Genomic DNA, 71,903 nt, shown 5'->3' on the forward strand with positions numbered 1-71,903 from the left:
GGTATGTCTGCCCAAAAGATTTTAATAGTGATAAACTAATTTTGAAAGCAATGACAGATTTATAGATAGAAAAAAAAACCTTACAAAAGTAATCCCTGACCAATCCAGTGTTCGAAAATTGCATTCAACCAGGATTTCATCAACCTGTGCAACACAGTGGGGTGCACCTTCAGAGTGGTACAGGCAAAGCATGCAAATAACCACTTGCAACACAGGGGACCAGGAAACTGTGAAAATAACAGGCCACAGCCTAGGACTGAATGAAGGACAGAATATGTCAAGGAGCTCTGACATCTCTGATGCCCTCCACCTCCCCAGCCTGGCAGCCCACAACTAAATCCCAGGGGAGGCTCATACTGGTTTGATTATGAGGATTCCCTTCATGTCCCAAATTTCCTGCAGTCCAAAGTCGTATTTATTGTCTTCACAGATGATGCTCAGCTGCTCACCATTCCTGGAGAAGACAAACAAGGGAGAAAGCAATAAAGTTTACAGGGAAAGGTGTGAAATAAATGATTACTGGACAAAAGAAGCAGAGCTGAGAAAAATCCCCTCCAGAAATCATGCTAGATCTCTTTTGTACCGTAACTCATGGTATTTTCGCATGTAGATTCTTCCTCACTATTTTTACAGTATATTATGATATTGCTTCGTAGATCTCTGCTCTGCATGAATGCTGCTTCTCTGTCCATATTAGATTAGATTTTGCAAAGTCCATTCACAGTGCACGCTGCAAGGTGCATCAAGGTGTCCAGTCCACAAATCCTCATGGCATTCACGGCTTTGTGACTGCAGGCAGCTCTGAGAAGCTGAACTGGTAGGCTCACGCTGCTATTCAGCTACACCTTATAGCAAAATGGGTTCAGGAACCAGATTTGGAAGCTGGGCTTCATGAAAATTCAAGTCAAGAGAGAATTTGTTCTGTCACATGACACACAGTTTATGTGTACCGTACATAAAGAGATGGAAACAAAACCTATTCCTATACTCAGGCTAATGAAGATAAAGTGCACAAATGTGACAAATAAAGAGACTTAGATTTTCAATATACAACTGCTCAAATCAGATATGGAAAATATATCCCATACAGACTACAATTTTTCTTCGAGTGATGTCTTTAAAACTATTCAGTGCTTTATCTATATCTTGCTGATTTAAATATTCCTTGGAACTTTGGCAGCTCTCCACTTCACATTTACAGTTCCTTTGCAGGTAGCCTGAATTCAGCCAGCTCTTGGTAAATACATCTCATCTGCCTTTGCTTTATGGGTGTATTTCAGCCTTCCTAGAAAAGGCTTCGGGGTATCATGTCTGCCCAGCACTGACTGCAGGGAGTTGTCAGAAAGGCAGATGGAATGGGTGGGGACAACCAGGCAAGGTACAAGAGCACTAAGACCCATCCATGCGGCAGGAAACTGAGCTCAGAAGTGTGCAGTTAAGGTTTTTTCCTACAAGGATACCAGCTGGCCTCCCTTTTCAAAACCTGCAGGCTGGCAGAGGCTTCATGGTTACTTCTGCACAGCTACAGGAACACAAGCCAAAGAGAACATCCTTTACAAGGGATTTGTGTTCTACCAAAAGCTACTGCAGAAAAATAGATATTATTAAAATTATTATGATGAGCATGCTAGGTCTTCATATGTGCAGACACAGAGCTTTAGCATACATCATGTTCTGCAGAAACATAATGCCTTTAATAGATGTAAGATACGACTAAATTCAATGAATGCTGAAGTAGTCAAGAACAAGCAGAATCTGAAAACTCTTAGGGCTACAGAATATATACAACAATCATGATTTCCATCTTATCCCCAATTTCTTGAAAAAGTTATACCATTTAACAAGCAATATTAAAAAATTTCTTAAAGCCAGAGTAGCCCGTAATCAAGCAAACTGTACACTGGAGACAGTGAATGCAATGAATTTCAGTAGTATATGGAGGAGTTTCTTAAGATTTAACTATATTTCAAAAATAGCTTAAAAATTTTCAGAATATAACCTTGGAGTTCTCCAGCTTATGGGGTGAAATAGGAAAAGAAAGATAATTACCAAAATTGTTCTTTTTTTAAGACCCGGCCTAACTTAGTATGAAAGAAAAGTGCTTGTGAGTCTTCAACTAATGTTCCTTAAAGGCATTTTAACAGTACTATTTGGGCACCAGTGCAGGAAGTGAGAAACTCTGCACCTTAAATTACAATAATTCCATTGTCTTGCTACATTTGAGACTAAGTGCCAAAAGCCCTTGTGTCTTCTTCCAATAAACTGATGAAACGAAGATATATTTACTGCTCATTCAAACTCTTGAAGACATTGAAGACAATGTGCCTCAGCCACCCTAAAAGATAACTCTGTTGTTATCTTGACTCCCTCTTAAACACAGACACTCCCTTGGGCCAGGAGGAATTATCCACCTTGATAAAATAAAAGCGACCAAGTGCAAAAAAGCACAGGTGAAATTAAGTCTCTACATGCCACGCAGTGAAAACACAATGATGCCTTGCTTTAACTAGGGTATCCATCAGAGGTCAGTTCAAAATTGTTCCATTCAGTGAGTATTGCTGGGCTTTTACAAGGCAACCGGGAAATAATTTACTGAAAAAAAAAAAAGTCAGTCAGTTACTACTGGGTATTATCCTCAAAAGATCTGACCAAAAGCCTCCTGAAGTCAAGACTGATCATAATTTCAGTTAGCTTTGAAGCAAACTTCAAAGTGCTGGACCTGGTAGCCTAAATCATGTTACTGTCTTAAAGAGTGAATTTCTTTGATTCAGTATTCTGAAATGACAATATGTAGGTAATCAGCAGGTATTCCTCACATACCACATCTTTTCCTATTGGGGTGTGTTATCACAAATAAAGTGCCTACTACGGAAGCTGCATATACCTAGCATTGCTATTGTCTGCTCTCCCTCACCATGGGTTTTATTAAAAGACATTTCAAAAAACACTACTTTTTCATAGGCTGAACTAATATTTAGAATTTATAACAGTATTCTGCATCGGTCCAGACTGAGACAACTGAGAACAAGATGTCCAATAGGTCTCCTCATGCATACTGACACAGACTTCAGCAGGACAGAGAAGAGCACCAGAGCTCTATGAGCATTTTAAACCAACATTGTTGCTAAAAGAGAGCTGGGAAGAGGGGAGAAAATCTGCTTCTCCCTTTGTTATTTATTCTCAATCCTCAGCTGTCCCCTTCTTCATGCCAGCACAAATGTTCATTAAGTCTTACAGTAAATTGGATCAAAAAATAACTCAGGTTAAAATTAAACCAGTTGAGCAAACTCAGCTTAGTTTCAAAACCGATTGGTCCTCTTCCAGTCACAATACAGTGAATAGCAATGTTTGCTGCGGTGAAGGACAAGTATTTGTGGCCAATTGAAGCACGCCGTTGATGCGTTTCTGTTGTGCTTTGACACTGCCATTACTATCGACATTTAAATAGGAAGCACAGGAAGCAAGCTGTAGCCTCTTTTGCTAGGACTTTTAAAAGTAGAATAACTAATATGCTCAGCCCCTACCCACTCATGGTAAAAGGCAGCCTGCCAAGTGAGAAAAATAGATGTCAAGAAGAAAAAAGAAAAAGTGTTATTGCCTGTGAATAATTCTTAGCCATGAATTCTGTATCAACCTTAAAACTTCAACAACTTATTGTTTTAAAATAGACTTCTATTAAGTACTGAAATCATATACCTCTTGTAATTACAGTCAGAAGAAAATAAAGCTTGTGTCCCTGCTTTGTAGAACTCTGAAACCCAGCATAAATTATCTGGGGAATTGTTTCATTCTTACTTAATTTTGAAATGATTGTACAGCAAGTTAAATATAGCAGGAACTTGTTTAGCTTCTAGTTTCTTATGTTTTGCCCCTTTTGCACTCCATAAAGCTTAGTTATTCAATAAGAAGGTCACAGAAACACAGCCTCATAGAATGGTTTGGGATGGAAAGGACTTCAAAGATCATCTACTTCCAACCCCCCCTCCATGGGCAGGCACACTTGCCTGTAGACCAGGTTGCTCAAAGACCCATCAAACCTGGTCTTGAACACCTCCAGGGATGGGACATGATTCTGTGATTCAGGATTCAGGTATTGCCCTCTAACATTTATTTCTGACACAGTTACAAGCTTCTGATTGCATTCTAAGAAATGTGCATCTATCCTCTAGCATCACTGCTGAGATGGGGTTCATAAGGTATTTCTAAAAGCACTATCGGGTTTTTACTCTTCAGACACTTTCAGTTTAATGAATCCTACAAATGAAAGCAAGATTCGCACAGATTTACTGGAACTCAAAAAACATGAAACACCCAAGCAAGATCTCTCATCTGTTCAAGGAAGGAAACAGAAAATCTTGGGCTCTACAAGATGGTCTATCTCCAGGCAGGTAAATGTCACCCATCTTTCACATTTGATCAGTTCTATTTTCTCGTATGTCAGCTGATTTCTTTGTTCATCAGTCCTATAATTTTTAAGGACACCATCAACACAATTGCCTTGGCCCCAAGGACTGTAATTACGAAAAAGAACTTGGTGAGAAGAATTCAGATGCCTGAGCATTACGTAGACAGAAGCTTAAACACACTAAGGAACATGTAGATTGTGTCTTTTACACACCATGCCAATTAGTCAGACTTTAAGTTCTTTCATGCTTTTATTCAGTCAGGGCTAGAGAAAATCTTTCCCTTTTTAGTGATTAGATTTATGTTCAAAAGCAATTAAAATTAAAAAAATCAAACAGTGGGGAAAAAACCCCAAAAGATAAGAAAAAGAAATTTCAGATGTTCAATATCCCAAATAGAAGGGAAAAACACATGCTCAAGGTCTTTCTTTAAAATGTCCCCAAGCATTGTGAGGACTAGGTGTATGAGGACTGAAAAATTCAGCACAGCAGAAATAGTCTTCAGTTCAATAAGGTCTGTTTTTTTCACAGCTTTTTGGCTTCCTCTCAAGAGAACGATGCCACGCATGAGTGGAGACAGACCAATAATTCATTGAAGTAGCAGGACAAACTGTTGTAAAATGCAAAAAGCAGGTTTCTGCACAGAGGAACACAGGAAGTGGTTGACACTGGGTTTCATCTTTGTGGTTTGCCTTAATACTTTCCTAGTCTGTTGGGTAAAAGAAAGTTGAGATGACAAAAGTGATCAAACACACGAAAGACAGATGACATTTATCTGCATAGAGACAGTGCATCTTGTGAGTTACACCCAAACCCTCTGTCAAAAATCGAAGAGCAGTTTAGGGAAAAGCAGCCCACAGAATTTCATGGAATTCCTGGTGAAATTGATTGCTGGAACTGGCATTTGGGCATTCCTGTTCTCATTACAAAGATAATGGGAAAAGGTTTGTTTTCCAGAGTTCTGGGTAAGCATTCATTTACACCTTCATTCTTTAGCTACACCAAAGACAGAGAATTTCACAATAACAGAGTGTCTGAGAATAACAGGTACAGAACAGGAAAACGTGGCCTGGGTTTCAGACCTTTTGAATCATAGAATGAATTATTTACAAGTGCAGAGATTCTGAATCAAAAGTATTTTTTTTTTTTTCAGAAATTATGGAAGTTGAAATAGCGATCTTTGCCTCATGATGGGACATCGTGATTTCTCTGGGCAACCTGCTCTCAGTTAACTTCCCCTTGCCAAAGAACTCCACTGGGGGCAACCTGATCGACCCGTGCAGCAAGCTGCCTCAACAGCCCTCCAGCTTGGAGAGGTCCCCAGCTGCCGCAGGGTGCAGGGCTCACCCCAGCGTGTGCTGCTGTCCAGGTCATTGTCCAGCGAGCAGCTGCCCAGGGTAGAAAGCTTCTGGCTGCCCCCCAGGTAGGACTGGCTCATCAGGGACTCACTGCAGTAAGAAGTTTGCGTGCTGGAGGCAGAAGAAAGGAGCTTCATGCTGCTGGGTTTCCTTCTGACCATCCTGCCAGGGGCAAGAACAGGTTCATCAGCCACACACGGTTATGGGATAGCAAGGCACAGAGTAATTGTAGGGGACAAATGGGGAATTCACCCCAATCCCTTGGCTGGCATCGCTTCCCTCTATGTCCCTGTTGTAGTGGATGGTGGCAGGTTTCAGCGAGTGCAGCAGCTGCTTTGTGAAACGCCCTCCTGCCCATTCCCAGCCAGCTGCCAGCACCATTTCCACTCACACCACTGTAGTTTTCTGGCCTGGCACTTGCAGTTCACCTGTCTCCTGCCATCAAGCTGGAGGCAGCCATGGCTGGGAGGAGGCAAGCAGCCACCCTGAGGAGGTCACCGGCTGTGACCTCCTCTGTCAGGGCTGGTGGGACCCCGAAGTGCCAGGCAGCACAGGACTTTTGCTCAAGCAGGGGCAGCCAGTGCCAAGGTGGCTGGCAGCCACGCCGAAACACATCCAGGTCACCGCCTGCAGAGCCTCTGCAGCCCCCAGCAGCGTAGACAAGAAACACCCCACCACCACCTCTGCCAGATGCCACAGATGCGTTGTGACCAGCATTCAAGGATCATGCAGGCTGCTGTGATATATAAAATAATTTTTTTAAAATGTTTGTTCCAAGTTCAGGTCTGTTTTGTTGACTTCTGTCCCACCGACAAACCAGCAGTTGCTGCTTTAACACCAAAGGCCAGACCAAGAGAGTTTGCTAGGCACCAGGCTCCATTGCTGGCTGAGAGAGGAGGCTGCGTTTGTAGTGATGGTAGGGGAAGGCACACGATGCCACACCGCAGGAGAGCTGCTGCTGAGCCTCCACACAGCCCCGACAGCTTTCATTCTGCCTAAGCTGTAGTGCTTCTCAGCACCAGAGTGGGGAAATGAGAATGCTTGCTTGGCCTGAACTGTGCTGTGCAAGATCTGGACATGTGTGGGTGAAGAGCTGCTGGAGCAAATGCTTTGTATCCAACTCTACTGGAGACCCTTTGCTAGAGATCCACACAAGCATTAATACTTCCAGCAGTCGGTTCATTCGATCACTGACTTTCCCTGGTAGCACCTAAATAACAGATCCAAATCCACACCAAAATACTAAAAATAATTTGAACAATAATTGTCACTGCTCAAGTATAGATTATTTTTATTGTAGAGAACAAGCATCATCAGAATTGGAAAAATTAATCACGACTTGACTAATGCAGCAAAAGCAAAGATCACTGTTCTGAAGCAAGAGATGATCTCTAGGTCAGACATGGCATCTACTCCTAGCTGGGACTGTGAGGTCATTGGCAGCAAAGTTTACATCTACTAAAACTGATCTCTTCCTTAGCGATCTCGTTCTTACTTTTTTACTAATATAGATGCAGTTTGAAAACAGCAAGCAGGTGAAAACTGTAAGCTCTTGATGTGCAAAACAACCCACTAAATGCTTTATAAATTGAAAACAAAACATATTTCATGTTGTATCACTGTGCAACCAATGAAGAAATGATGCACAGAGAATTCTATGTAGTGTTCTTAAAAATTTAGAGCAATGAAGGAACTGCAAATGTTATTTTCACCGAAACCCCTAATTTTCCAGGGTTGAAAGCAGCTGGAATAACACCACCTCTCTGCTACCAAAAGAAAAACTACTAACAATAACAGCTCTTAAATCAAGTTGGCTGCTTTTGACCATGTCCTTTAATAACCTAGGACACAAAATAAATTATCTTTCATAAAAATTATCTCCACCTATCAGTAAGGCCAGTTTTCTTCAGATCAGGTATAGGGCTGGTTTGAAACACACAATTAAGACTATTTACTATTTCCCTTTCAAGGATTTTTTTTAACTTACCATGTGGAATTTTCACTCAGCAAAATAAAAAAAGTAGAGAAATACTGGAAAATCCTCATGACCTGGAAACCCATATAAATTTAAGAAGAGGCTTGAAGACAGGTGACAAGACTGCAAATTAGGTAATTTTTGAAAGATATCTGGTTTGAAATTAAAGGAACACAAATCTTAAATGTATGTTTAGTGGAGAAAAAAATAGGATGAAAGAAGAGTGGGGGGAAAAGTGGGTTACTACACCTAAAAGCTGGAGATTTTCCTGAAGCACCATGTTGAGAAAATACTTAAGAATGTTACATAAAAGCACTTCTAGCAAGAAATCATGCAAATACAGGAAATCCATGTTTATCCCTGAAAAAAACCAAACCCCATAAAAGCGAAACAACTCATGACAGTTCCATTTCAATAGAAAGAGACATAGCAATTGTGGTGCAGCAAGAGACCACATAGCTGTAGCTTTGCATGGCAACTCCCAGTTGGAAGAAAAGCACTGAAGCATGAATGGGGACAATGGATTGGTATGCTGCAACAAACCACCCCGGGGCATAAGAGTCTCTGCACTTCCCACTCTGCTGCAGCTGCTTGTCCACTGTACACCTCAGGAAGGGTGTGTCTAAGTTAGCACAAAGAAAAGGAATCGAGGGGAGGAATAACATAACATATATATGACGTAAGAGTTGTCACAAGCATTACTCTTGGATAGTTACCTTTCCCCCTGCGGGTATAACTGCTTCACCCTTGTTTGGAAACAGTTTCAAGCTCTTTAGCGGCAACCTGCTGCAAATTTCTGGTTTTCTGATGTGCCATTTCAGCAAAGTAAGACAACTCATGAAAGAGTCAGACTCGAGATGGCTGGCATGTGCCTCCCCTCCTAAACTCACTTAGCCCAGCTCACTGGATCACACTTCACTCAGGGCTATGTGACCCCATGCCAGGAGTCAGGCATCCAAAATGTGGCTGATGTGAAGTTCTGTGTCCCAATGCTCATGCTTCCTCGATTCTGGGAAACAGATTTTCATCTACAGATTTCTTTTCACCCTTCTGTAAGGCAATATGCATATAGTTTTTAATAAATGAGCAGTTATTAGTTTCTTTAACTGTAAAGTATTTACATTATTAATGATTTGTCATACCACAGTTGTACTGTAGGCAGCACCATGCTTTTGTCTGTGTAATTACTCTGAACAGGGCTATGTAGTCCTTTGTTAATGCAATTCATTTAGTCATGACCAGATTCCTTAAGAAACACAGGCAGAAATGCTGTGTCATCTGACAAACTCAACATGCGTAGATAGAAAATTATTTACATTGCAGACTAATAAGTTTGAAAGTTCAGTCTTGCTGCTCAGTAACTATCACTTCAATGCCTTACAAAATCCACTAACTATGCATGGTTTCATGGAGCTCAAAGCAAAATGCTCTCCACCTGAGCCTGGCTAATGCTGCGGACTTCCAGTAACTACACGCCTGCAAAAATATTTGCAGGACTGAAGCTAAAACTTAGAAGTGATTGCCCAAATGAATAAAGCCAATTAATATGACTGATTAGACTATATAAAGTATTTTATTTTAGTTTTTTTAAAAAATACAACATTTAAAAAACCCCACATTTAAATCTAATAATACATAAGAATGTATTAAACCCCACATAAGATATGCAAACATTAACAGATTTTGAGAGCGGTGACAAATCTTCCAAGGGGGTGGAAAGTGATAACTCTTCCAAGAAATATTTCTTTAAACTGTGACTTTCACTTGTGCTAAAAATCTATTTGAGATAACAAATTCTATAACTGATGTTCTATACCTGATGAGACAGAATGCTTTCTAGACTTTTAACGCCAAAAGTTGACATAGCAGAGAACTAAGATTATCACAAAACATACATCTCTCAGTAGAATACCTTAAAGAACTGGTTACCGAGGTACCACCTTGATTAAATAATATAATTATTCTGCAGAGCTCAAGGATGCGTACCATTTTGCAGATTAAAAAGTTGTTATTGTATTAGACACGTACATAAACAACAGTCCTCTAAAATGGATGATGCCATGGCGCTTTTCCTGCCCACAGTTATAAGAACACTTTCCAAAGTCTTTTCCTTCACGTGGCATCTTGTCGCTGACCACTTAACCGCTAGCAGTACTGGGATGCAGTGGTTTGACTCTTGCTAGCCTGGAGAGGCCAAGTCTAAGATACTGAGTAGGTGATTTAACTGAAACGTATTTCATAGAGTTATTACTGCTTCCTGATGCAGCTGAAAACAATTACAAAACAAAAAGAAGGTATAAGAAGAGGGGAAAAATAACCATAAAACTGCAGTCTTTTTATAGCTTTCACAGCAAAGAAAGCATTCTGTGGGTAGTGCAAAAAGGTCTAAACAACATACCACAGAAGAACACAAAAATCAGCATACTCACCAGGAATCAATCTATTTGGGAGCCAACAGAGCAGGTATGAGGCACAGTTTTAAGTAACCAGCACAACACTGGAGCAACACTCCTATAAAAACAACTCCCAGTGTACTGTGCATTTTCAGGTGCTTGACATACACCGCCCCTCCGAGAAGCTGCTGAAGCAGGCTCCTGCTTTACTGCGCCAGCGGTGTGGAACGGAACCAGACAAAGGTCTGGTGGCCACTCCATATCAGTGGCCATCTCAAAGCCCACCTGTGCAGCAAAAATAAGTCTGGGAGAATGGGCAATTATGTCTCTGCCACTTGTTTTGCCTATCAGAATGACCAAATTGGCCCATGGTCACCCCCCTCTCCCACATACCAACACAGGTGTGTACATCCTAACTATACATCCTAACTGTGAAACAAAACAAGATTCAGAAGTAGTGCTCAAAACAAAAGTATTAATAAGATTTATGAGTTCCTTGCAATGGGAATATCCTGATCTATGACCCTGGAATTGTCTGGATTCATATACACTTGTGGGGGCTGCGCGGCAATCCATTGTTTCTCAGACCACTGGCACTACTGATAAGATTGGGCTGACTGGGACCCCAGATGTACAGAATGAACTATAAAAGACTGACAGGAGCGAGCAGAAATCAGAGCTCCCTCTCAGATAGCCTGAGACCCCCTCCTAACTACCCTCCCCTGACCATTTGCAACCCACAGACACCGACCCAGAGCGTTTGTAGAAACTTCACTTGCAGCAGCTTCGAGGAAACGTCTAAAGACTCTATCACTGAACTCTGTACAGGTCATATGGTCCTTTCCAAACCCTTATAGGATGCTAATTTTGGTCTAGACTTAAGCTTATATTCTTGACTTAGAATTGTAACATTATAGGTAATAAACTGAATGTTTAAATTCTGGGTCCTACTCTGTCAGCCTTTTGGGGTATGACAGTGCTCCACAGAGAATCACACAACTGAACACAATTCCAAGTGGGAAAAGGTAGCTTCAGAGACAGGAGCCAAAAAGAAAGAAACACGTAGGAAAACACGTAAATGTGATGGAAAATCAAAGTAAGAGGCAGAAGTCAGCAGCAGCATGCTTGAACACTTTAAGAAAAAAAAGCTTCTAAACCATTTGCTTTTCTAAAGCTGTTAAAACACTCAAATATTTTTCTAATATTATTTCTTTAGAACAGATAATAATAAAGAAAGATCTTAAGAGACAAGTTGCTACAAGTCAATCTCTTGATTGAGATTTGACCCACACTCTGGGAAATACTTTATTATCCTCCCCGTATATAAGAGTTAAGGAGAACTCTGTGAGAGGGGAAGAAGCATGGCAATAGCTAATCTTTTTGTTTGTTTGTTTTAAATATAAGGTCCTTTCATTATAAGTGGGAATACTTTTTCTGAAATACCATTTTTCGTTTGTTCTCAGGAGCAACTGCTAAAAACTTAAGTCAACTAACGTGTCTGTTTATAGTTTCAATCTTACAGATACCTGGTGGAATCCATTTAGGCTTCTTGTCTGTTACAGGACTTGATGTATGTAAAGGCCTCCCGACTGGTCCTGAAGAACTGGAGATCGTCTTTTGTGTTGGTTCAGATTTCTGTTTTGTTATTGGTGAAGGGGAAACTACAGGCGATACTTAGTTGGAAAACAAAAGCAACCTTAGAAAGATACACTTTAGCAGAGAAATCTTCACACCACACATCTTAAGAGATGACAGATCATTGTACAGCACTAGCTCTCCACATTGAGTGAATATATAGAGAGCACGACAGTCCTGTTATACTCTGGAATTTCAATTCTGGTTTAAAAATAAGCAGTGTAAGAATTCATTTTTGAAGACCTGCCAGATATTGAATTTTCAAGAGGGAAGATTCTTTTGCACTTACACAAAGCAAACCTTTCCTTGCCATAACTAAAACAAATTTTAAACTACATCAGTAAATTACAGTTGTAAATTAAAACACATTACTGAGTCAGATGCAATATAACACCATGGTAAGAATTTTCTTCAGCTATCTGAAGTAAATTGTGTTAGCAACACAGTCAACAATTAACTTTGAAGGGCACATATATTTAATGTTTTTCGCCAAGTGGTCAGTGGAACTAGTATTGCTCAGCTATCCTTGAATTAAAAGTTCAAAAATGCAACTGCAAGAGGAGGCTCTGAGGTTTTATTTTTTTTAAAAAGTATCCTCAGATCACTCATTGTTATTTAACCTTTTCTTAGAAGCTAGAAACAGTTATATAAAAGAAGTTAACTTTGTCTATTCACTTTTGTCTGCTTTTATTGTAAGGAGTCATAACTTACTGCAAAGTGTGTTGTCATTTTCATCTTAACCCTGCAGTCAGCCAGCCAAATCTATTAGAAGGAACTTTTATTATAAAAGAATTCCATTTCAAATCCAGAGTACAAACTTACCTGCAGTATTAATCTTGGATTTGGGAGTTTTCTTCTCTCTTTCGGTTGGCATCTTTGCTTTAGTTTTCTTTTTATTTCTTTTGGCTTTTTTCTTTTCCGTAGCAAAGTCTTCATCATCACCTTCACTATAATCTGAATCTTCTTCTGACTCATCACCTAGAGCAAGGGAAAACGATGTCATCTCTTTACAGGAAACAATTTACTTTATTCCAGGGCCTTCTAATCACATTCTGGATATAAAGAACCAGCATATCTTAAGAATATAATAAAACAAAGTCACACATATTTATACACTGAACTCAGAAAGAAATAGCCTCCACGAAACATTCTGTATCTACAGAATTCTTGCTCTGTACTTCAATAATGGAATGCATACAATGATTATTTTGAGAGCAGAATTACCAATATTTCACATGTGCAAGATGAAAAACTTAAAATTACTTGGCAGGGCTTCTTATTTTCATGTATTCTTAGTAAAGACTAATTAAAATGGGAAAACACCATGTCTAATATCAGCTATCAGAAAGATTTTGTAGATTTATTATTAAAAAAACCCCATACATTAGCAAATCTTAAAAAGTATTCTCTATCAACAGGAAATCTGGATTATTCCCCTGCTATTTTATTTCACTGACAATTCTAGTAATATTTTTCAATACACCTTGCAGTAAAGAATAAAAGAATGGATACAGACATGTTAACCATTGAGGAATGACTGGGAGGTCTATCATACTCAGCAGGCATTCAATACAGGGCTGCTACCAGAAGAAGAGGTCAAGGCCAGGCTGGCCTCCAATCGGGTGATGAGTGGTATCCTTCAGGGATCTGTACTGGTCCAGTGCTGTTTAATATCTTCATCAATGATATAGACACCAAGACTGAGTGCACCCTCAGCAAGTTTGCAGATGACACCAAGCTGAGTGGTGTAGTTGCCACACCGGAAGGACGGGGTGTCATCCAGAGGGACCTGGACAGAAGTGAGCCTGTGCCAACCTCACGAGGTTCAACAAGGCCAAGTACAAGATACTACACATGAGACAGGGCAATCCCTGATTTCGATACAGGATGGGGGACGATGTGATTGAGAGCAGCCCTGTGAAGAAGGACTTGGGGGTGCTGGTTGATGAGAAGGTCAACATGCGTGGTCAATGTATGCTCACAGCCCAGAAGGCCAACTGTATCCTGGGCTGCATCAAAACAAGCGTGGCCAACAGCTCGAGGGAGGTGATTCTGCCCCCTCTATTCCTCTCTTGTGAGACCTCATCTGGAGTTTTGTGTCCAGTTCTGTAATACTGAATATAAGAAGGATATGGAACTGTTGGAACAGGTCCAGAGGAAGACTACAAAGATGATCAGAGGGCTGGAGCAAAGCCCATACAAGGACAGGCTGAGAGAGTTGGGCTTGTTCAGCCTGGCTCCAAGGAGATCTTATAGCAACTTTCCAGTACCTGAAGGGGGCCTACAAGAAAGCTGGGGAGGGATTGTTAACAAAGGCTTGTAGTGATAGGACTAGGGGCAATGGGTATAAACTGGGGAGGTGGAGACATAGGCTAGACAGAAGACAGAATTTCTTCACAATGAGAGTGGTGAGGCACTGGCACAGGTTGCCCAGAGAAGTTGTGGATGCCCCATCCCAGGAGATGTTCAAAGCCTGTTTGAATGGGGCCTTGGGCAGCCTGATCTAGTGGAAGGTGTCCCTGCCCATGGCAGGGGGATGGAACTGGATGATCTTTAAGGTCCCTTCCAAGCCAAACTATTCTGATTCTATGAAAAATGAACAGAGACTCATTAAAGAAATGAAACTTAACTAGCCAAAGAGGGTAGAAGAAATGTGTTTTGACATACTTTAGCAAATGCAGAGAAGCAGTATCATTTTTCAGCCTGGGGAATGTGTATGGATCAGCTCTAATGTTTACATGTAGTATCAAAGTGAACTGAGCTGCCTCTAGCATTAAAATCTAATATTTCAGCAGGAGGGGGTTGGAGAGATATGGTAGAAGCAGTATGCATTTTGTTAAAAATACAAACTACACGTAAGGCATCACATTCAAAGCACATCTAAGAAGAGGATTTTTACACAGAATAACTTACTGGGTACAGACTCTGGCTTAGAATCAGAAGCATGCTCTCTATCATCACTGTCAATACTAAGTAGCTTATTCTGATGTGGTGGAACTTTGGATGATGCTGTCTTTTGCCCACAGTCATCCTTAGCTATCTCATCAACTATAACATGATTGAGACCTGGAAAACAGAATAAGGTGTATTAATTCAAATTCACAGTAAGTCATAGAATCATGGTAGTCTTAGAGGTCTGCAATAATCTTATTCAGCAATTTAACAGTTTTCCCATTTAAAAACCAGGACCAAATTTTTAATGAAAAATTAATGCATCCTTCAGCCCTTATTTTAAGTCAAAGACTTTTTTTTTCCATGTTGTAAAGCACGACTACGCTTCTTTCTTTGCCTTAAACACCTTTTCTGAAGGCTGGCCATTTCTGTGTTTGTTTTGTGGAGCCAGCAACAAATAGTGGAGGTGGTGCAGAAGCCGACCTCTGCAAGGCGGTGCAGGAGTGAGCACTGCTCTCTCTCACCTGGCCAAGCTCAGGGTCCTGAGCCGGCTGCTACAGGGAGAGGTGATGCAGCAGCAGACACTGCTCTCACCCCCCGCTTTCCTCCACCCGTCACTGGTCCAGACCAGGGCCAGACGCTCCGGAAAGACATGTGGCAAGCCCACACCAACAGGTGCTGACGGGGGTCGGAGAGGCCTTATAAAAGAACTCGCGAGGAACCACGTGGCGGGCTCTCACTCACTCCTGTGCTTTCTCTCAACCATCACTTTGATCGGACCAGCCTGGATCACACAGCCTGGAAGAAGCTGCTGCTGCATCCACGTGTTCCTGAGGAACTGCCGCTGCCCATCAATGTGGTGATTTCTTTTCTTTTCTCTCCCTCTCTCTGTGTCCCTCTCTGTGTCCCTTACGGTGTGCATGTTGGATGGGATCCAAGTGACCTTGGTTGCATTCAGGAATCAGATTGTGATCTGAACAGGTTGGGATTTGTTTCTGTAATTTTGGGAAGCTTTCACCCTGGAAGAGACCATGTCAGCCTTCGGATCGCTGCAAGGATAAATGACAGCCCCCTCTCCCCTATCAGGCCTGGACACGAGCGTACGGCTCGTGGGTCCGAGGTGGAACACATGTAAGTGATAAACAGGAAACAATGGAAACAAAGAAGAGATAAGCAACTTAAATGTATTTTGAAATGTTATTACTGAAAAGAGAGACTATGAGAACTACTTACCTAAAAGTTCACTGTTTACACTGCAGTTGGAAAACAGGGGTCTCCTGGGTACACCTTCTGATTCAATATTTCTATCTGTTTTAGGATCCAGAAAAAAACCCAACCAAAAATTAATATATTACTATGCATAAACCACATGATGAAGAGTAGAGATATTAAGAAATGAAAATAGGTATCATTTTTATCCATCTCTAATCAAACTATATATTTGGTAGATCTTATAGAAGAGTTACTTCTCATGTATAGAAAAGTAAGAACATGACAGGCACTAGCCAGAAATTTTCATTACCTTATCATGACATCTTGCAAGTAAAACATGGCTTTCAGTTTATTTTATGGTGAAAGAGGTTAAATCATTTTCGCATTCAGTGCATATAAAAAAACGAGCTTTGCATTAAACTGTAAGACAACCTTGTTTTTCTGAATTTTGCACGTCAAGGATATTTGCAGAATTTTCTTTGACAGATAAGGCTAAGGCAACTTCCAAATCTCTTTGATAACGTTTGTCATCCAAGGATATCCTAGACAAAAAAGCACCAAACATGATAAATAATAAAACAATGACACAAGCGTTATAGATCTACTCTGACTCACTGAAACTCATTAAATTCAAATATTTTAAAAAGATCAATATTTCAATACATATTTCCTATCAGATTATGAACATTACTTCCTAAGAAGACTTAAGACAAAATAAACACTAATATTTAGAGCATACTATATGTAAAAGTATTCTAATTGTAAAATACTGGAAATATATATATGGACACTAATAACTGGCATTATCACAAAAAAAGGTCACTATGTTTGTTTGAAATACCACACTGAAGTGTTGTATTTATACACAACTTCACTACCAAAATCATCAGATTTCTTTTTCCATTGACACTTTCTATTTTCTGTCAAGCTTTAAATATGTTCTTTTTTAAGGAGTCAAACTTGTCTATGTTCTCAGTTTCAGGCGTCCTTACATTACTTAGAACTGTTACAGTTACTTTGCACTGTAGAGATATCAAGACAATATCAGACACGCAAACCTGCTTCTGCACCTACGCTGGCTGCCTGTCTGCTGAAGTTTTTTTAGAGCTCTAATAAAATAGATGTAGCTCACTACTGAGCTCAGGCAAGTTTTCCCAACTCCACGCATAATTACATTATCCCTGATCTGTAACTATACCACTAAAGTTGAAAACATTTATCCCACTAATATCTTAACTGTTTATTCTCAGCTGCTTAAAACTCTAGAATAAAAGAAGAAAAACCAGATACTGTTACTGAAATTCACTTTATACAGGGCTTACCACATTTCAACATTTCTTACCTTTTACTAGCTGTCTGCTTTTGTGACAGAGTCACCTCTTTGTGGGGCTGTTGCTTCTTTTTTTTCTCCTTCTTCGGTTCCTTGAGTTGTGTTCTGGATTTTTTGCTTGAAAGTGCAGCTATACATGCAAAGTCTTCATCTGTTCAGGAAAGAGCAACAAGCTTTAAAAAGTTTTCCGATATTCTTTGATGTGGCAAAAAGAAGTTACTAAACTTAATTTCATCACACACTGAGAAAACACAAAAGATACCTTTTCCGAAATTAATCCTATTTTTAAAGAATGCAACAACTATAGCATTCTTGAACGTGAATTGAATTGAATGAATATTTAACAGATCTCTTTTGCATATACTTTTACTCAACAGGTAATTGTTTCAATTTTTATTACCAATACAGCAAGAAAGTTTCAATGTCCAATGTGTCACCAGGTTTTCAATAAGTAGATATGCTGACCTGCAATCAACTAGAATAGTAATCATTGTCATTAAACGGGTTTAGAGTTCTTGGTGTTCTGGGAATTGTTCCCTTTAATGACTCCCATTCCTAAAAAATGTCGGCTGCTCCCCTTCTTCTACCACTTTCTTGCTTCTTACCAAACACAATGCATTTCTCCAATATTCAAAGAAAATCAGAAGGCATAAAACCCACCCTTCTTCCAGCCAAAAACACTGCAGATCGCAGGGTAAAATAAAGAAAAAAAATAATGATCTTCACTATTCTCTAAATTATGCAGAACCTTAAAGACCACTAATGTTTCTGGGGACTTACACTTTAATATAAAAAATGGACACTTGTAAAATTAGAAAAGTCATACACCATATTTAAACTCTTGAAACTAAGACTCTCAATTGATCCACAGGATTCACAAAAGATCTTAAATATTATTTACTTTTGCTCTCACCATCCCACCCATTCAAATCGTTCTCTGCATCCTGCAAACAGCCAGCATGCAAAATCAAAATATGAAAGCAACCAAATTCTATTAAGAAAAAAGCGTAACACCCATCAGGGCATAGAAGTAAACGGGGACTGTTGTGAAAACAAGTAGCCTGCAATCTAGTTTTCTTATCAACAGAATTCAAGTCTGACTGCCACGTCCTTACCCAAAACTCATCAAGACAGAGTTTTAGGAGAAACATTTGATCTAAGTACAGATGATTCACGCCTCCCATATATTCTGATTTACAATCCTACAAGCTGACAGTCAGGCAGACATGGAGAAACAGATTTTCCTGCAACTAGACACCAAGTATTCACCAGTTTCCTGACATACTGTTCTTAGGCTCCAGCTTACAGCCATCGTAGTCTTATTAAATATGGGTACCGAACAGCGTCCCCAGATTACTTCCAGTGAAAACAGCCCTCTTAATGAACTGCTTCATTAACGACACTGTGATGATGTTTTGGGTGGAGACATCCGTGTATGGCATTGTTGTTATGATACAAGAACCGTCCACTTACCATCATCTTCCAAATCTCCAAACTGCGAACAATCAACAATTTTCTTGTTCCTGATGCAAAAAAAAAAAAAGGCAAAAAACCCCAAACAAACAACAAAAAAAAACCAAACAAAAAAACCCCAAACCAAAACATACATGCTATTAGTCTTCTCAGACTGAGCACCATGACTTGCTAACACCTGGTTTTTCATTACGTCATGTTTTACAAGAAAAAAGGCAACATATGTTCAAATGTAATCAGTGTATACAGTGGGGTTACTAGGACTAGCTTCTAGGGTTTTTAAACTCTTAAAACAGTTGAGCTTTTTGTTGTTCCTATTGTGGGAGCGCTGTATTCATAGAATCATGGAATGGTTTTAGTTGGAAGAGACCTTAAGGATCATCCAGTTCCAACCCCCCTGCCATGGGCAGGGACACCTCCCACTGGATCAGGGGGCTCCGAGCCCCATCCAACCTGGGCTTGAACACCTCCAGGGATGGGGCAGCCACAGCTTTCCTAGGCAACCTGTGCCAGTGCCTCACCACCCTCCTCGTAAAGAATTTCTTCCTAACGTCTGATCTAAATCCTCCCCCTTCCAATTTAAAGCCATTGCCTCCTCGTCCTATCACTCCATGCCCTTGTAAAAAGTCCCTCCCCGGCTTCCCAGCAGCCCCTCCGGGTGCTGCGGGGCCGCTCCGAGCTCCCCTGCCCCCGGCTCTCGAGGAAACACTCCCCAGCCTCCTCCCTCACCTCCGCGCCATCGCCCCGAAGCCGACGCCGGGCTGACCTCGCGATCGGCAGATTCGCCGCAGAGGCGGGAAAGGGCGGCCCGGGCGCTCCGCAGATTCGCCGCGGAGGCAGGCGGGCGCCGAATCGGCGGCGGCGGACGTGCAAGCTGGTGTCGGGGCGGCGGAAGTCCCGGCGCCTTCCAGCGGCTCTAGGTGAGCGCGGGTCCGGGAGGTGTCGCGAGGCCGGGTTTGAGGCCTTCTCGGGGGAGGGGAAAGGTGGGTGGGATCGTGGAATGGTTTGGGGTTGGAAGGGACCTCAAAACCCGTCAGCAACACTGGACGCAAAGGTGTTTTGTTACTGTTGTAACTGATTTGTTTAATCTATTTCCATCACATTAGTTTGTTATAAATACGACGGCAACAACAACAGAAGAAAAAACAAACATAAAACCTCACATGGATCTGTTAGAGCCAGTCTAGAGGAGGCCAGAGGATTATCAGGGGGCTAGAGCACCTCTGCTATGAGGACAGGCTGAGAGAGCTGGAGTTGTTCAGCCCGGAGAAGTGGAAGCTCCAGGCAGACCCCAGAGCAGCCTTCCAGTACTTGAAGGAGCTAAAGAATAGCTGGGGAGGGGCTCTATCAGGGATTGCAGGTATAGGATGAGGGGTAACAGTTTTAAGCTGAGAGGGCAATTAGATATTAAGAAGAATTTTTTTCTTCCAAGGGTGGTGAGTCACCAGCACAGGTTGCCCAGAGAAATCCTGGAGGTGTTCAGAGTGAGGTTGAATGAGGCTTTGAGCAACCAGATCCAGCAGGAGGTGTTGATAGGGGTCATCCGGGGGGCTTGGAACTGGATGATCTTTAAGGTCCCTTCCAACCCAAACCATTCTGTGATTCTATGACAAAAAAAAAAAAAACCAAAAAAACCCAAACCCAGCATATGAAATGGCCTGATGAATTTTACTGTGGAAAGTGTGGAAAGTATACTTTTGTTCTTATATTTTCTTCTGCTTTTCTTCTCCTTGGACAGTGGTTTTCAGCACTGGTAAGGTTTTAGCTAGAGTAATATGTCCACCTTTGCTGGTAATATTCAAAAACGAGGAATGTAAATGACTGGAGTGAAAAATTACTGATACAAGTATGAGCTCCCATCTCGTATTTTCATCCTGTAGACTGCCCTCTAGCTTTTCTTTTGGCTTATTTTTAATGAGATTAGTTAAAAATAATGACAATCTATCATAAAGCGTGTTACAAAGTGGCATAAACTTTTTCTAAAAAACATTGCAAACTTCCCCTCTACAGCCTACAGCCCACAGAAAGGAGAAAGTAATATCTTGATGCACTGTGAAGGATTTAATATTTTGAGACATGCATGTCAGCAGAACTTTGCTGTTTATGAGGATTCCTTCTGTCCTGGTTATGTCTTTACGTCAGGAGGCTTGTAACATGTAAGAATAGGACCCAAATTCATGTGTTGATAGACTCAATTACAGTTTGGAAGTATTCAGTGTTTTGGAAACTTAATGCTTAAGTTCCAATCTATGTATTTGGAAGTAAAAATTGAGATGAGTATCTATGAAAAAAATCAGGGTTTAAGTTTTCTCACCAGAAGCTGTTATTATTAACAAAGCCATATTTTTAATTACCATTTTTTATTTATGAATTTACAAGAATAGTACTCATGTTATTTTTATTGCTAATGCAGGAAATCAACTCAAGAAGATGAAGCCTAATAAAGGAAAGACCTGCAGTAAGGAGAAAGACTATGTGTACAAATTTAATGCTGGAAATCAGCATTTAGTGCTTACTGTGCCTCTCAAATTTCCTGTGCAAGAGAACGTTAGTCATTTGCATGGACGTCTAATGCTTCTGCACAATCTGCCATGCTTTATAGAAAATGGTAAGAATTAATTTCTTAAATTAGTGTCATATATCCATGTCCATGAGGATCTTACAACCTGCTTTAAGAAACCAAAAGAAAGGAATTTTCTACAACAGTCTAAATTTACTTTCAAAACAACAAAACATTAAATAAAATGACTGTCAGTAACAGTCTAAAAGATTCGCTTTTAAATCAACAAAGCATTAAAGAAAATGACTGCCAGTATTGGAAAGTAAAGTGCCCAAGTAAAAGGTTTTTTGAAAAACTTTGTTTCCTAGATCGTTACTGATACTTCCACTGACGCATTTTGTTGATGGATCATTCTCTTCTTGTTGTAATAGACCTGAAGCAATCTCTTAATAAGTTCATAGAAGAGGAAACTATAAAAGATTATGACAGAGAAGCTGAAATGGCCCTGGAGGCAGTGAAAACAGGAAAAGTTGATATAAACCATCTGGCAGAAACTTGGGCTAAAGCTTATAAAGAGGTAAGATTAAGGGTGAAATTCACAATTGCTTTGTGAGGGTGTTCGCATATACAGACAGAATCACATCTGTGAAGATGCAAAATTACACTGAGATTCACTTTTACTGGTCAATTTTTACAATTTTTTCTTTTTACCTGAAAGTGTTCATTAAGTCTTCATCCTACAAGTTCTTAGTCAGTTTTTTTTCTGAATTTAGTAGACTCAAAAGATATAAAATTGAGAGATAAATAGCTAATGATCATCAAACAAAAATAAACCGAAGCATTATAGTGCATTAGGTTCAAAGTAAGAGATAATGAAGACTCCCAAGAGGAAGTGTTTTGGGCCTTATAGAAAATCATCAGTTGCAAATACTGTTGTGCATGTGATTTCTTTTTCCAAATTGGTGATGTCTGAAGAATTCCACACTGTAGCCAAAACCTTAATGTTTCTGCTGTTAGTTGCCTTGAAAGAGAAGGAGTATGGGAAGGGAGAAAATGTTAAAGGCAAAGCAGAATGTAGAAGGCTCAAATTAGGAAAGATAATTCCATGCCCAGCTGGATTTGCTCCACCAGTGTGAGGGGTCCTTATATGTCCTAAGAGCTGCCATAAAATCTCTTCCAATTTTTAGACAACATTAGAATATGCAAAGCCTGAAGAAACCAGCTGGGATGAAGATTTTGCAGATGTTTATCGTGATCTGATCCATTCTCCAGCTTCCGAGATGCTGTTAAACCTGGAACACAATTATTTTGTTAGTATCTCGGAATTAATAAGTGAAAGAGACGTGGAATTGAAAAAACTACGGGAAAGGTATTCCTTCTTTTTTTTTTTTTCCTATCCTATTAAGTAGGGGTACATGCTGCTGGGGGCATGTGACTCAGATAGCGTGTGTTGACTTGTAATTTGTGTGAGCCCTGTTATAGTTACGTTATGCTGTTTAAAATCATACTTAGCCTATATTGTTAGGGTCAGATGTCTTATATTCTCCTTGGTCACTGAAAATAATAAAAGCTAAGGCCATCAAAGTAATACAAGGTTTAAGTTCCATTGTTCTATCCACACCCTAAGTGGTTTAGCAAGGTAAAGTTCTTAGAACGTTTAGAAAGTAAAGTATATGTACGTATCATGTTTTGCCGTTGTTTATGAAAAACTGGAAGTTCCATGGGGTGAAAAGATGAGCAAAAGACTTGAACCAACTTTAAATTGGAAACTGTTGAATTTAAAATTTAGGAAAGTTTATGTGGGGTGTTGAGTTTCTGAGCAAGCTTGAATAGCTGCAGATGGCTGCTTTGTCCACAAGAGGGAGCACATACAATGTACAACCTCTTTCAGGAGGTTAAGGAGAACGAATGCACACAAGTATAGACAGTATAGATACCAAGTCCTAGGGAAATTTATGAGATGCTAGACTATTTTATGTGGTTGTGTTTTAGCATTCGAAGTGTCAATATTCCTTTTGAGTTGTGTTTCAGCTCACATTATATAATGCTTACCTGTTTATACAGTTTCTCCAGACTGAATCTTAAGTATCTCTAATCTGATGAAAAAAAATTGTCAGTAATGTGTTATCAAGGTGTTTCACTGCTTATTGACTCTTCTCAAGTGTGCATCTAGAAGAAAGCACTTAATCCTAAGAGCACTAGTATAGTAGAGCTCTAGTGTGATATAGGCTCCAGAGGAAATTATCATATCTATTTGTCATCATCAAGAAACACCATATTTCAGTGGCAGCTGAGATTATCCCAGGTGAGCGTAGGGTGAACCTTTTGGATATCTGTGAGGGCAGACTTTGAGATGGATGAAGTACTGCATGCTGCATCTTTCAGCTGTGGGTTCAATTATATCTCTGCTTGTGGTCAGCTTTGAGCAGCTGACTGATATAACTGATCATTGTATCAGAAACAGTATCGACAGCAATGGGTGTTCTGCCAGTTTTTTTTTAAATGTTGCTCCTTACAAATCTACCTTTGCTTCTCTTTCAGACAAGGAGCAGAAATGGATAAGGTGATGCAGGAGCTGGGGAAATCACTAACAGACCAAGATGTAAATTCATTAGCGGCTCAGCATTTTGAATCTCAGCAGGTAAACTAAGTTCAGTGACTGCATCATACAAGTGATCATCTTAAACAGAAAACCAAATGACTCAGATTATCACTGTTGTCTTGTTAGGATTTGGAGAACAAATGGACCAATGAATTGAAACAGTCAACTGCTATCCAGAAACAGGAATATCAGGAATGGGTGATAAAGCTTCATCAGGACCTAAAGAATCCCAACAACGGCTCAGTCAGGTATTTAATTCCTCTGTGGTGCTTACTTCCACCTCTAATAGATCAAAGACTTGCTTTTATATAATCTTTATTTGTGATTATCTATTTAGTTAGGATAATGAAGGAAAATAAACCATCATAATTAAATATTTAATTTTTAGGAATTTCTTCACTGTGTGTTGTTGCCACATTTCTGTACTAGAAAGCGTTATAATGCACTAAACTACAACTTGAGGTGAAAGAGGTTTCCTCTTCTTTTGCCTTTATTTGCAATATCTGTCTTCAACACTGTTTCACAAGAGTTTCTGTTATCTCTTAAGAATATTCTGTGGAATAATTCTAGCTTAGTAATGGTAACAGTACTGAATTAATAAGCCTCTTCTCTTGTTTTATGTGTATGTAAATGTACACATATATATGTATATTTATGTTGTTTATATTGCAGTGTTAGGTTTACAGTTTGACTAGATCTTATGGGACTTTTCCAACTGAAATGATTCTGTGATTCTATACATCAGTGGACAATGAAAAAAGTGGATTTTTTTAATGTGAACACTTGTGGTGAGAATTGAATTAGTGGAGTTGCATGCAAGTTTGTAGAACACCTTTGAAGATTATGCACTTCGAAAACAAAACCAAACTTCTTGTTAATGCAGAAGCAAATTGGAGAGATACTCATGTTCTTTCATGTATCAGAAACAATACTTACCCTTACCACCAGATGCCGCGATTGAGAGACTTGAAACGAGCAAGAATGTCGATTTTATTTTGTTCTAAGCATATATTTATAGTAGTTACAAGAAGCGTGTTTCAAACTGATTGGTCCTTACACTAAACTAGGCGATCACAGATTGGTTAATACAAAGAAGCTTTTTTCAAACATGTACTTCCTTCAGCAACAACAATAGTTCCTCTTATCAAGGTAACTGTTTCGCAACCACAGACACCTGCTCATCCGCACGTAGCCAGTACTCTTTTGTTCCTTCTAAACAAAAGCCTTATCTCGCTCTTCCCAAGGCCTGCAGCCGACTCATTCCAGCACGTCCAGCACGTCTTCGTTTATCAACTGGTCCCTGCTGGGGGTTTTCCTGAAGCTAGCCAAATCCTGTCCTACATCTCCCCCTTCCTGTTGCACAACAAGAATCTTCTTTATAGAATGCACCATTAGTCCTTGCAGGCATTGTAATAAGCATGGCAAGAAGAGTAGTAAAAGAATAAAGACCACCAAAACATACACAATCATTTTTACAACATTCTTTTGACCAACAGTTCTCATACCCATCTTGTTATCCACCCATTCTTTCGAGAATCGATCAGCCAGGGATATCCTTTAACTACCACCCATAAGATTAAGAGCATCCATAATGTTAAGTCCTCCTCATTCTTGTCGACTGCTTTTGTGGCTGGGGCTCAACAGTTGTCACGCAGCAATGCGGGCTTGATCCACCTCGCAGGTGCCCAAAGTGGTCCTGTATCTGTTAAAACACAAGCCTAACCTCGTCTCCATGTTAGTAGCTTACACAGACCTGTCCATTGCCCATAATAACTGTTTTTCAATAGCATTTTCACATTGTCTTATACTTGCTCTAATTTTGATGACATGATTTGTATATGCTTCAACTTCAGCACAATTTGATCATCTCCTGCTAATCGCAAAAAATTCATCACATATTGCACCTTTATCAATCTGTTTTACAGTGTCTCTCCTGATTCCCCCCTTTTCTGTTTTGCTAACAATGTTTTTACTACTTGATGGGTACGTTCAATAATGACATGACTTGGTAAATGGATATCAATACTTTCTGGATAATCTATTAGATCTACTTGTAAATTCAAAATATTTGCCATGCACCACTTAGCATATTCTTTTGTCATTGAGATATAAATGATTGTTGAGCCTTGGCCTAGTAACTGAACACTTCTTTTCTTCCCTCGATGATTATCATTGTAATCATTTCAAATTTAGTGACTATGGTTTTTGGGGTTAGTGTGCCAAAATATCCACTCAATAATTCGTAATGAAGCTTTTGAATTTTCCTCTATCATTGCCTCAATTATCCCTAAAGGTTGTCTGCACTAGGACTCAGCAGTTGCTGAGAAGTGACGTTGGAATGCAGAGTATTCTCACAACATTTTCCTAGAGAGATAACACCGTTAACTCCTTTGGACTTCTTTAAGGCTGAGAGAAAAGAAAAAACTTAGAAAGGAAGGAGAAGGGGGTGGGGGGGCGCACTCACACACATACAGCTGCATGTTTTGCTAGGTATTTTAAAACTTTTCCTTCTGAAGCCTTTCATTCCAAAGATCCCCAGGTAAATCTACCTGTTTGCCGGCTTAGTGGACATTTGAGATTGAAAGGTCCCAGAGATATATTTTCAAGGTTAGTCAAAGCCTATTTCTAAGTCTTACAAACGTTTGAAGCGCTTCAAACCCACACGCATATGCACACGACCACTCATTTCTCAGCTAGCTGAATACATTCATACAACGTTGGTTATCACTATTGGATCCACAATTTTTCCACGCTACAGATATTTAAACTACACACGGTACGGGGAACATACAACACTTAAAATATGTAGATGCATTATCTAATAAGGCTTATATCGATTGTCTAACAAATATTTCACTTATGGTAGACTTTCGTAGTTTCTGCATTGATAGAATCACGGACTGCTCAGTTGAACCACAGCCTCTGTCTCTTCATGGGGTACAACTGCTGAAAAACAAATCAGATGGGTGATTCTAGTGCCCTTTGATATAAAGTCAGAAGGCATAGGCATCCAAACTATTACTTGCATCGCTCTCGTAAAGTTGGCATCAGTCAATTCTGGTAAAACAAGCAATCTTTGTAACAGGTGATGATGCAATTAACAGTGCAGTAAGTCCATTATCCGTTTTTATTTGAGAGGGTATACTCAAAGTGGCAAAGGCACGCATCAAATGTTTACGGACGTCATGTGCTTTTTCTCCTGTGTGACAAGAAGCGAACAAGGCGTCGGAAAAGGTGTCTATAGAAGAGTGAATATACTTCAGTTTCCCAAACTCCGGAAAGTGAGTTACATCCATTTGCCATAGCTGTAAACTTTGTAGTCCTCTGGGATTAACTCCTCCTGCTATTGATGGAAAAGAATGTCTTTGGCAGTCAGGGCATACAGCAATGATATTAGATGCTTGCTGAGAGGTGAGGCCAAACTGTCATTTGAGACCTCCAGCATTCTGGTGAAAAAAGGAATGGCTAAGTTTAGCCTGTGCTATGCGATCGGGCAATACCTGCACTGGTAATGTCAGTAAATCGGCCCGTCGATTCCCTTCCGCAATAAAGCCAGGTAGAGAAGTGTGTGACCTAACATGCATAACAAAATAGGGGTGAGGGCGAGAGTCCAAAAGAAAATTAAGCTCCTGTAACAAGGCAAATAAGTTAGGATGTGAAAGGTCACACAATAAAGATGCTTCAGCTCTCTCTACAATTCCTGCAACATAAGCAGAATCAGTAACAAGATTAAGTGGTGTGGTCCACCTCTGGAAAACTCGAACTACTGCAGTCAGTTCCACTATTTGGGGGGATCCAAGAACGGTGTCTTATGTCCGAGTTCCATCGTTCATGTTGGTCATCCCACCATAGAATAACTGACTTATGTGTTTTTCCAGACCCATCTGTAAATACAGTAAGGGCCTGCAATGGCTGATCACTCCTTTTCGGCTTAGGCATTAAACAAAAATCAGCATTAAGTAACTTATGTGAAGGTGGATGGGATGTGAGTTGACCCACATAGTCAGTTAGTGCCATAGTAAAGGCATCTGATTGTTGATAAAGCCACTGTAAATACATATTCGTTACAGGTAAGCAAATACAAGTAAAATCTACTCCTGATAATGCCAGCAAATGTTGCCTGGCCTTAATTATCAAACAGGCAAACATTTCATGCTGAGTCAAAATAGTTTTGAAGATTGATTCGGCAAAAAAATCCCCTCAATAATTAACAGTGGGTCTGATTTTTCAAAATCCCATTGAAATATCAGGGCATGAGGCTGTCGAGCGGGATTTAAAATGATCAGGTAAAAAGGTAACTCGGGAGCCCACCAATGTGCTTGTTTAAAGCTGATTGCCGTCGCGACCTTTTTTAAGGAGTTAATGGCCTCAGGGCCAAGACTGCGGTGGGAACACAAGTCAGTATCTCCCTTGAGCAGTTTGAACAAGGGGCCTAAATCCGTGTTAGAAATTCCCAACAGCGGCCGGACCCAATTGATTGTGCCTAATAGTTTCTGTACATCATGTAAATTTTTTACGTCTGTTCGTATCTGTAAAGGTTGCGGAATTACGGATTGAGCCCTTATACGCCAGCCCAAATACTTCCATGGCGGTGTTTTTTGAATTTTTTCTGGCGCAATACAAAGGCCTGCCGAATCGACAGCAGTCATGACAAGGGCTATGGCTTCCTCCATGACCTCGTGGCGTTGTGCAGCCACTAGGATATCATCCATGTAATGATATAGTAAAGCACTGGGCACAGCGGCCCTGACAGGGCTAAGCACTTTAGCCACATACCACTGACAGATTGTAGGGCTATTCTTCATTCCTTGTGGTAACACAACCCACTGATATCTTTGCAATAGAGCTTGCATATTAACGCTTGGAACGGAGAAAGCGAATTTAGGAGCATCATTTGGATGCAGGGAGATACTGAAAAAACAATCTTTGAGATCGATAACAGTCAAATGCCAATCTCGAGGGATCATAGTGGGGGACGGAAGGCCGGGTTGTAGGGCCCCCATGTCTTCCATAGCGTCATTAATTTTTCTAAGATCATGGAGCAAGCGCCATTTGTCAGACTGTTTTTTGATAACAAAAACAGGTGAATTCCAAGGACTGGTAGAAGGCACAGTATGTCCTTTCAGCAATTGTTCAGCAACTAATTCTTGAAGGGCGCGAAGCTTTTCCAGTGGAAGGGGCCATTGATCCACCCAAATGGGGGTATCAGTTTTCCAGGTTATTTTCAGGGTGTCGCGCACTTCAATGGCCCCATCTAAAAATGGGTCCAAATAGACATTCCCCACTGGGACAACACATCACGCCCCCACAAAATCATGGGAACTGGCAATACAAAAGGCTTAATGGAGGCTATGTGTCCCTCTGGACCTTGAATTTGGATTAATTCTAGACTCTGGTGACTGCTACCAGTCCCACCGATTCCAGCTAATGTTTGGTTAAAGGCCATTGTGGTGGCCATTTGGCTTGTGATATTACAGTAACATCAGCTCCAGTGTTGATAATCCCACTGAGCACTATTTGTTGTTTCCCACGAACGAGGGTACATTGACATAGGGGTCGTTTTTGAGAGACAGACTGCACCCACAAAATTTGTGGATCCCCTGTAGACCCGAACCCTCCCCTCCTTTGATAGGGTTGGCGAGAATCAGGGGAATCCGTTCCCATGGGAATCAGCACTAATTGCGCTATACAGCTACCTTTCGGTACCGTACAGGGGGGAATGGGGTCCATGCCATGATTTTAATTTCATCAACACTGTCCGAGTCAATGACTCCCGGTAATACAAAAAGTCCCAACAAGGTAGTAGATGACCTTCCTAACAATAACGCTTGTGTCCTAGGGGGTAAAGGTCCCGAAACATTTGTCGATAATAAGTGAACGAAGAATCTAATAGTGTTACTGTGTGTGAGGTTGCCAGGTCCAGTCCGGCACTACCTGCTGTTGCTGGGCGAAGACTTGAGGCGGTGCTGTTTCCCTCCAGGGGTGTTGAAAGGTTGGCTGCGGTATTTGTGTCTGCACGCGTCGCTGCCCCGCGCTCTGTGGTCGGTTTCCCTGTATCAGTTGTCCCTGAAAATCATACTTGGAGCGACACTGATTAGCATAATGGCGCCCTTTTTGGCATCTGGGACAAATTCCAGGTGCTTGGGGCCGAGTTCCAGCATTAGTACTTAAACAATTTTTTTTCAGATGGCCGGGCTTGCCACAACCATAACAATTCTCTCGTCCTGTTGGCTTTATCGAGGCATGCATGGCTGCAGAAGCCGCAGCCATAGTTTCAAATTTATGATCTATAGTGCCAATTCTATTACAAGCCTCTACCATTTCAATCAGTGTAGGATTTGGATTCGGGAGAGATTTTAACAGTTTCTTACAATCCACATTAGCGTTCTCGATAGCTAATTTCAGCAATAAAATTTCCTGGGCCTCTGCATTATCTATTTGTCGTTCCAAGACCTGTTTTAATCTGTCTATAAACTGCATATAAGGCTCTTGGGGTTCCTGGGTAATAGTAGTAAACGCTTTTTGCGGTTTTTGAGAATCAGGGACTTCCAAAAAAGCCTTTTTAGCCTCTTCATGGGTCGCCTCAAGGGCCTCCCGTGGGATTCGAACCTGATCCACGGGATTAATATGTTGGCCTGTGCCTGTGAGATGTTCTATGGTTAGCGCGGCTATATCAGCATTACTGTGATCCTCATAAGTCAAAAGAAGTGCCTGTAGTCCCCTCCTCCAGTGAGCTTCCCATAAAGAATATTGTGTAGGCATCAGTAACAATTGTGCCAGAGATTTTAAATCATGTGGAGTCATGACATAGGTATCAAAAACAGAAGAAAGTCCATGTTCGGTTACCGTACGGCGCAATTCCTTAGCAACTGGGAAAGAAAGAGCCTCCCACTGAGCCCCCCGACCTTGATAGATAACAGGGGCCACTATGGTTTTTGCGATTTCTAATTCCCCTTCTTTTAAGGCTTGGCGCCTTATATTAATCCACACATCATGTGGATCGGGGGGGTAGAGGTCTGGTTCCTTTTCAGGATCCACCGGTCCCAGATCAAAGGGATCGTCAGCCCCTCCATCGGGGTGTGCAGAGACAAGCGCAGCCAGTTTAGGGAGGTGAGGGGTTAGTACAGTTGTTGACGATCCTGCACTCGGCTCGAAATTATCGCTGTGCTTTTTTGAGCCGACATACGCCTTTAACGCTTCAAAACCTTTCTGCCAGGGAGCCCCCAGCTTTTTCGCTCTTTTTTTTTTCTCTATCATAGCATCCCACAGTTTCACCCCCACATCATCCCAGAATTTCCGTGGTAAAGATAGTGGACGCAGTTACAGTGGGTATTTTTGCCTGTACCCATTTAAGTATTACTTTAAGATCATGCCCAGAAATATTTTTCCCATGCTTTTGAAGAAGGGCTTTCATAAGTTCATATACGTCTCTTTCAGGGGAAGAAGCCTGGTTCCCCATCTTATAGTTTCCCACAGCTCACTTCTATGCTCCAGAGGGATTATTTACTGGCCGGTTCCTGCTTCCTTTCAGCAGCTCATTCAATCCTGCTTCGTTTCATCAGCTTATTCAACGTTCTGTGGGACTCGTAGCATGCCACTCAGATAGGTGGTTCTCTGACCCTTGGCAATCACGTCGGTATCACGTCGGTATCACGTCGGGGTCACCAATTTGCCGCGATTGAGAGACGGGAAGAGACTTGAAACAAGCAAGAATGTCAATTTTATTTTGTTCTAAGCATATATTTATAGTAGTTACAAGAAGCATGTTTCAAACTGATTGGTCCTTACACTAAACTAGGCGATCACAGATTGGTTAATACAAAGAAGCTTTTTTCAAACATGTACTTCCTTCAGCAACAACAATAGTTCCTCTTATCAAGGTAACTGTTTCGCAACCACAGACACCTGCTCATCCGCACGTAGCCAGTACTCTTTTGTTCCTTCTAAACAAAAGCCCTATCTCGCTCTTCCCAAGGCCTGCAGCCGGCCGACTCATTCCAGCACGTCCAGCACGTCTTCGTTTATCAACTGGTCCCTGCTGGGGGTTTTCCTGAAGCTAGCCAAATCCTGTCCTACAACCAGACAGCTGAATTTAGGAAAAAAACCCCAAAAACTGCTGTCTTAAATCTTTCCTGGTAGTTTGAATACTGTAGAGCATTTTATTTGGCTTTTTTTAACTTCAGTTTTTGTGTGGGGACAAAAGAAATATTTTATCTAGTAACTTCAGAAATGAAGTTTTAGCTATTACAAATAGACTGGGAAGAATTCATATTTTTTTTCCCTTTTATTCCTATACTTGTATTATGTTATAACTAGTTATTGTGATTTATGTTCATTTCTCAATCTCAGAATGCTTTACAAATGAGCTAGATCATGTAAATCTAAGAGTGGAGTCTGTTCTTCCTGCTGGTGCACACTTGGAATGTTGCATGCCAGAAAGGTAGAACCTCAGATGAGTGGAGTTCATTCAAGTAGGTTTAGTCTCTTGGTTTCACAGATTAGCTGATAAAACTTTGGCTAGCTTTCCAAAAGGATTGCTGGTCTTGAAAAAAAATAGCATAAACTTTTCAGTACATTTCTCATTGTTTTAGTGATGAAATTAAGGTTCAGCCCAGTCAACTGAGAGAATCTGTAGAAGGGAATGGAAGAATTTATGAAGAGCAGAGGCTGTTAGAAGAAAGTTTTACTATTCACTTGGGTAAGTAAAGTGAACTGACGTCAAAATCAAACATAATAACACACTACAAAAGAATATACCTAGGCCATATATTATTTAGAGTATTTAAGTGTCAATGTATATGATGTAGAGAGTTTGTGGTTGTATTTTATTTATTCTTTACATATGTAAGAGGAGTACAGTATGGTATAAACTGTATCAAATAGTATCTAGCTGCTTGAAATATACTTAATGGAAAACATTCTAGAAGCAAGTTGTTTATCCACTCTAGCAAGGTGACTACTGTAGGAAAGCACACTAACATCAAAACACATAAAAAAACACAGTTAAAAGTTTTATTTTAACTTTTATGTCTAGTAAGAAAATGTGAGTATTATATTAAATTCCCAGAGTCAATTAACAGAACAGTAGATACTTAAAATTTTTATTTTCTTGTTTATGCAAGAGAATTCTTATATGGTCTGTTTTGGCTGCAGTAGTATTTCATCCATAACCTTTTAGTAGGGAGCAAAGCTCATTTCAGGCAGGGATAAGCCTTGCTTTCTGACACTATGTGAAAATATTGCATTTTTACTCTTATTTTGTAAATTGCTGATGTGTATGTAAAACTGAACATATGGTTAAGAGCTTTCTTTGATTATTACTGATTATATTTCCCTTATAGTTCTTTTTCACAGAACTTAGGGGAGTACTTTGATCCCTTGCATTTTAATAATAACCCTAAACTTCCTTTTTCACTGTATGTATTACAATAATTTCTATTCTGTACAGGAGCTCAGTTGAAGACCATGCATAACTTGAGGTTACTGAGAGCTGATATGCTGGATTTCTGTAAACATAAGCGCAATCATCGAAGTGGAGTCAAACTTCACAGACTTCAAACTGCCATGTCCCTCTATTCAGCTTCTCTCTGTGGCCTGGTTTTATTGGTAGATAACCGCATCAGTTCATATAGTGGCATCAAAAGAGGTGAGTCCTCTGATGGGGCATATCGTGTCAGTGAAAACGAATGTCACTTGAAAACTTGCTGTCTCCTCTCTCAAAAAATACTACCTGTAAAATTAAAATTTACTTGAGACCCTGGTATTTTGGACATGGTATTGCAAAAGGGTAACAAGTGCAGAAAGAGATATGGATAAGGATGGAGGACAGAGTTGTGCTCTGATATGCTGTTATCTCTCTCATCTCTTTGCTAGGATTTGTGTTTGAGTAAGGAAAATGTTAAAGTGAACACTTAAGTGTTGATTTCCTTGCCTTTGACTGAGGAGCTTCTAACTCTGTAGTATCAGTTTAGTGTACTGAAGTCTGTTTCAATAGGTGAACATAAAGTAAGCTAAGATTTTAAATTGATGAGTAAATGTATGAAAATACCATGTGCTTTTGATATCTGCCGCACTATGAATTCCATTAAAAATGAACAACAGGAATATTACTTGCCTACTCTTGGAAAGCTTCATTAGTAGCCATTTTACATGCATGGCTTTTGAGTAACTGGACACTGTGATGAAGGTGTTCTGTATCAAGGTCAACTAATGAAACATGTTTGTTCCTGTTCCAATCTTGGTCACCGAGACTTCCTCTGAACCACATTATTGACTTTCCCACCTTGCTCTTGAAGTTTAATATCAAAATATTTACACTTGAGATGTCTTTTGTACTGGAACCACTGTAACTTGTCATTCTTATAGTGCCGTAAAAAAGAATAGACTTTGGTAGTTGATATTCTGTGAAAATGGTGTGGAAGCAGGCTTGTAGCAAGACTGAAAGAGAGGAGTACTGGTAAAAATTGCAGTTGCATTTGTGCTGTTTATGGTTTCAAAGATGCTTAATTCTGACAGTATTATTTCATACTTGTAGTCATTTTCAGGTACTTTTTTACTGCTAAATATTTAAACTAATAACAAATAGAGAAGATTTGGTTTTATGCTAGATGTTAGGTGATAAGAGAAGATGGACATTTAAGTAATACCGTTAGACACAAAATTGCATCTTCTAGCCACTAATTGGATCTTCCAGCTGCAGTAGCAGGGAAAATAAGTGACTGTATCACAATCTGTAAATATAATCCTCAATAAATTTTGATTTCTTTGAATTCCTAAGAGCTTCTGGTAAACTTAACTGTGGGCATGTTCCGCAGCTGTCTTCAGGACCGTTCATTTTTAAAATGTTGCAGAAAGAAATGTTTCTCATGTCTCTGCTCCTCTGGCCTAGTTGGATATATTACTTTAAAACATCAGTGAATGTCGGGTTGTATTGAGACCCTAAACCATGATAGCTGGCAACTGCGGTTTGGGTGCATTTCTTGAAGTCCACTCTGTGGTGATAGTGGTAACTTCTGGGAGAAAAGCAGTAATAAACAGCTTTGAGAGGAGACTTGGCTCTTCAACCGTTACATCTATTTGTTGCAAGAGCACTAGCCAGAAACAATTGTTCTTCCTAAAAGGCTCTTTAAGAAATTAATACTCTCGGGGGTTCAAAGGTTTGTAAAATTGGTATATAGATCTTTAAATTGATGCTGTTGTTTAGAGAGGCTGTGTGCAGTCTAAGTTTCTGGGTTGCAAAAGTCCATATAAATTTTTCTGCTTTGGTTTAAAGCTGGAGAAAAATGAAACCTAGTAGCCTTCATTTTGTGATGGGCTAGAAGCTCCCTCAAACCTCTTTTCGAAGGTGGTTGGAGTAAATGAGCTTCATGTGACCACACTATCCAGATACTTTATTTCATTTTGAGCAATACTAGTCACTTGGCAAGCACTAAATGGAGGTACAAAGTCCTGCGACTTACTTGGTTGACCTTGTTTGTTTAGCTTTAGCCTGAGGAAGCTTAAGAATATGCTTCATTTAACATATTTTGTTGTGTCTGGCAAACATTTTGATGTTGTGGCTTTGGTAAATCTTTTCCATTTGTCTCAAAATTCAGGATGTATGTGAGATATTTGCAAGACTGAAAACCATGACTGCAATGTTTTCTGCATTTCTTACAATGTGTTTACAGTATCTAGCAAAATGTACCTTTGAAACTGGATTTGGGCACATCTCTAGAAAGCAGCCTTGAACAGGAAGTTGAAATTATGTATGAACTTTAAACATGGTCATTTCATTCAGACTATTTTATCTGAGCTAGATGAATAGTTTCTTCTATGCTGTATATTTATGCATTGCCTATCTCCAGTCTCTTCTACTAGGACTTTGTAGGGCTACTGTGACTCTGATTTTGAGTAGGGATAGCACACTCAGGCAAATGATAAATAAAAATTAAAGGTAATTTTAATTTAAATACAAGAGGGTTTTTTTTATTTGTTTCAAATAAAGTATCTTGTGACCTTATTTTATCTTTGTACACACAGAAAACAGAATCTTTTGGAATATGATTTTCTTCCTACCTTGGTTTTGGACACAAGAATTTATAATAAAGCCTTTTGGAAACAGATTTTATGATGGAGACTTCGTGTAAAAAGATAAAATACACACAATTTTTCTCTCTACCCTGCCTGTTCCTGTTGCAGCCTGTTCAGAAGGTTATACAGTGGTCTCCAGATAGGCAATCAGAGTACATTAAGATCTTTAAGGAGGATTAGAGCAGGTACCTCAAAACAGGAAGTAAGTAGCAATTGCTTAGTACAGTCCAGGTCCTTGCTAGTAGCTTGATTTGGCTCCCATTGACATTCTTGGAGAGATGTCTGGACCAGTCACGAAGGCAGTATGTTATGATCCTAATTATCAGAATTGTATTTCCAAGTACTATGTGCTTATTGGGAAAAGGAGCTTGCAGCTCTTTTCAGCTGGTTACACTTTAGCTTTCAGATTGGTATTTTGAAAACTAAGAGAAAAGAAGTGTAATTCCAGCTTTCAAGATACACTGTTTATGAATTTCATTAATAGCTCTCATATTTCAAACCAAGCTGGCATGGTGCGGTTGCTCTTGGAAATCTCTTTTACATATGTTTTAATAAATTATCTCAGATAATTTTTAAAGCACAATTTGCATTTAATACACACCTATTACTGCTGTTATTTTGAGTTTTTTTTGGCTTGGGTGGTTTTGTTTGAAGAGCAACAACATTCAAGGTGTTGGGTTTTTTTTCCCTGAGCAATTAATTTCTTCCAATAATGTTTTTTCTCTGCGCTATGATTTTTAGTATTTAAAGAGGAGTACAGCAGGGCTTTTTCTAGTTTTGGAGGGGGTTGCCTTTGTAACTGGCCTTGCTTGAACAGCAGAGCAGAGTTACATAATGTTACTGAGCACAGCTGTATGGCGTGGTTTTTAATCTTATTTTATTCCTAGATTTTGCAACTGTTTGCCAAGAATGCACAGATTTCCATTTTCCAGGAATTCAAGAACAGCTTGAAATTGTCCAGAAGGTTGTACTTAAAGCCAGAGCACAACGTAGCAGTAAGTCGAAAAGACATCATGGTCAGTGACAACCAAAATTACTTTCCTTGAAATAGAATAGTGGTCAGCAGAATATTTATGGTTATGGGCCCACTGATCTTACTCTTCCTCAGTTACCTGATCTATAAGATGAAATGGAATGTCTGAGTTTATCAGTAAGCACCGAAGTCTGCATGAAATCCTCTCTTCACAGACAGCATGTTCACATGATGTCTTTGCTGCCCTAACAGACATGGCTTACCAAAAAAAAGTGTAGGTCCTCAGGTTCTGATCACACTTAACAGCATGGGAAGTGTGTAGTGCCATGGTGCTTCCCTCTGCAGTTTAAACTGCCTGTAGCAGCAAAGACTTTATCTGACTCTAATTTTTAATTTCTATTTAAACTTAAAGTTTTAAAAATTGCCGAAGTGGAGTTACGACTTTTTCTCTTCCTTAAAAATGAACTCTAAAAACTGAATAATAAATTGAATAAGTGTGGATGCTTCTTAATGTTGACCAAATCCTTGTGAATGGTTTACTTTTCAGTTATATTTACAAATGACTGTGAAATTTTCTGACCACATGGTGTTAAGGCAGTACTTGTACATCATGAAACCTTGTTTTTCTTGCAGAGAACTGCTTGCCTGATATAAATATGTCACTAACATGAATAGATTCATAAGAGTACATAGAGTAACAAGTTTTCTCAAGAACCTGTATGTTGCTGTAGTCTTGAGGAAAGTACTGAAAGCTGGTTTTATGCTGCTGACATACAGATCTTTAAAATTTCTTTTATAATGCTACAAACAAATTTTTAAAAAACATTAGCAACTTTGTTTTAAAAGCATCAGTACTTCGTAGCTGTGGGGGCAATTTGGAAAACTTAGTGTTTTGTTTGAGAATATTGTGTTTTCTTTTGTCCAAATGAAGAGGTGTTGTAGGATGATTAAGTAAGAAAGCTAATTATTTGAGGTAAGATTAAGTTTACAGTCTACTGAAGACAGCAAACCAACTTCCTCTCCATCCTTCTGCTTTTAGGGGACTTTATGGTAACTCTGTGGTAAAAATTCAAGCCAGATACCATCTCAGTACATCAGACTTTCATGTCAAAGTATAATTAATAGATGATCTGTTTAATATTTGTGCTGTGTATCTATATACAGAAAACAAAAGTAGTGGAAATGAAGATAAATTAAAGAATATTGAACGAAACCAGTCAAATATTTTGCCGGGTGAGTTCTGTTGCGTTTTCTCCCTCTTCTTAAAGCAAATGGTGTTTTATAGATGCACATTTTTAGCTCTGGAGTCAGAACATAAATTATAAACTAAACCCGAGTTGACCTCAATCAGAGGAGAAGGATGGTCTTGTGGCTAAGGCAGAGAACTGGGTGTCAGGACATCTGGTTTCTATTCCCAGCTTTGCCACTGCATCACATGACTTGGGGCAAATCACTTAGTTTCTCTATGCCTAAAATTTCTTTTCAGAATTTGAGGGTGAAAAAAAGATCTCTGAACTTCTTGGGAAGAGGTGAAACTTAAATACTAGCACCTAATTTTGTTATTGAAAATATATATGTGTCATTGTTGTGAAACAGAAAAGCTTTTTAGAATGTATTTTTTGACTTTGAGAATGTAGAAATCTGTTCCTCTCAAAGATGAAGTATTTCTTGTATATATTTTGTGAATTTTAGTAAGGAAAGCACCTGTGAAATTTGAGGATGAATTTGCAGTTGGAGAAGAGAGGCGTTAAATCCATACAACCCATAGTTGAATAAGAGGGCTTCTTAAAATTGCTTTCATATTGTCTTAGATATTGTTAGTATAAGTGGATTATAAATGAACTTGGATCCTTAACTGATAAGTCCGGGTGAATCGTGCTGCAGTGGCTTGTGTATTGTTATTAGTCTTAGACAGTCATTGCTGGGGATTACTACCTCCTTAGCAGTCATCAGAAAGGAGTACGTACCTGTTCTTCAGTTGTGCCAGAGGAAAGGTTACTACCTTTCCTCTTAAATGACCAGTCACAATAACTTTGAAGAAAGATGTTTATCTGTTGATTGAAGCAGTAGAGATATTGTATATCTGCTTTTTTGATGACTTTTGTACAGACTTTTGACCTCCAGCAGAAAGGTAAGATGGTGTCATCTGCATTCCACTGCCCCTTACTCTTTCTCTACCTTTTGATAAATGAATACCAAGTCTAAAAATACCCCCAACAAGACGTCTTGGTAACTTTCTGTAAACAGCTCTATGACTAATCTTCCCACTGCTATGGATTATTTCAAATTCTAATAATCATTGATACTTTTGCCTTTCAGTGCATATCTCAGTTGTTACGTAACCTGCTATTTTTTTTTTTCCACAGCCTTTTCACGTACTTTATTTTAACCCATCCATTTTTGGTATTTCCACCTCCCACATCTGTCTGCAATTCTGTGCTTACATTATATATTTTGAGTATTGCACCTCCTCTGTGTTTGTTTTTCTGTTTTGTGCTATATATAGATCATATCCGGTTGTACTGGCACTACTATGTCTTATTACACCAGGTGTCCATGATGCCAGTGAAACCCATCAAAGCAGGGAAGTGAGTGTAAGATGAGTGTAAAATGGTGATATTTCAAGAGACTTTAGATCAGTTGGTTTCTAACAGTTTTTTTTATCTCCTCATATGTGTATTCTGATCTCTGTTGTGTGTTTTTATTTGCCTTGTGTCTTAACTAACCCTATCTTCACAATGAGTAACAATTGTATTTCAGTAGAGATCACTATTGTGATATCTTGCCTTCTTGGTTTGTGTTATTCTGTAGGAGAATTCTACATCACACGCCATTCAAATCTTTCTGAAATTCATGTTGCTTTTCACCTCTGTGTGGATGATAATGTAAGGTCCAGTAACATAACTGCTCGGGATCCTGCAATCATGGGACTCAGAAACATTCTCAAAGTTTGCTGCACACACGACGTTACTACCATTAGTATTCCTCTGCTATTGGTGCATGATATGTCAGAGGTAAGTAAAGATTTGGTTTGGTTTTATCTTCTAAGATGCAACAAAAGTGATTTTTGCGAAAACTATGTTTCATACTGGTTTAAGGCAAATGGGGTGGTTTCTCCCAGTTATGTGCTCTTGCCACATCATTGTACCAGCACTCATATCTACATGGTGACCCAATTAAGGAACTGAAGGAGCTAAAAACATTCCAGCCAGCTGAAATACTTTAGTGTTTTTATTCCTACCCCTCATTTTGGACACTTTACTTCCTTGATCCAGCTCATTGCATAGTTGGAAAAGTATTCATGAGAGATGGGACAGTATGCCTGGAAGTCATCCAGCAACAGGTCTTGCTTAGATACTGTACCTTCAGAGTCACTGAGGTGATAGCGATACCAGATGCCTAGTTTTAGTTTTAACGTTTCTAACTAGCAACAATTAAGTTTTATGAGAAGCTTGACTTAGGAGTTCTGTATCCCTAAAATGCCCTGCGCAGCAGCAACCAAATATCACCTTTTCTCTGCACTGTGTCCTTCTGCACTGCCTGACTACTTGCATCCTTAATTTTTGTCCCTGTTTCCTCCCTAAGTCCCCCCCACACCACATGGTGGAGAAGCACCATATTGCTGAGGCTCTTAATAGGTAGATATAGGTGTGATTACTTACTGCGCTGAGCTTTTGCATTCTTTTCAGTGGAACACTAATATGTAGAGCTTTTCTCACACTTTAGCTTTTCTTACTGTACAGTAATTTCATACCATTGAGAACTTCTTCCCTCCATCACATCTGGCTCACAAAGATCTAGCAGAGAAGAAAAGGGGGTATGAGGCAGGGAGAGAACCAGTGTATAGGCGATATAGCCATATGCCTTACCTCCCCCTAAAAAGTCTATCCACTGAAAGAATTGAGAAAAATAAGATAATACTGCTGCTACTGATACCCTTGCATGGATAGTTATAGTCTTTTGTGATTTTTATAAATAACCCCTTGATTTTTCACTTGTAAATTTTAATAATGCCTTTCTTTGTTTGAAAGCATGTGACTCACAGCAAGATAAAGGCTCCCCAGCGGATTAACTTCAACAGTGACTTTTTTTAAACAGAATTTAATTGGAACATAGTGTAGATGTGGCCCCCTTTTTGCAGGATCAGGATCTGTTCTTGTGAAAGTGCAAGCAATGCAGAAGTTAAAAATGTCCAGTAATGAAGCCTCTAATGGATAGACTTCCTTACATAAAAGTAGACTTTTAGGGACAGATTATATTTTTCGTCTCTGGTATCAAGACCTTTTTTTGGGCGCAAGTGCAAGCAATCAACTTGTTGGACAGCAGCCTACATTACTCATGGGACCCAGTTGCTGTATTTAATAAATTTATTGACCTTTTTCCTTAATCAAATTACCATCTGGCTATATTATTTTTTTTTAAACCATGTTATTTTTAACTTTCATTTGCGTGTTTGTGTTTACAAATACAAATAGAGCACAAGAACGAGTGTTAAACTTGCTTTGAGAGTCTGTTATTGCTTGGATGTGTGAAACTGAATAATTATCATCTTGTCTATTGCTGGGTAAAACAGTTTAGATCAAGTTTTCAGTCTTTGCAGAGTAGGCAGAAAGTGACCTGTATGAGAAGTGTATGTTTAGCTAAAACTGCTTTGTGTGAATTGTATTAGCAGCACTGCTTATTACAGTGCTTTGCAGCTGGGTGACCTCATTTGAAACACACACATGTAACTTGTTGTTGAGGGAAAAGTGAATAATAACAGATTTCTGAAAGTTAACCTGAACTTGGTGCCTTCAGCAGCCTCAGTTTTGAATCTGCATTTACCACCCACTTAAAAACATTTTTGTAGACTGGTTAACCAGGAGCACAGCTGCAGAGATGTTTGCATGCTTCGCTGTGACAGGCATTCATCATGAGTGCTTTTCCCAAAGGTTTTCTTCTTTTATGGGTGGAAGAGTGGTGTGTTTAGCCTCACAGAAGTAAAGAGTGTATCAGTTGCAATGAAGCCATTACATTTAATTGGGTTTGGACCTTCATATAAAGCTAACTATTAAGAATCCTGGGTTTGGTTTTTCTTATTATGAGAATAACAAAAACAGATTTCTCTGTTCTGATCATTTAGTTAAGTGAAGAAAAGAAACTGAGTTTGATATGTGAGAAAGGCAAAAGCAGACAAGTTAAATTCAGGACAACAGAGGCCTTGCTGTCTGATCGTTGTTCTGAATCTAATATAAACTGATAGATAAACTGAGAAATGAAATGGTTCTAACTGCGTGGCATTGCTAAAAATGCTAGAGCTGGCGCACTTCCTCAGTGGTTTCGACATGGGAGCCATTGCTGCGGTCCACACAGCAATGCTGTGAAAAATGTGACTCTTCAGGGATGTCAGGCAGCTGTCTCTGTTACTGTAAGTTAAGGCAAAAGCATATTGAAAAGAAGTAGAAGTGAAGGGAGTGTAAACTGTGTAACAGTTGTTTATGAATAGGGTTGATGTATATAGATACATTATCAGTGGGTGTGTTAACCTCAAATATTTCTCTTCTGAATTTACTGCCTTGAAATGTGTAGCTGCTCATACAGTGCTTAATGTTGATAGACTCTGAGTAAACATCTTGCTAGTTCTTAACTTAATGAAATTTACCACAGAAGTTTAGTTTGAAATCTCTGTCCCACAAGACAGTTAAGGACTGTAGTGTTTTCTTTGCCTTGTTTATGGCATTGTTCTGCAAAGGTGCAAGCTCATAGCTTTATAAAAGTGGCGGCCCTGTGTAGTGAGTCTATCACAATCTTTTTTTAATAAGAAGTTTTGTAGCATGTCTTTCTAATCAATGAGGTTGGCCTCTTTTTTTTTTTCTTTTTTTTTTCTTTTTTTTTTTCTTTTTTTTTTTTTTTTAATAAGCAGAAGAAGGAAGAAGTCTTAAAAACAAATAGCTGCATCCTGAAAACAAGTGAAGCGTGGTCTCTACTAATGAACAAACTCAAAATGCCCAGGTGTTTTTTCACTTGTTTGAATGCTGTTAACTAAAACTTTAGAGGACATGGGGTGTTTGGTTTTTTAACGTCTCCTGCACTGTATTTTGAATTGAGATTTGGCCAATCCTTCCTCATTTCCACAGCTGCTACTTAGTTTGCATATAGAGATAAATCCCAATAACATGAGAACTTACATCCCAAAATCATGAGAACTTAAATTTTTGAAGACAGATTAGAGTTGAATTGCTAAGCCACTCCCCATCATCTTGGAATAGTCATGGAGTACAGGACAGGTACCCGGGGACTGGAGCCAGTGTCACTCTAGTCTTCAAAAAGAGCAAGGAGGAGGACCTGGGTAACTACAGGCCAATCAACCTCACCTCCATCCCTAGAAAGTCCAGTGGAGGGCCATGAAGATGAATAGGGGACTGGAGTATCTCCTTTATGTGGAATGTCTGAGAGGTCTGGGTCTGGCTTTGAGAAGACTGAAAGGGCACCTTATTAATGCTTATAAAGATTTAAAGGGTGTCAAGAGGATGAAGTGAGACATTTTCAGTGGTGCCCAGCAACAGGAGTAGGGGCGATGGGCACAAACTGGAACATGAGCTTGAGGAAAACCTTCTTTACTTTGAGGGTGACAGAGCACTGGAACAGGCTGCCCAGGGAGGCTGTGGAATCTCCTTCTTGGGAGATATTCAAAACTTCCCTGGACACATTGCTGTGCAACCTGTTCTAGCAGAGGGGGTTGGACTAGATGAACTCCAGAGGTCCCTTCCAATCCTGACCATTCTGTGAATCACTACTGTGTCATTTTCAGTTCTTGTGGCTTGCACACAAGGACATTCTGGATGCAACCTGTTATTTCCCTGAGTGCCCACAAGATTTAACATCCATGTTCCTCTGAAATAGTTCAAGGTATAGTGTCATATCCTGCTGTTTTGATTAGTCCTTCTAAGGCTTAGTTCCCTTTGTTGATTACACAAGGTACTCCTGAGTTGCCTTCAGAGCAACAGGACTTGTCTTTTCAGACACTTTTCTTTACCTAAGCCAAAACAGTGATCAAAACTAACAATTAATGCCTACATTACTCATGGGAGAAAGCACGCATTGGCAGATAAATTATGACAGAGACCAAGTATTTCTTCCAGAAAGCTTGGAAATAAATGAAATTTGTCCAGCATTGCTCTGTCCAATTACTGCCTTGTAGTACCCTAAAAGCAGCATCTATTGATGCAGTGATTTACATCATGAAAGAAAGTTTTCTGAAAAGTCATTTCTAGCTTTATGCTCGTTTTAGCATGTTATGTATTTTGTGCATGGCAGGGGATATTCTCACCTAAGTAGGTTATTTGGCTTTCAGTAGTTATTTAATACAGCCGTGTTCAGTATACTGTTTCAGTGTTATCAGTTGACATTCTTGGATAAAAGTGATTCTCAAATAACTTTTTAAAAACCCTGAAATTAATCTCCCTGAAAACGACAACTTGCACAGTGTTTGGCATTGCAAAATAAAGGCTGGCTTTACTGAATAGAAAATTACATGAAGCATAAATTTGAAATGGTACGTGGAACGGTAAATTTGTTTCAATGTCTGTGTTCCTATATCCAGACTAGAAAGCGTTTGTTTTGTTGTTGAAGGGTGCATCAGAACAAATAGGTAATGTTTTCTTCCTGAGAAGTTTTTACAGTAATAGCTGTTCTGTCTCTGACTAGGAATATTCATCTTGATAGAATTAACTTTGCAGCATACAAGCAAAGAATGTTTATTGTACTAAAGCATTTAAACTGTTACGTAAGTTATTTGGACCACTGCTTGTAGTCGTGTCTTAAGATATCTTAAAACAATGTGATTTTCATATCCCATCTTGGTATTTAACTTTAGGTAAGAGTGTGCTCTCTGTATGTGAAACTCCTCCATCAGATGATGATGGATTTTAATTCTTAACATAAGGTAGAGAATGTTTTTACAGAAGGTGGTGAGTATACCAGTAAGCCTTAGCTGGAATCATCAATAATTCCATAGTTCTGGAATCCCCAACATAAGAAGGATATGGGACTGTTGGAACAGGTCCAGAGGAGGGCTACAAAGTTGATCAGAGGGCTGGAGCTACCTTTGCTGTGAGGACAGGCTGAGAGAGTTGGGGTTGTTCAGCCTGGAGAAGAGCAGCCTCCCAGTACCAGAAGGAGCTACAGGAAAACTTGGGAAGGACTTTTTACAAGGGCATGGAGTGATAGGATGAAAGGGGATAGCTTTAAATTGGAAGGGGGAAGATTTAGACTAGACATTAGGAAGAAATTCTTCACGATGAGGGTGGCAAGGCCCTAGAACAGGTTGCCCAGGAAAGTTATGGCTGCCCCATCCCTGGAGGTGTTCAGGGCCAGGTTGCATGGGGTCTTGAGCATCCTGGTCTGGTGGGAAATGTCCCTGTACATGGCTGGGGGGCTGGAACTGGATGACTTTTAAGGTCCCTTCCAACCCAAACCATTCTATGATTCTATGATCATCAGTTATTGCTGTTAAGATGGGGTCAGAAGCCTCTCTGCGTCTAGCTGAAGCACAAATCTGACAATTGTCCATTGGATATTATATACTTTTCTGAAGCTTCACAGGGGAATCAGACACATTTCCAATTACGTTGTTGTGATTGGCAACAGTATTTTTATTCCGTATCTCAGCTTAAAAATGAATAGATTGTTCTGACACTGGGCCTGTCTACCAATAAGCATTTGTAGTGCTCTTATGGTCTCCTGTAAGGTATATACTACCTGTCCAGAATACTCTGGAAAACTGAACCCCTCTTCATGGCCTCTAATGCTGCTTGAATACCTGATGGAAAAATGTCGTTCTATGGCAAAAATGTATTATTTTGAATAACTTCTCCGCTACTCTTGTTGGTTCGGTCCATTGGTCATTGAGACTTTTCATTTATTAATTTTTAGGAAATGACCATTCCATGGTGCTTGAAGAGGGCAGAGCTCGTATTCAAGTGTATCAAAGGTATGTTAGTGAATGGTTCATCTGGGTTTGTTTGTGTTAAATTTGATGACATCTAACCTTAGCTCAGGCTGTATATTTTTCCCAAAAAAAAGGTGTTTTTTAATAATTTATCACTTGTTAAAACATACACTTACATTGTCTCTTTAAAACTATTAACTATCCTACCAGAAAATAGTCTCAAACACTTAGAATGGAGGCTAAAATTGTTTCAAATGTATCTGTGCAAGTTAAACATAGACAGCAGACGAAAATGCCTTTACTGCTGCTTTGAGCAACTTCTGAAGGAGGGCAAGAGCTGGTGGTTCTCTACAGTATAATGTGTAGTGTCTTTTGTGTTTTGATTATCTCACATAATGAAGACTCCCCACATTTTTCTGAAACTAATATATGTATGCTAATTCATCTCTTTGCTGGGAAGTCCTCATGAACTTAGTGTTCTGTCTTTCTGAGTGTTATTATTTACTGTGTTCTTCATATGTTGCACTTAAATACTTGAACCAGTCATTTAGACTATATAAGATGTTAGAGTAATTGAAACGTTAATGTTCTTTCTGCCACCTGCTCGAGGAACATTCTTTCTACCACCTGCTTGAGGAACCTCTTCCTATTGTGAACTTTAGTAATTCAGAATGGAGTAGCATTCACGTAGTCATTTTCATTAAACAAGTATTTTTCTGAGTATCTGTATTGGCTACTATTGCATTCCTGTGGAACTTTTAGATCATTTTTAATGAAGTGCTAGCATAAAAATGCTGTATCATAACTTTAGCAATAAAGGAGAGTTGAGCTTTTTCCATATAAGTCAGTCCAGGTAGTTTCTGTTGCTGCCAGATTGTCAGTGTACTGTTGGCAACAGGCTTTTATTCATTCACAAGGATGTCATCACATCAGAGATAAAGGGAAGAGCTATTTCTCAATGAAAGCAAGCCATTGAAAGAGCTCATAATGTGTTTTTGGAGAAACCTCTCACTTCTGCTGGCTAGCACTCTGCTGTACAGCAGGACTGATTATTCTGCTCTTCAAGGGTACGTTGCTTTTTCTCCATAACTCCTCACTAGATTTTCCAGTTAGGGCGGATTTCAGTCAGGAGGTTGGCCAAGGCTGATTTAAATGTGATTAATGACATCCCTAGTTTTGTCAGCTAAAGTTGTACGTGAAAACTCTCTCACTGCCTGATAATGGTGTAATTATCAGGGAAGATTACAGAGGTCATGCATATAGTATGAATGCTGTTTTTTAGGTTTCATGATGGAAATGGCCTCATGGGATGGAGGAATTTCTCGGACTGTACAATTCTTGGTACCACAGGTGGGTTAAACCGAGTTCATACCTAACACAGGAGACTGTTGGAACAATAAGTTAAATGTCAGCAGATCTAGTTTTGATTGTTTTGCTATGCCTTGCTCTTTTTATGTGAGCCTAAATTAATCACTGTGGTTTTGGTCCTTTGCCTATAGAACAGAAGTAAGAGGGGTTTATATTTTTGGATATCCTGTAGTATCTTCTGAGGATGCTGAACTTTCACAGTGGGAAGTTCACCTTTGCAAACAGTGAATACATCATCTTTAAAAAAGATACTTACTTGCTATCATTTACTCTGAGAAGATGTGCTAACCTTGCATTACATAAGCTTATGCATTTATTAGAATCATAGAATCATAGAATAACCAGGTTGGAAGAGACCCACCGGATCATCGAGTCCAACCATTCCTATCGAACACTAAACCATGCCCCTTAGCACTTCGTCCACCCGTGCCTCGAACACCTCCAGGGAAGGTGACTCAACCACCTCCCTGGGCAGCCTGTTCCAGTGCCCAATGACCCTTTCTGTAAAGAATTTTTTCCTAATGTCCAGCCTAAACCTCCCCTGGTGGAGCTTGAGGCCGTTCCCTCTTGTCCTGTCCCCTGTCACTTGGGAGAAGAGGCCAGCACCCTCCTCTCTACAACCTCCTTTCAGGTAATTGTAGAGAGCAATGAGCTGTCCCCTCAGCCTCCTCTTCTCCAGGCTAAACAACCCCAGCTCTCTCAGCCGCTCCTCGTAAGACCTGCTCTCCAGCCCCCTCACCAGCTTTGTTGCCCTTCTCTGGACTCGTTCCAGAGCCTCAACATCCTTCTTGTGGTGAGGGGCCCAGAACTGAACACAGTATTCAAGGAGCGGTCTCACCAGTGCTGACTACAGAGGGAGAACAACCTCCCTGGACCTTCTGGTCATGCCGTTTCTGATACAAGCCAAGATGCCATTGGCCTTCTTGGCCACCTGGGCACACTGCTGGCTCATATTCAGTCGGCTGTCAACCAACACACCCAGGTCCCTCTCCTCCAGGCAGCTTTCCAGACAGACTTCTCCTAGTCTGTAGCACTGCATAGGGTTGTTGTGCCCCAAGTGCAGGACCCGGCATTTGGCCTTGTTAAACCTCATGCCACTGGACTCTGCCCAGCGGTCCAGCCTGTTCAGATCCCTTTGCAGAGCCTCCCTACCCTCCAGCAGATCGACACTTCCACCCAGCTTAGTGTCATCTGCAAACTTGCTAAGGGTGCACTCGATGCCTTCATCCAGGTCATTGATGAAGACATTGAACAGGGCTGGACCCAGCACTGAGCCCTGGGGAACCCCACTTGTCACTGGCCTCCAGCTGGATTTCACACCATTTACCACCACTCTCTGGGCCCGGCCATCCAACCAGTTTTCCACCCAGGAGAATGTGCGCCTCTCCAGGCCAGAGGCTGAGTTTCTGAAGCAGAATGCTGTGAGAAACTGTGTCAAAGGCTTTACTGAAGTTCAGGAAGACCACATCCACAGCCTTTCCCTCATCCAGCAGCCGAGTCACTTTGTCATAGAAGGCGATCAGGTTAGTTTGGCAAGACCTGCCTTTTGTGAACCCATGTTGACTGGGCCTGATCACCCAGTTCTCTTGCATGTGCTTCATGATAGCACTCAAGATCACCTGCTCCATGACTTTCCCTGGCACTGAGGTCAGACTGACAGGCCTGTAGTTTCCTGGGTCCTCCCTGCGACCCTTCTTGTAGATGGATTAGTCATTCTGTGATAGTATGTGCAGAGTTCAGTCATGCTTCCACAAAATCATTAATGACTCCAGATATTTGAAGTTAATTGTGAATAAGATTTTGAAATTATTTAATTTGGAGTTCTAGCTGATCTTCAGAAACAGGAAGTTTTCTGAAGTTGGCCATCGCTAAGTTTCGTTTGTAGTACTGGAAGTTTCAAAGCAGTACTGGAAGTAATATAAAATTCAGAGTCATAGTAGGAAAGAAATAACAAGTATTTCTTGACAAAGTAGTAAACAGCTAAGAAAGGAGGAAGCCAAAAATAAACTAAGTAGTGAAGTTGAAACTAACTCTGGAATTCAGAGAACCGGAGTCCTGTAGATAACAAACAGCACTGTCCTGCTTATGCTGGACAGAAGTAATCAAGTACTAGGACAAGAAATGTACTGGAAACAGATATGTCAAATATACAAACATGTTTTATAGGTAAAGCTTTTGATTGAATTAAATAGAATTATAACACACCGTCTGAAAATTATCTTTGTGGTCTTCTTAAAAACAGCAATTAAAATGTCAAGAAAAAAGCTGAGAGAGACTTAATTCTTCCAAACTACAGCAAAACAGCCAAAGCTTACTGGTGCATTTTTTTATTACTTTTTTTCAGACAATTTCTGAGGAAATGTTTTACCAGCTGAGTAATATGCTTCCACAGATCTTCAGGGTATCCTCTACATTGACTCTGACCTCTAAGCACTGAATTTTGTATCAGTAAGATGTGTCCTGTTGGCAAAGGATGAGATTATGGAGATTCTGGAATGGAATGTCTCTTTTCTGAGGGATGATGACCCTGGAGTGGTATTTGTTACAATCTCAAGAATCATGTCGTCAAAATAAAAGATAAATGCTGTCTGAACTTGGGTGTTAGCAGCTGATATTTGCCTCTTGCTTTCTATTTCAGCAGAGTATTGGTGCTGAATCCCTCTTATCCTTCTTATCTAAAAGACATTTAATAATTAATTTATTGTTGTATGTAATCTATAGAAATACAAGTGATTCTCATACTTAAGTGATAGAAATAAGAGCTTATGGTAGGAATAGCATCTTCTGGGTGGGCTTCAGGTTGTTGAGCTTTAAAAACATTTTCTGAATTTGCTCAGTGATATTTGAAAGAATTTAAACCATGTTAGGTGTCTCCTTTGAGTAGTTTCAGCATAAATAGTCATAATTGTTTTTCCAGAGTTGCAGTGAACACAAAATAAAATGTGTTGCTGTCACAGTTTATCATTTTATCATCACAAAATGAAAGATATGAAACAAGCATTCAGCCTGCTGCTTTTTGTAAACCAGTGTTTACATTTTTAAAAAATCAAATTTTGTGACAATAATTGGAATTTTTAATTATTCTTCCTTCCTTTTTTTTTTGTTCTGTTAACTTTTTTCTTTATTTCAAGATTTCACATTGACAAATCTGAACATGAACAACTTAATAGGAACACTATAGTGTTCTGGCTTCTGTTGTACAGGTATATTTTGCTGTGTATTACTTATTAATGTTTTATGACTGAACGTTCTGAAATGGCAGGTAGACAGCTCAAGGTGCAACTATGAAATTTCTTAGGACAAATCTGAATCTAGTCAAAAAAAAAACCAAGCCTGTACTCCCTGCTACTCCACGATGGGGGACAGAGGCGAGGTTGGGGAGTGCTTTCCCCCCATATCAGACACTCGGCTGTGGACCCAGGTTGCTGGAAGCGATCCTTCAATGCAGAGGCTAGCCACAGGGAAAGTCCTGTCTGAAGCTGGGGTTCTTGGAGTTGCCTGAAGAGAAGGGCTTAGAGCGAAGCAGCTGCAGTGGTAAAGGTTCCAGGTAGTCTTGTGAACTCCACGGTTCTGTTACGTAGGAATCCACGGGGATCCTGGCAGACTTGACTTTGAATCTGAAAACTCTGTGTGTTGCTGAAATTCTGCACTTGAAAACTAAGGATCCTGGAGGAAGCCAACTAAAAACCAAATTATTTTCTGTTTTCAGCCTGATTTTTTTTTTTAAGTTACTATCATTTACTTGAACAAATGTGAAGATTGCAAAGCTCTGTTTTGGGGAAACGGCTTAATTTCAAATTCTCATACAGAATCACGGGAATATTAATCAGTTCATGGTGTTTATAAAGTTGCCAAGTAAATAACAAATTCAGCTTGGTATTTTTATGCTGTACAGAAGCCATATAAGTGACCCAACAAACATTTATTTCTAACTGTCAAATGCTTTCTTTTCCTTTGCCAGCAACTTCTTTAGAAGAATCATGCAAGTAATGTCAGCTGATTTCACATTCTAGAAAAGAAGGATGTACATTCAACTGGAAGGAGCTGGATTAATCCTGTCAGAGCTCATTTTACATTGCTGGCATTAAGATGAAATCAAATTCTGGTCCCAGAAAAGCAAATGCTCTAACTGCTGTTCTGTTCGTGAAAGGTGCAGTAGCAGTATTCCTTTTTATAAGTTGCATCACTTGTGTGGTGAAAAAAGTCTGTTACCTATGCTTGCTACGTTTTTTCCCCTTCAGTCAGTACTACCTATCTACAAGTAACTGATAGAATACCAGTAATTCTTGAGCAAATCATCTGGCTTATACTTTTAGACTCTTTGTTAATAAAAATTATGCCTGAATTTCTCCTGTTATTTATCCAGAACACGAAGGCACCCTTTAATTTAGAGCCATTTATTTTAAACTGCCAGTAATTTTTAAGAAAATATTAGCTTTTTGCCATCCATGTTTTGAATCTGTGTGTTTTCAGTCCTCATTGGATTACACTTGAACTATTTGGCATTGTTCTTTGATACAAGAAAGAACAAACAAGCCCTAGGGATGAGGTTTTGGAAAAATCAAAGTAGTAGGAATGGCCCAGTAACACTACTGGTTCTGCTTAAAATTATACTGAAGCCTGGCCCTTGTAAATGCCAGATTGACCTGCCAAACTCAGTTGTTGTCTGATGGACATCTATTATTCCCATTTTTCATATCTGTTCCCAAGGAAGTACTGCTAACAGTGGATTGTTGACTGTCTTCATAAAAATAACCAGAATATAGAGATGGGATGACCTAAACTGTACTTTCTGTTTCATCTCTACCGGGCAACTGTACAGAACAGTGGCCTTGCAGACTGCAATTTATGGAGTAAAGCCATGTGAAAAATCCTGTTTGGGTCATGAGAAGCTATTGGAGATTAAGAGGAAAATGACTCAGTAGGCATGAGTTTATCTATTTGTATGTGCACTGCAGTATTCCTTGGGAGGGTGACAGTATTTAATGCCTTGAAAATGTTGTGTAAAATTGTACATGTAGCTTGTATTGAATAAACTGTTCTTGCCACTAAGGAAAATGAGGAAGAAATGACATTGCTTAGCTTTTTTAACCAGTTCAGGTGACCATGAACTGAGCTTATTACAAGAAAAAAGAATTGTAGAGAGTCTTAGTTTCTCAAGGATGTAGCTAACTGACCTTCAACCTATTGTTGTGAGCTCTATGATATATGTCCATTTGCTTACACGATGGCTGACGGCAAATGAGAGGACAGGAATGCAGATAGATGAGAAACAGCTTTACAGACTTTGGTCTGACCAGACTGCTTTCACCCTCTTGTAATTCCAGAAGTCACTGTTAGTAGATGTCACTGCATGGAGAAGAGGAGAAGGAAGAATCACATCTGAGGGCTTTCCCTCTGCAATAGTTCATGCTGGATAGCAGAATCTAAGTTAATGAAGCACAGCTGAAAAATGTTATTTTATAACTTTTCCTGTTGTATGAGAGATGAGTGAAGCAAGAGAAGATAATAATGGAGAGGGATATAATATAATGGAGGAAATCATGACTAAGATTATGAGTTCTAACACAAGTCTGTTACTTCCGTGAGCTTAGAAGTTGATCAATTTGTTTGATCTGTATCTCACTTTCCTCTCTTCAGAAAAAAAAATAATTTATACTTGTGTTGTATTTTGAGCATTAGTCTTCTGTACCACATTTACTCTTATTTCTTTATCCAAAAATACAGTGCTTTTCTCTGGTATTCAATGGAAAGTGCAAAGAGGTGTCTGTCATCTTCTTGTATCAGGACAGACTATTAGTGCTGCATAAAAATAAATCTGTTACTTCATACCATATACTGGATGGGGTGGATGTCAGCAGCAACTGCAGAATTGTGGTCCCATGGGACCACAGAATTAGAAGAATATATTATTATACACAAGTACCATCAACCTTACTTCTGGTTGTGTAAGTTCAAGGGCTTGACTTTATGCTATAATAGTGTTTGAACACTTAAATTGTAATCTTACCGCAACCTTTAGAAGCAAGTGAAACTAAGTAAACACATCACAAGGAGCACTCAGAGACCAGCCACAACAGTCACCCGAGGCAAGATAGTGATGAACCGAGTACCCTTTTAAAACTTACTATACTTTAGAGAAAGAATGGACTACCTCCAGCAACAGATGGTTTTCTGCACATGAAGGAGCCCTTAGAAGAAGTCTGTTCTGCTAACAGCTTACGCGATTTGTTAGCAAAATTACTTTGGAAAGCTGGACTAAACCCAGAAGGCAAAGAATTCTAACAGTCTCAGATAACATTGTTAGCTAATGGTATCAGTTTATGTGTCCTAAGCTGTACTCCTTGTACTTGCTGGCAAAACAGGCAACAGGCAGCTCTGACAGGCCAAATCACAGAATCACAGAATCACAGAATAACCAGGTTGGAAGAGACCCACCGGATCATCGAGTCCAACTGTTCTTATCAAACACTAAACTGTATCCCTCAGCACCTCGTCCACCCGTGCCTTAAACACCTCCAGGGAAGGTGACTCAACCACCTCCCTGGGCAGCCTGTTCCAGTGCCCAATGGCCCTTTCTGTAAAGAATTTTTTCCTAATGTCCAGCCTAAACCTCCCCTGTCGGAGCTTGAGGCCATTCCCTCTTGTCCTGTCCCCTGTCACTTGGGAGAAGAGGCCAGCACCCTCCTCTCTACAACCTCCTTTCAGGTAGTTGTAGAGAGCAATGAGGTCTCCCCTCAGCCTCCTCCAGGCTAAACAACCCCAAATTCCATCATCTTTCAACAGTCCTGGAAGACTGGGGAAGTCCCACTGGACTGGAGGCTGGCTGATGTTGTGCCCATCTACAAAAAGGGCCGCAGGGAGGACCCAGGAAACTACAGGCCTGTCAGTCTGACCTCAGTGCCAGGGAAAGTCATGGAGCAGGTGATCTTGAGTGCTATCATGAAGCACATGCAAGAGAACTGGGTGATCAGGCCCAGTCAACATGGGTTCACAAAAGGCAGGTCTTGCCAGACTAACCTGATCGCCTTCTATGACAAAGTGATCCGGCTACTGGATGAGGGAAAGGCTGTGGATGTGGTCTTCCTGGACTTCAGCAAAGCCTTTGACACAGTTTCCCACAGCATTCTGCTTGAGAAACTGTCAGCCTCTGGGCTGGACAGGCGCACACTCTCCTGGGTGGAAAACTGGTTGGATGGCCGGGCCCAGAGAGTGGTGGTAAATGGTGTGAAATCCAGCTGGAGGCCAGTGACAAGTGGGGTTCCCCAGGGCTCAGTGCTGGGTCCAGCCCTGTTCAATGTCTTCATCAATGACCTGGATGAAGGCATCGAATGCACCCTTAGCAAGTTTGCGGACGACACTAAGCTGGGTGGAAGTGTCGATCTGCTGGAGGGTCGGGAGGCTCTGCAAAGGGATCTGAACAGGCTGGACCGCTGGGCAGAGTCCAATGGCATGAGGTTTAACAAGGCCAAATGCCGGGTCCTTCACTTGGGGCACAACAACCCTATGCAGTGCTACAGACTGGGAGAAGTCTGTCTAGAAAGCTGCCTGGAGGAGAGGGACCTGGGGGTGTTGGTTGACAGCCGACTGAATATGAGCCAGCAGTGTGCCCAGGCGGCCAAGAAGGCCAATGGCATCTTGGCTTGTATCAGAAACGGCGTGACCAGCAGGTCCAGGGAGGTTATCCTCCCTCTGTACTCGGCACTGGTGAGACCGCTCCTCGAATACTGTGTTCAGTTCTGGGCCCCTCACCACAAGAAGGATGTTGAGGCTCTGGAGAGAGTCCAGAGAAGAGCAACAAAGCTGGTGAAAGGGCTGGAGAACAGGCCTTATGAGGAGCGGCTGAGAGAGCTGGGGTTGTTTAGCCTGGAGAAGAGGAGGCTGAGGGGTGACCTCATTGCTCTCTACAACTACCTGAAAGGACGTTGTAGAGAGGAGGGTGCTGGCCTCTTCTCCCAAGTGACAGGGGACAGGACAAGAGGGAATGGCCTCAAGCTCCGACAGGGGAGGTTTAGGCTAGACGTTAGGAAAAAATTCTTTACAGAAAGGGTCATTGGGCACTGGAACAGGCTGCCCAGGGAGGTAGTTGAGTCACCTTCCCTGGAGGTGTTTAAGGCACGGGTGGACGAGGTGCTGAGGGATATGGTTTAGTGTTTGGTGGGAACGGTTGGACTCGGTGATCCGGTGGGTCTCTTCCAACCTGGTTATTCTGTGATTCTGTGATTCTGTGATTCTGTGATTCTGTGAAATGGCACAATATGCCTCAATCGGCAAGTTCTGTGGCTTGATAGCAAGTGTGGCTATAAATCCCCTCGTATGGAGAAGAAAATTGATCTGTGGCATGGAATGTACTAAGCAAGTGCTCAAGTGGATGTGTTTTTAATTGAGGACCTTCATACAATGGCAGTATTTGCTAGGAAGCACATCACAGACTCAGCAGATCTACCACAGCATATACAGTGGAGACAGCCTAACTCCTAATCAGAATGAGCCCAGATGTACCCAGTTTAGGATGTGCTTGTTATTCTTGAAATGGAGATGAATTTCTGAATGTTCAGAATCAGAGATTAATGTTCCTGGGAAAATTTGCATTCCCATGCTTCAGTGCCAAGCACTTCCACAGACGCTTAATGGCTAAGCATGGGTGGCAGTCTCACAGCTTCTGAAGCAGGTGTATAAATCACATCTTCATTCCCATTTCCAATGTGCTAACTTCTTTCTTTGCATGTGGTGCGAGCTGTCCTGGTGATTTTAGGCTGCACAGAAAATCGTAACAAGCCTGTAAAGTTCTTTTCAAGATCTGTTCCTGGAGGTTAGGCCAGATTCTGAGAAAAGAAAGGTGGTTCATGGTTCTTTGTTTCCATTCCCACATCTGTCAGAATAACCTGCAAAGGGACAAAAACAAGTGTTCTCCCTTTATAATAAAGGCTCCAAAAGTTAAAAGCTGTTGAAACTAGTCTTCATAAGATGTGAAGTCTCATCAGTTCTGTGTTGTTACATAAGGTGTCACATAGAAGTGTCATGTCCAAAGTCCATTGCTTGGGAGGGGCTACCAACAGTGTCATTATAGACAATGCTGTGTACAGCAGGGATAGAATAGAATCATACAATCATTAGGGTTGGAAAAGACCTTTAAGATCATCAATTCCAACTGTCAGCCCAACACCACTTTATCTACTAAACTATGTCCTGGAGTGCCAGGAAGAAGCCTTCCTACCCTCAAGCAGATCGACACTTCCTCCCAGCTTAGTGTCAGCTGCAATTCTACAAAGAGTGCACGCAATCCTTTAATCCAGGTTATTGCTAAAGATGTTGAACAGAACTGGACCCAGCAGCAAGCCCTGGGGACACCACTTGTGACCGGCCTCCAGCTGGATTTAACTCCATTCACCACCACTCTTTGAGCCTAGCCATCCAGCCAGTTTTTAACCCAGCAGAGGGTGCGCCTGTCCAGGCCATTGGTAGCCAGTTTCTCAAGCAGAAAACTGTGAGAAATGGTGTCAAAGACTTTAGTCAAAATGTTTACTCTTTGATTGTGTCCTATTGAATGAGGAAGGTGGCTGCTGTGTGTGGAGGAGGAGAGAACATCTACCAGTGTCCTGGGAGGTAGTTCCTGCCATTAGACCTGTGGGTAGGCTGGCAAAGTGGGTGACCTGCAGCGGTGATGGCAGTTCGTGCAGCAACAGGCATCGTACCTGAAGCAGCTGGATAGAGTGGATGAGAAACAGAGGGCACGCACTAATTCTGTCTAGTAAGGGTGTTAGGGGGCAAATCATCAGGAAAATAAACCTAGTGGAACACTGCAGTGTAAAACAGGCCAGGAAAACTTCTTGTCAGTGAATATTCAATTCTTTTTTTGCTAAATTTAGTAATGCCTTTCAGCCAGGAAAAACATTGGTTACATTTACAGTCTGTAATGTAGCTGTGACAGAAGGAAGAGTGACAGTACAGGAAGTCAGCTGGAACAGCAAGACAATTTAGACAAGGCCAAAGAGTATGGCTGGGAAATAACTGATGTTATTTTGCAGATTATAAAACATTCACTGTATGCTTTGTCTAAAAGAATACAGCAGAATGGACTGAGCAAACATCATTGGTGGTAGAAGATAGTATGAAGAGTGACGTAGCAAGTGCAGCTTGGGGAATATGATTTTCCTCTGGGCACTCTCACATGAAGTGAACTTTTTCATTGGAAAATGCACTATGGGCTTAAGTACGTCATGCATAGTTCTTGTCTCACTGACCAGTTTCTATGCTTTCAGAAATGATACAGAACAATGCTTTCAACCAGGCCTATGCAGGGCTGAGAAAAGGCATAGGAATTTTCTCTAGTGGGGATAGTTATGAACACCCATAGGGAAGAAAGAGACGCAGAACAAAACAAGGTTCTTGTGTCATGTTTGTAAAATATCTAATACTGAATATTCTATGTAACATAGAAAAAAACCAAAAGCTAAGTGTTAAATCATAAAAGACCTCGGCACTGCCATGTTTCAGGTAGCCGTTAACAGTTCACAATTTCTCCTAAATCTTCAGTCACTGGGGCTGCAGCAAAAGGTCTTGATGCAGAATAGCCACCAACCTTGTGCAGTCCAGGGACCGGAGGATGTGATGTTAGTTTTGATTGTTTTCCCAGTCTTTATTTGTTGTCATCTTTATTTAGGAGTCATTTCTCATTCTGCATTTTGCTGATGTGGATTCAAAGTCTACTCAACTTAACTGACTTACTCCAAAATTACCCAGATGTAACTGAGAGCAGAATTTGGCCTTGTGTCCTTTCCAGAGGAGCTAAGTTTGGAGAAATACAGAGTGACGCTGGATAAATGACAACTGAATGGGAATGTGAAAGCCATCTGTAAAAATTTAAAGGGTTGAAAGACTAAAGAGGAGGCAGGTTTGTACTGCATATTCCAAGGAGGGGTTTAAGTTTACATTAGGAAAAAATTCTTCACAGAAAGGGTCATGGGGCACTGGAACAGGCTGCCCAGGGAGGTGGTTGAGTCACCTTCCCTGGAGGTGTTCAAGGCACGGGTGGACGAGGTGCTAAGGGGCATGGTTTAGTGTTTGATAGGAATGGTTGGACTCGATGATCCGGTGGGTCTCTTCCAACCTGGTTATTCTGTGATTCTATGATTCTATGATTTTAAGTTAAATAACAGGGATAAAATTGACCAAAGAAGAATATGTAAGAATTAGAGAAGCAATATTTCTAAAAACTTAGAAATCAATCTCATAATGTACAAAAATTTCTCTGAGAATGGAGAGATGGCCAATATGTAATTTACAAAATGACAGGAGGATACAGATGCGCCTTTCTGTTATAAAGTACTCCTAAGCTGCCTGAGAGACAGCAAGACAGGGCTTTATGTCTGCCTTTCTGATTGCTTAGCTGAAACGGCTTGATTTCTCCCTCCTGTTCCATCTTCAGGGACCACATGAGTGACCATCTGGATCCCGACAGACATAGTTTGTTCCCAGCTGGCTTAACATCTTGGTCAGTTTTTAATCTGCATGAAGAAGAATGTCATGGAGAAAAACTCTCTACTCCTTCAGGATACAGAGTCTGTGAAAGTCAAAACCTTGGGAGAAGAAATCCTTTAGTTAATTCAGATTTGGATAAGAGAATCAGATGCTACGTGACATTGTCAGCTCTTTCCTAGCAGGTATCGGTTCATTTGTAACAGTGCCATCAGAGCGTCTTTGAGACCTGGTGGTTTCAACAGGGGTTCAAAGCCTTTGGCCTCCATGCAGCAATGGGCTCTGCACATAAAAATTTAGGAGTGCCTTGGTCTGGGAAGTTACTAGAGTTGAAGCTGGTTTGGTTGTCTCCCAAAAGTCTTATTTTAAGTACCTTAAACTCAACCATAACAGCTCCTGCCTGGCATAAATTATAATCCTCCAAAATGCTCTGTACTCACTCATACAAGTCATTTATAGTGACTGTTTTAACTGTGTTTCAAAGAACACTTTTAAATCCTGGCAGGAATAGCATCACTTTACAACTAGGGGCCTGCTTCCTTCGGCCACTCCTCATGTGTGCAGCATCCACATTATCAGCCTTCTGCATGCTCATTTCCACAGCGGAAATCCTACCAGCACAAGCCAGCCAAGCCTCCTTTTTTGAGAAATAAATCTTTCCTTGCTCACCAATAAAAGGTAGAAATTGTAGTGGGTCAGTGACAGGAGCTTGGCCTCAAACTTGACCAGCTACACAAGAGGATGTGAGTGCTTCTGTTGAGCAGCTGTTTGGAAACCACTGCCTGACCACCAGTTGTTATCTTGGATATGTTTTGAGCCATTTCAGGCAATTCTCCCTGCCCATGGAAGTGGTTCTTTCTTTCAAGCAGTCCGTAAATTATGGGCAAGTCTTGCAAGCTGATGGTACTGCATGCAAAATGGTTTACTCCGCTCTTGTGCTGATAGCCAGTCCTGCCCAGCTCTGTTTATGGAGCCTTCATGTAAAGAAATATGAACTTCAGATGAAAATACATTGCTGGCAATCACTGCGTCTTTCTGATGTTCGTTTGATTTCCAAACCTTCAAACTTATTCGGGGAAGTGTTGCTTAACAGTGATGAATATTGTGTTTTCCTTGGTGCACAGGCTTTTGCTAGTGCCAGCTTCTAATAGTTTTCAGTAGATATAAAATTGCAGGCAAAGTTTCCCCATAACACATTTCCTCCTTGTGTTTCTGTTCCGTTGGTAGCTGGCAGTTGTCCTGAGTCCCAACAGAAATGACAATGTGTAGGCAAAGCTAAGTAATGGATGTAGCACTGAACATGAGTAGTGTAAAAACTCTGTATGCTCGTCCCATGGCATGCAGCATACAAGCATCCACAACACCACAGAAGGCAAAGCTTTATGTTCTGATTACTGCAGCCTTAATGGGAATTAGTCTGCCTCACCCAACACCCAGCAAATTCAAACTCCCTATGTTTCAAATTATCTAGTCCTTTTAAAATGCCTGTCATTGAATCAAACAATTTATTCTCCTAAGTTGATATAGAAACGGAATGACTGAAGTCATTGATTAACACATGGTTGGCAGTCACACAGAAGACAGGTAGCAGACTTTAAGGATTCTGTTGTTAGCACTGAAGCTCCATACTGTTGGCCAGGTAATTGTAGGAGAAATTACAAAGAAATTAAATTGCAGTTGATCGGGAGAACTTTACTGACTGGGAACATTATCAGGACGTAGAAAAATTAAAGATATTTAAAATCACTTGGGCATTAAAACTCATCTGGACAGTGGATGAGATGTTCTACCATGCAGACATGGGAGCAACCTTCCTCCCTGTGAAATGCAGAGGCCGCTGTTTGTCCCCATAGCTTTGTCTACAGTCTTAGGTTCACATCAACCGCACCATAGGTACACTGAGCAGAAAGGAAGCTTGCTTGTTGTTTCTGGTTTTGTTTGTTGGTTGTTTTTAGCCTTTCATTCACTGTTTGCAAGACACAAAATTCTGTTATATCAGAGTCCATAACATACTCCAGGACATGCAAGTCCTAACTCGAGGACTACTGGAATTGGTCAAAATGTGAAAACAGTGACTGAAGAGCATTGGAGAACTCTAGATCAAAGTCTAGGAGACTTGACCCCTTTATTATTAAATGGATTTCTGTCTGGCCAGACTTCCCTCATAACCTTGGCCTTCTATACATCTTTAGCTCTATTATCTCTGGGCTATCAAATTAACTGATTCAGTTCATGATCCTGTCCTAAGTCATATGTAGAGGAATATGTAGAATATGTAGAATATATGTAGAATATAGAGGAATATGTAGAGGAATTTATTAAGCTTCCCAACTCAAAAAAAAATAGGAAAAGCATAGTGGAGACAAGAAAAGTATCTGCTGATCTGCTGAATAAAGTGGATAAGAATAAAATACTATGTTCAAGAGGATGACTCAAATGGGTGGTAAAAGAAGGCTTTCAAGTAACTTTTACTTAATGTGATGCAAGGGAGTGATGAAGCGAGAGATGAAGCTTTCCAGACATTTCCTAGAAAATCTCTTTCCATCTGTTTAAACTTCTTTGCTCTGTAAAAAGCGCCATCAAGGCTGTTTGCACTGAAGCTACAGAATTTGGAAAGCTAAAGCACAAAACCTACATATGACGGATCTTTGCCCTTATACTGGCTGACTTTACAGTCGGTGTCCTCCAGTCAGTTGCACGCCTAAGCCAAATTCATGGTTTTTTATGACAAAGTAACGTTAAATACTAGCCCTACTGAAATTTGTGGGAGTTTTGCTATTGGCTGCAGTAGGCCAAAGTTTTTATATCCCAACATATCTCTAGCAGTATATAATAGTTAAAAAGTTGAGTGTGTCAAAATATGCAAGACATCGGATCTTTGCAACTCTTCTAAACAAAAGATTGTCTGGCAGCCAGATCTAAAGACTGAGCATTAGGAGAACAAGACTCACCACCTCAGAGTCACTAGTGTCTCATGGCATGTTTAGCCAACATATCCCCTTTCAACTATTATACTTGAAAACCATGGGCTATGAAACTGACCCTTGCAAAACTGAGATAAACAATACAAGTGTAGGATAAGTGTTTCCAGGTTGGAAAATACCTCTTGGATCATCAAGTCTAACCATTCCTGTTTGCCACTAAACCATGTCCCTGAGCACCCCGTCTACCCATCTTTTAAATACCGCCAGGAATGGTGACTCAACCACCTCCCTGGGCAGCCTGTTCCACTGCTCAATGACCCTTTCTGTGAAAAATCTTTTCCTGATATCCAGTTCGAACCTTCCCTGGAGCAGCTTAAGGCCATTCCCACTTGTCCTGTCACCTGTCACTTGGGAGAAGAGACTAGCACCTTCCTCTCTACAACTTCCTTTCAGATAGTTGTAGAGAGCAATAACATCTCCATTCAGCGTCCTCTTCTCAAGGCTAAGCAACCCCAGTTCCCTCTGCTGCTCCTCGTAATGTTATTCAGATGCACTTTTATTACGCAAGATCTAGTCCCTTGCAACAAAAGGGACTACTTACTGCTAAATAAATACAGGGAGAAGTAAAACTAGAAAATGCTGTTGTCCCCTTTCAGCGAATTATTTCCCACTGTAAGCAAAAGATATACTGTTGTCTAAAGTGTGATGTACACAGATAAGGAACCATCATGACTGAAAGCCCCTTCCTTTAAACTTTATATGAATGTCCTTAATGAACTCTGCACATCCCAAAGATTTTTTAAAAGTTATCACAGTCCCTTTAATTGCAATCTAGCCATGACATCATCCTATCATAGAAATGTTGGTTGTAAGGGTCCTCTGGAAGTCATCTAGTCTAACCCCTCCACTTGACGTGGGACTCTTGCCAACTCCAGAAAAGATCAAGCTGTGACTGACCTTCATGCTGTATTTCCAGTTGTAGAGAGATATCCATCTATCTTAACATACTATAGGGCTAAGAATAATTCTCTGACTAGGGTGATCTTTTGAATCCACTGGACGGTGCCCTATTCAATTACCTGTAAAGACCTTTTAAAATGGATGTTTCCTTTTCTGTCCTTCTCCCCCCGCCATTTTTTTTAACTGTACCTTAAATGTTCAGAAATTTCTCTTTTGCTGCAAGGGGCTAGACCTTGTGTAAAAAAAGTGCACCTGAATAATATTATGAGGAGTGGCTGATGTAATTGCAGTGGAGAGAAAACTTAATAAAGGCTGAGATGTTTACTTGACCAGGGTGGTGGAGACAACACCCTTATTCCTATGAGGAGACAAAAAAATTGGATCTTTCCTGACTGTTCTTCCAAATAACCAGGGTTTTCATCTTCCCCCTCAAAAAGGCATCAATCCTGTGACAGTGCAGGCTGTATACAGTACATGCTGGGTCCATGTCATTTGTCTAGTTTCTGCATTTTTCTGGGAAAAGATGCATTCAGTTACTACTCGCATTCAGTTGCTCAGACCACTTGCATAAAGGAAAACGCTCTTCCATCTATCCAAACACCAAAAGATGTCTTCATTTTTGAGTATTCAAACTAAGGCAGCTTAAGTAGATTGGCTTTCAAATGGGGAATACTCAATGCTTTCTGAAAGCTAAGCCCATACATCTGAAGCTTAATGCATCTTTATGAGATGCAGGGGTGCTTGGAATCGCAGACTAGGGAAGACTTGCTGTTCACACAGTGCAATACCACACTATAAAGGCACAGTATGACTGTTTTCCTGTGGTCTGCTCGCACCACTGGCAGTGCTTGCTGACAGGAGTAGCTCTGTAAAGAAGCAATCTACCCAGTAATAGCTGCTTGCCATATCACCTCCTTGCTGCATAAACCATCTTAATTTTTACAGTGCAGTCAGAACAGAACAGACCTTCCAGACACTTAGAAAAACAAAGCAGAACAAGATCAAAGGGGGCAAACACAAAGCAACCAAAGAGAGATAAGGATGGATCAAGATGGAGATGGCAACAGGATACAGCAGGAGGTGATGTAAGATACTTTAAGCACCTGTGCTTGTGTCAGCCAAAGTACAACAACCCAGGACCTATTAGCATGCACTCCTGTGACCAGTCCTTTAACTAGTTTCTTAAGCTGTATTTTGTTGTGCCATGAGCACTATTTTTCACGATTTTCATGGGAGGTTATTACACATTAAATTACAGCATTCCCATGCCTTCAGGCTTTTTGTAACAGTAGGAGAACTGGTGGGCTGGAGAAGACAGCTGGGTTTGCACACGGTATATGTCAGTTTACTTAAGCAGAACCATTTTACTGCTGCTAGAGGAATGCAGCAAAAGGTCAGTGCTGAAACTCCACTAAAGTAAGCTGAGCACACATTCCAGCTGCGAACATATGCTCTCTACTTGCTTGATCAAAAAGGATGTTTCAGAGCTCTGCTGCATGCTTGCCTTGACCTTGCTCCATACTGCCTGTCTAATGTGCATCAGGCAAACTATTCTTTAATCCTGCATGGAATACACATTCTGGTTAAAGGATGCTTGGAATAGTTGCATATCATCAGCAGCAATGTAATCTTAAACTGGGCCCATGCATGTGGAGAAGCGCACAATAGTATGGAGAGGGATGTCAAAGGAGAAGTGTAATATGAATGCATGAAATGTGTTTTTACGTTAGTCCTGTGTGTGCACCGCAACCTGACCCTGTCCAAAAGAGACTCATCTTTTCAGGCAAAAAAATAGGCTCAATGTTATTATTCAACTCCTGCATTTTCCTTACCTTTCCTTTCCTTCAAATGGTTAATCTTCTAGATTCTGCCTGATCTGGTTAGTGTCAGAGGAAGAATTCTATGCTAACAAAATGCACAAGGAAGCCACACTAACTTCATTGAGCTGTTAAAAAATCACAGAAGTGAAGCTTTTATTGCTACAAGAGCTTTTGGCTGATTCAAATCATGCCCTCATATCATTTGATAAAAATAAGACTCTGACTTTTTAATAGAACAAATTACTTAGGTTTTATATTTAACCATAGTCACTGTTAAAGCTATAACTGGGTTTCAGAATATTTTAGGAATCTGATCTTGATCTTCCATATGTTAAAAGTCGTCACAACAAATACCTTACCCTGCAGTTCCTGACAATGAAATAACGAGGTGACTGCAGCCTTAGATATGAAGCTTTTATTTTGAGCTCAGATTTGCTACTTTGGTATCAAAGCAAGTATCAGAAATTATCATTTCTAGGCAAGGAAGAAGACAGTCTTGCTACAGAGAGACCTGCAAGCCTGCACAATATTTGGAGAGTTGGACTGATGTTCTTGTTACTTACAACCAGCTCTTCAACAGCTCCAAGATTCCAGCGTGAAAAACGGCACTAGTGTTGAGGACCTCTTGATGCACTGGGAGCAGAGGATGTTTTGACAGAGAAGTGGGTTCCTTTCTGAAAACGGGACTTGTAGGCTTTAAAAATATTACCCAATAACCACTGTAATCAACCAGATTAAAACTTGTTTTACTCCTCTCACCTTGTATTTGGGTTGTGCTTTGGGGAAAGCCTGTCAGCTTAACTGCGTTGTACAGTCATGGATTAGTATCAAAACATCTAGAATTATACATAGATTAAACAACAGCTGTTAAAAATACAAGATTAACAAACAAGATCTTTTCTGAAAAAAAAATCTATTTTTTTCAAATTGTTTTTTACTAGCGATACTATGTGGAGTGACCACATTGTACAAAATCACAATGAACAATAATTCAGAGTATGGAAACAATGTGCTGCATAAATATAGTAGACATTTGTGGAAAAATCCTTCATGAGCACCAGATTAGTTTATTTTCACAAACTCAGCAAGTTTGCAGTTGGCAACAACAAGTTGTAGGAAAAGCTGATACAATGAGGTAGGACTGACATCTAGCAGACTCTGATAAACTGGAGGAATGGGTCGACAGGACTGTCATGCAGTCTGGTATTAACAAATGCAAAGCCCTGGCCCAGGGAAGATATTGTTCCTGACAGTGGTACAGACTGGGCACCGACTGGTTGGAGAGCAGTTTTGAATTTAGATTAGTCTGGGGATCCTGGTGGAGAGTGAGCTGAACTTAAACCAGTAGTTGTGGCAAGGAGAGCCAACCATGTACTAGGCTGCATCAGCAAGAAGTTAGCCAGGAGATGAAGGGCCAAAGGAAGTGATGATTTCCCTGTAGCTAGCACTGGTAAGGCATCCCAGCACAAGAGAGGTCAACAAATCAGAGCAAGTCCAGTGGAGAGCCACTAGGATGCACAGGAGGCTCAAGGACTTTGAAGATGTTCCAAGAAAGGCTGAAGGTGCGTTCAGCAACTTACCAAAGATCAAGGTATTGCTAAGTTGTTTGTGGCATTTTAGAGCTTTAGCCTACCAGCAAAGAAAAAGTGTTTTCATTTGTCTCAGAAAGGTGCCTTTTGAATAAAATCCTGGATAACATCAGGGAAATTACTCTGTCATCCCACTGTGAAGAATTCACAGAATTTGAATGCTGCAGGCATGTTATACAAATCCTTTTTTCTAGCATAGAAGACACCAACAGAGTGCAAATTTAACAGCTTTCCACAGGAACACTACCAGAGCTCATACTATGGTTCAGTTCCACTTTTTTAATTCCATATTTTAGCTTTTCCATGTTTCTTAGTATAGTGTCTTTACTAATCCTGTTGTTGCACTGAGATATAGGCTCTCTGGTCTCACTAGAGATTCACTAACTGTGCTTATTTTACAGCCTCTGCTCCTTAATCTTAAAACTACTTCTACATGTGCCTATCTTTACTCCTGTAAGTCAGGCCAGTTCACCAATCTGCAGCTGTAAGTGACTAATTTTCAGTGTGTGAACAGTCCCATGTTCCACAGGAGCCAACAATCAGAGACTCTAAAAGTGCAACTTGCTAAAAGTTAGGTACTGCTTGATCCCAGTCACCTGCCACATACCTTTGGTCCTTGATGATGTAAGCCACAATACTTACTAGCTGTCTATTCTCCATGTATTTTATCGTGTTTGTACTTTAACCATTTCTGTTTTTTTCCTGTATGCCCCTGCAGATCTGATATGCTCCTCACAATTTCCAAGGTAAATTTCCACATATATGCCTTCAAAATTCCCTCCAGTCTCTTTTGATATCTTTGAATACCACATCAACTCCTTTCTGTCTCAAAATGACATAGTTTTGCTGTTCTTCCATTTTCTCCATTTCCTGGACAGACTTTACCCATGAATGTTTCTTTGCAGAACTAAGTCTTATCAGTTGTATTGCCTTAAACAGCTCACTTGTCTTGCATTCCTAGTTGCTTGCAGGGTCTATGCAGATTTAGAGCTACTCAGTACACCGTGGCATAGCTTGAGCCCTTTTTGCTGTAATAGTAACCCTGCTGTTGAGGAGCTAAAAATTACCCTATTCGAAAAAGGAGCTATAGGAACAAAATCTGAATTCCTGCAGTTATGTATGAAAACTTATCCTGTTTACTTTAGTCTGCAAACATGACCAGGATGTTAATCACTTCTGAAATGGCCCTGTTTCTTCACTTAGTCAATGAATATACTCTTTGGGTGACCTGCAGCTTTAGCCACCCATTTGGGCAGATTTCTGAGAATGCAACCTGCAGCTTTATCAGAACTCTGATGATGAAAGCAGGATATAGATTTATATGCACATTTTTCCAATGGGAATGAAATATCTACTCTTACTCTTATAAATCCAGTTTAGCCTCAGGTCCCTTTCAATCAGTCCTGGGAACAAACATTTATATTAAATACAAAGAATTAAAACACCCTTACCTTCCTGCTCTCATTTGCTTATTTACAGAGATTCAGATGAAGAGCAACATGAAAGAAAAACACCAGCTCCATCTTTAGGAGGCACTGAAAAATTAAGCTGTCTGATTTATGGTTCCAGGAACTGAAGGCAGAGTATTGAATCTTTTGGGTGATTTTAATGGCAAAGTTCTATGAGGAAAGAATATTTACCCCTAAGAGTGGTGCCGCATTGTAATGGGCAGCCAGAGAGAGTGGGGAATCTACTGTCTTTGAGGATACTTATTTGGAGCCCTGAGTGCGCTGGGCAGTTGCAATTGCTCTATACAGCTGCAATTACGCCTTCCAAACTGCACCCTCTGCCCACTGCTCCAGGAGCTACCCTTGAGCTCATCATCACAACCAACAAAAACAAGTTATTTTTGCTCTCCTAATAATAATGTTACTAAAATGGGACATTTAGCATCCCTGCTCCTGCAGTGCCCTTGTTCCTGCTGTAATGAGAAAACTGTGTCATTCCATTCTTCTAACAAATAACACCAAACAGATCCCCGTGGGGGCTGATGGCTGTCACTTCTCTTTTTTAAAGCTCAGAATTTTGCTCCTGGACTGCCTGTCCTTGCAGACTGGGAACAGCTGAAGAGGTGATGAGCGGCAGTGTGGGCTGGTGTACACAACATCAGGTTAGGAACCCACGGGTTCACCATGGAGTCACAGATCTGTCTTATGACAGTCATTTCAACCTCTGTAAGATATTCAGAGGCAGATACAGCCCCAGAACTGTTCTTGATAAGTCTCTTTTGTGCCATGCATGGAGAAGGACCAGAATGTCAGCTGCAATAGAACATACCTCTCACTGACAGTTCTTCACCACAGGATTTTTCTACGCTTCCAGAGAGCTCCAAATTTCCAAGTCTCCCTTAATATGCACTGACAAGAGCTTCACAGAGGTGTAATCTCCTGCAGCTTTGGGTGTTCCCCTTCTGACTCAATTCCAACTGCTTCTGCAGGCTATGTGGGCTACCTTCTCCCCCCAGGCCCTAGAACAAAAGAGAAACTGAACTAAATTTCTTTTTCCACAGGGCTTCCTAACTCTGTGTTTCTATGCCAATCTTTAAACAGACACAAGCCTATGACAGATCTTGTACAGAAAACATTAAATACAACGGATGCAAGTTCTGCTCTGTTACATCCTGGTATATTGGAAACAGCTCTGCTGCAAGAAAGAATTCACAGTTGTGCCACTAAGAGCGAGATTTGCCCATAACCTTGTCTGTGTGCAAAACCAACAGAGTTACTCTGCATCCCTATGCACTAGCTTCTGTGGTAATGTCTCAGGAGAAAAAGATGGGTATGTTTCATTCATCTATGTTTGCAACAGACTCTTTGGAATATGAATCCAACATGAATAAGCAGTAAATGAGGATTTTTTTCGAAGCATTCGAAGCTTTCCCCCCCTCCCCACCCAATAATAGCAAGAATATGTTCTGTCATTTGTGCCTGCCTATAGGAAATTACCATGTGAAAACTCAGTGGCAGCCCTTGTCGGGGAATGAGGAGATAAATATTTTAAATTGCTTTCTAAGTTGTTTAACTTACTCGCTTTCTTAACCATGTATGCACATACATGAAGATGCATGTGCCCATGTGGCCTGTGTGGACATGGAGGAAAAGGGAGGCTCCTTGTTAAGGAGCATTTTGTCAAATTTCTTTTGTCTGGTGCTGACAAACTGAGTTTGAACAGATCTTTTGTATCATAGAATCACAGAACGGGTTGGGTTGGAAGGGCCCTTAAAGATGATCCAAGTCCAACTCCATGGCCTTCCACTGGATCAGCTCAAAGCCTCATCCACCCTGGCCTTGAACACCTCCAGGGATGAGGCATCCACAGCTTTTCTGGGCAACCTGCTCCAGTGCCTCAGCACCCTCACAGAAAAACAAGTTCTACCTAATATCTAATCTAAATGTCTCCTATTTCAGCTTATGATTCTTACTCCTTGTGGTACTTTTGCTTCAGAAGCTTGCTTGCTTCAGCCCCCAAGAGTCTTAGGCAATATTGCTGTCCATTGTATTCTTTCTTAATGTTGGGTACCCGTATGTCTACAAATCTGCCCCTCTGTTGGAAAATAGGAAGAGGAATAACAAACACAACGTGTGTTTTGTCATCCTTCTGCTACCAGAGCTCAGGTGTTCTGCTGATTAATCATCTATGCTGTGGCCCTAATCCAATTTAGTCTTGATGCCAACAACACATTCTTCAATGTTTACCAGTTTTATGGCTATCAGTCGGTTCCTTGGATATCGATCCAGGCCATCCCCTGCAACATTTGCTTTATTATTTTTCCCTGATGCTTTCATACTGTGATTTGTATTTTGTTCATAGCAGCCTTGGTATCTGTGTTAAGAATCGCTGCATGCTGGCCAACAGATGCTGTTAGCCTAAAGATGGTCTGATGGGTCTCAATGGTCATACTTGGCCTAACAGAGTTTTATGCAAGTCATCCAGAGTCTACAGTACTTGCCCTGCCACACCAGTCAGATTTGTCACCTGGAAATCCCCCTTCTCTGTTCCAGCACCAGCCTAGGTCTTCAACACAAGCAAGGTGTACAATTTTGGTCTGTCCTTCTGTGTTTGAATGAGGAATTGGTCTTTCCAAGCCTCAAAATAGGGAGAGACTTTCAAGAGATTTGAAAATGGAACTGAGAACCCTAAGTCATTGTGCATTTTTGAAAGACATGCTCTGCATCCGTATCGTGTTACTGTTCAGCTGTGTGGCTTTTCCTAGACTATCTGAAAGTGGATCCATACTATTATATTCCAAGGGGGGTGGGGTGTATTTTAATATTGTACTAAAATACTGACAATGAAAACTTGCTGCTTTTACTAAGCAGTAAGCACTGTCATCCTGGGTCTTAAGATTTTGTATAAGCAGAGGTTGATTACTGAAGTAAATTTTTACCATTTTGGAGTTCATAGGATTTGTTTTATCCAAATGCTGTTGGTGTCTCCCTTGATGTCTTCCAAATTTCACTGGGCACATGAAGCCAGGACAACATGCTGACTGAAAATCAAAAGGTTACAATGTGTTCTTCAAGAGGATAAGTTCACCAGAGTGAGGCATCTTTTAAAGGAGACAAGGCCTGCCTAATTGAATTAGACGCTCCAGAATTTACATAGCAGTGCATCTTCAGACCACTTTACTAATACACATTCACTCAGCAGCCTGCTGGCCACAGATCAGACTACAGAATGGTTCAAGACTCATTCCAGCTCCAGAGAAGAATTGCTGAGCAGTACTTGACTACAGCATGCACTCGATCTCCCAGTTGCACACTGTTTGGTCTTAGGCTAGATAACAAGACTCTTAGTCTTATAAGGGACAGATGTTCCAATGAAACAATTTTTAGCTAATTGTTTTGGTTTTGAGATCAAGCAACAGAAGTTCTGATTTTTGCAAGCAAGCAATCTGGCCATCCTTTCCATACATTATGTGTCAGGTCTACTTGCTCAGCAAGAAACTGCAGGTGGGAGGCTGTCCCATCATAGCTCTAAGCAGGCGCTTCACAGCTGGGCTGACTGAAAATTGCAGCAATCCATCCCAAAGACTTGGAAGAATTTACTCCATTTTTTTTCATAGTTATCTAGTATTCATTCTAGGATTGATAGTACCAGGATGTGATAAGGTGCATCTCACAAAATGTTCCTTTGAGTCAGATTATCAGAATAGCTTGATAGGAAACTGCAGTGGCAGACGTGTCAGCACAAAGTAGGGAGGGTCTTTTAGCCCATGCTTTGGCTTTGCTGTGAGAAACCAGACAAAGGAGACACAAAGATGGAAAGGTGGTCAAAAGCCAGTGATGGAAAACCAGCTTCACACACTTGTCCCTCAACCTAGGAAACCACCAAATGCTGCTTTGCTTGCTGATTGGCAGCTGTGTTCTGATTTCCCTTCTAGAACACTGGGCTTTGTTGCCCACCAACACTGGCCCCTCACAAAGACTGCAGTTATGCTGAGGCGATGTAAAATGCTATTATTATTCCTTGCTAAAAAAATACATGTGCACTTTGCATAGCTTAAAAATCATGAAATGTGGTAGAAGGCAGGAGAGAAAAGGGTCTGAAGATTTTCATTGCAAGCAAAAGGCAGAAGATATTCTGAGTGCTGCACCAACAAAGGCAGAGAGGCTTTGAAACACCACCTGGCACAAGCGAGGGTATAGTCCAGTGGTTCCTAATCTTTTTATAGCTGAGTCTCTCTTAACAGAATAATCAGTATTTGGTACATCACTAAATCTAACTGCTCACCTGTCTCTGGGCTGCCATTGCCTCCTGTTCCTCTCAGGGCTCCTGCTCTATGCAGTGTTTGCAACATCCACAGCCTCATATTACACCCCTGTTCATATGAAGCTGTATGTCACGTTGGGTGTGCTCAGTTCAGTTAGTCTTCCAGGTACACGCCTTATCGACATGTAGACATCTCGAATGACATAGATGACACAAGTTCTGTGCTGTGAAAAGCTGACAGATATATTGGCAAAAATATTTTCATAAATCTCAGCCATTTTTCTTCCCACTAGTGTGTTAATAAG

The 71,903-nt window shown here is 40.6% G+C and overlaps 2 protein-coding genes across 5 annotated transcripts; one reads left to right on the forward strand and one right to left on the reverse strand.

Annotated features, from left to right (window-relative positions):
- Positions 1-8,588: 8,588 nt before the first annotated feature.
- On the reverse strand, positions 8,589-19,426 carry RAD51AP1 (RAD51 associated protein 1). 2 transcript variants are annotated; one of them, XM_069864954.1, is made up of 9 exons: positions 19,401-19,426; positions 18,672-18,721; positions 17,211-17,349; positions 16,301-16,410; positions 15,890-15,964; positions 14,678-14,830; positions 12,587-12,742; positions 11,656-11,790; positions 8,589-10,002 (listed from the first exon to the last, which is right to left on the reverse strand). In XM_069864954.1, the coding sequence occupies exons 1-9, from the start codon at positions 19,409-19,411 to the stop codon at positions 9,875-9,877; spliced, it is 957 nt and encodes a 318-aa protein (XP_069721055.1). In that variant the 5' UTR covers positions 19,412-19,426; the 3' UTR covers positions 8,589-9,874. The 2 variants fall into 2 exon arrangements, with proteins under 2 accessions (XP_069721055.1, XP_069721049.1); XM_069864948.1 differs by having other exon boundaries at positions 11,656-11,802.
- Positions 19,427-20,398: 972 nt separating this feature from the next.
- FERRY3 (FERRY endosomal RAB5 effector complex subunit 3) lies at positions 20,399-49,786 on the forward strand. 3 transcript variants are annotated; one of them, XM_069864167.1, is made up of 14 exons: positions 20,399-20,517; positions 21,085-21,279; positions 21,603-21,748; positions 22,359-22,540; positions 23,713-23,812; positions 23,900-24,021; positions 32,365-32,471; positions 33,222-33,419; positions 36,733-36,861; positions 37,983-38,051; positions 39,630-39,832; positions 45,732-45,789; positions 47,030-47,097; positions 49,460-49,785. In XM_069864167.1, the coding sequence occupies exons 2-14, from the start codon at positions 21,102-21,104 to the stop codon at positions 49,550-49,552; spliced, it is 1,653 nt and encodes a 550-aa protein (XP_069720268.1). In that variant the 5' UTR covers positions 20,399-20,517; positions 21,085-21,101; the 3' UTR covers positions 49,553-49,785. The 3 variants fall into 3 exon arrangements, with proteins under 3 accessions (XP_069720268.1, XP_069720286.1, XP_069720277.1); XM_069864185.1 differs by having other exon boundaries at positions 36,733-36,840; XM_069864176.1 differs by lacking the exon at positions 20,399-20,517 and having other exon boundaries at positions 49,460-49,786.
- The last annotated feature ends 22,117 nt before the right edge of the window (positions 49,787-71,903 follow it).

Source organism: Phaenicophaeus curvirostris, chromosome 1 (assembly GCF_032191515.1).
Source record: "Phaenicophaeus curvirostris isolate KB17595 chromosome 1, BPBGC_Pcur_1.0, whole genome shotgun sequence".
NCBI lineage: Eukaryota > Metazoa > Chordata > Aves > Cuculiformes > Cuculidae > Phaenicophaeus > Phaenicophaeus curvirostris.

What these genes read in the sequence shown, in the direction of transcription:
- RAD51AP1 (XM_069864948.1), bottom strand. An exon ending in AAGCAGACAGCTAGTAAAAG is followed by an intron (nt 16,411 to 17,210) that starts GTAAGAAATGTT and finishes TTTTTTGTCTAG; the next exon opens with GATATCCTTGGATGACAAAC. An exon ending in TAAGCCAGAGTCTGTACCCA is followed by an intron (nt 12,743 to 14,677) that starts GTAAGTTATTCT and finishes CCCTTGCTCTAG; the next exon opens with GTGATGAGTCAGAAGAAGAT.
- FERRY3 (XM_069864167.1), top strand. Translation starts at nt 21,102, where the DNA reads ATGAAGCCTAATAAAGGAAAGACCTGCAGTAAGGAGAAAGACTATGTG. An exon ending in CCAGTCAAATATTTTGCCGG is followed by an intron (nt 38,052 to 39,629) that starts GTGAGTTCTGTT and finishes GTTATTCTGTAG; the next exon opens with GAGAATTCTACATCACACGC. An exon ending in TGGTGCATGATATGTCAGAG is followed by an intron (nt 39,833 to 45,731) that starts GTAAGTAAAGAT and finishes ATTAATTTTTAG; the next exon opens with GAAATGACCATTCCATGGTG.